Raw genomic sequence first — 64,028 nt, forward strand, 5'->3', positions numbered from 1 at the left:
GAATGAAAATGTTGAATAATGGACAAAGTGTACATTCTTACCTTATTTTGATTCCTCATTGCATTGGCTAGAAGATGAAAATGAGGCAACATAACACATAGAAGAGTACAGGTAAAAATTTAGAACAAAAGCAACCACTAGGTATATTTCTTAAAAAATGCAATCCATCCAGACTGTCTTCTTCTCTGCTATGTTGAAAGATTGAAGGTCACACAGACTCAGGAATTTGTGCATCAAAGTCATATCCGAGTTTTTGAGTTGAAATTCTAATGGTTACATTTTTTCCACAAATCTGATTGGTTAATCGTGTGAGATTTCAGACCATAAAATATCACGTAAAAGGTGGCAAAATATTAAAACCATTTCACATTTAAAGTGTTACTCCGCGCCCTGTCCGCGCGTGTTGTTACGCAGATGTCAATAATGGCACTATCAGCTGAGAGCGAGAGGTTGCTAATCGCCATTAAACACAACGAAGAAGAGAAAAAACAACCGGCGGAGCAACGACACAGAAATGGATTAATTTAAGCTACAATACCAAAGTATTGATGTGGATTCTGCTGACAGAATTTCCAGTTTGGAATGAAGATGCCATTGTTATGGTAAGCTTTGTCGAGCCGACCACTCCCTTGTCTGCGTAACATTTTTACTGAACTATATTATTATGCAAATTAAGATGTAGCCGTCAGTGGTGGACATGGATCCGTGCAAACGTTGGAATTGGATTAGAATGGGAATAACCCCCTTGTGTCTGATTTGGCGATGTTAATGCTGGATTACGGTCGTAACTAGCCATTTTACCGTTTTTAAACTCAATTTGTGACCGTAAAATTCAGCATTAACGTCCCCAAATCATTAGATACTTGGGGGGAGCATTCTTGTGCAATTTACTAATCTCCAAGTTGTAGTTATTATAATTCTGATAGCACTTGAAGGCAGCATCACTGCATCTACCAAGACCATTTCAAGCATCAGCGAAGTGATTTTAAAAGCACAGAGGGAATGACGTGGTTGTAGGAAATATAACATTTATGTTAACTGTCGATATTATAGTGCAGCAGATAACTGAGACAATCCTGCAAATAGTGGTAGAAGCACCAAATTCGGCACAAATACTACTTAGACATTACTCTTTTGAAAAAAAAACTGACTGACCACTTGAATTTTCAAAAGGCAGTCAGGTAGGGGTCAATTGAAGATTTACACAGGGATCAAAATTAAAAGATGCTCCAATCATATTGAACACTATACCACATTATTTGTCTAATCATAAATATTCCAAAATGGTTTGGATTATCTATGACTGAATGTTTGTTATGAATGTTCTGGAGTTATGGGGTTAAAACAGCATGAGCTAATATGATTAATAAATGGAGTAGTTTTGATTCTGCTGAATGCTTGGTCTGCAAAGTAAAGGTCAAACAAGGTCAATGTCCATTGGTTTCTATGACATGTGACATATCTTACCCATAACATGATAACTAAGCACGACACATGGTGCAAACTATTCTTTTAAAACATTATTATCTCAACCAATCATTTGCATCACCATCCATCCATCCATTTTCTTCCGCTTTATCCGGAGTTGGGTCGCGGGGGCAGCAGCTCAAGCAAAGCCGCCCAGACCTCCCGATCCACACACACCTCCCCCAGCTCCTCCGGGGGAACCCCAAGGTGTTCCCAAGCCAGCTGAGAGACGTAGTCCCTCCAGCGTGTCCTGGGTCATCCCCGGGGCCTCCTCCCGATGGGACGTGCCCAGAACACCTCTCTAGCGAGGCGTCCAGGGGGCATCCGAAAAAGATGCCCGAGCCACCTCAACTGGCTCCTTTCGACGTGGAGGAGCAGCGGCTCAACTCTGAGCTCCTCCCGAGTGACCGAGCTCCTCACCCTATCTCTAAGGGAGCGCCCAGCCACCCTGCGGAGGAAACTCATCTCGGCCGCTTGTACTCGCGATCTCGTTCTTTCGGTCATGAGCCAAATCTCATGACCATAGGTGAGGATCGGAACATAGATCGATCGGTAAATCGAGAGCTTTGCCCCTCTACTCAGCTCTCTCTTCACCACGACGGTCCAATACAGCGACCGCATCACTGCAGATGGTGCACCGATCCATCGATCTCACGCTCCATCCGTCCCTCACTCGTGAACAAGACCCCGAGATACTTAAACTCCTTCACTTGAGGTAAGGACACTCCACCGACCTGAAGAGAGCAAAGCACCTTTTTCCGGTTGAGAACCATGGCCTCGGATTTGGAGGTGCTGACTTTCATCCCGGATACCTCACACTCAGCTGAAAACCGCCCCAGTGCACGCTGAAGGTCCTGATTTGATGAAGCCAACAGAACCACATCGTCCGCAAACAGCAGAGACGAGATTCTGTGGTTCCCAAACCAGACCCCTTCTACACCCTGGCTGCGCCTAGAAATTCTGTCCATAAAGATAATGAACAGAACTGGTGACAAAGGGCAGCACTGGCGGAGGCCAACATGCACTGGAAACAGGTTTGACTTACTACCGGCAATGCGAACCAAGCTCCTGCTGCAGTCGTACAGGGACCGGATAACCCTTAGCAAAGGACCCTGGACCCTGTACTCCCAGAGCACCCCCCACAGGGTGCCCCGAGGGACACAGTCGAACGCCTTCTCCAGATCCACAAAGCACATGTGGACTGGTTGGGCGAACTCCCATGAACCCTAGAGCACCCGATGGAGCGTGTAGAGCTGGTCCAGTGTGCCGCGACCAGGACGAAAACCACACTGCTCCTCCTGAATCCAAGGTTCGACTATCGGTCGAATTCTCTTCTCCAGTACTCTGGAATAGACCTTACCGGGGAGGCTGAGGAGTGTGATCCCACTGTAGTTGGAACACACCCTCCGGTCCCCCTTCTTAAACAGAGGGACCACCACCCTGGTCAGCCAATGCAGAGGTACTGTCCCCGACCACCACGCGATGTTGCAGAGGTGTGTCAGCCAAGACAGTCCCACAACATCCAGAGACTTAAGGTACTCAGGACGGATTTCATTCACCCCAGGAGCTTTCTAACCACCTCGGTGACTTCGGCCTGGGTAATGGATGAGTCCGCCTCTGAGTTCCCAGTCTCTGCTTCCTCTTCGGAAGACATGACGATGGGATTGAGGAGATCCTCAAAAGCACTCCTTCCACCGCCCGACAACATCCCCAGTCAGGGTCAACAGCTCCCCACCCGCACCGTAGACAGTGCTGGTGGAGAGCTGCTTTGGACGGTTTGCCAGAATTTCTTAGAGGCCGACTGATAGTCCTCCTCCATGGTCTCCCCGAACTCCTCGCATACCAGAGTTTTTGCCTCTGTGACCAGTCACACACATGCATCACATTTTACCAAAATTAGAGCAACATTATCTTTTGACCCCTGGACAGCCTGAAATTGACCTTTGTCACCATTCTTGTTGTCTCACCTCATAACTCCATAACATTCAGTCACAGATAGTCCAAACTATACCTTTTTGGAATCTTTGTGATCAGACAAATAATGTGGTATAGTTTTCAATATGATTGGAGCATCTTTTAAATTTGACCCCTTTGTAATTGTTCAATTGACCCCTACCTGCCCTCCTATTGAAAAATCAAGTAGCCAATCAGTTTTTTTCAAAAGACTAATGTCTCACGAGTATTTTTGCCAAATTTGGTGCTTCTATCACCATTTTCAGGATTCCACTGTAATTATTCTGTTATCTGCTGCACTATTAGGCAGAATGGTCAAAATGGCTGGTACAGCCTTACGTATGATGCTGCAGTGCATCTTTGGCCATTTTCATGCAGATATTGTGCTTCCTAAAGGTGAGTCAGTCTCGCCGTCTGTGGCGTGCCATGCTGTCGTGCTGTTCAATTGTGGCTAAATGCTGCTGTCAGGTTTTAGTCCTCACACATTCACTCTCTCTTTTTCGCGATCATCGAAGTGATAAGTCCTCCTCCTATCTACTGTTCCTTCACTCTAATAATCCACAGAAAACACCACATGACTGTCACCATTATGCATGGCAAAGGAAAGAATCATCTTTTAACGTCCATCTGCCTCCGTGCTTTTGAATCAGGAAAGACACTTGCAGTTTTCTGTGCACGACTGTTTCTATTCTTCCAGGAGCATCTGGGAAGCACAGTGTCTCAGTGGTAAGCAACAAGGTCTGGGGTTCGAGTCCACCCCAGACCATGTTCTTTCCTGTGTAGAGTTTACACGTTCTCCATGGGTTTCCTCTCACCACCAAAAACATGCACATAATGATTTGATTGTGTCTAACTGTAATTATCATGGGTTCATTGCAGAGAACATTAAGGACTGTCTTATTCATATGACGATTATTCTCCCCATTTGTGATTGTTGGATTCTCTGTCCATGATTTTGCCAATATGTTCGCTCTAGTCTGCAGTAGACTGTGACACAACTCATGAATGCAGGACCCTTCATCTTCCCTGGAGGAGTAAAATGCTATGCAAACGAGGGGGGAACTATGGCTGTGCCTTCAAAATTCATCTTTTGAAAGCTGCAGTCATTGACTGGAAATGTCATAGTGATGCGACTAGGCTGTCTCATTTTGAAGGATTCTTGAAATGTGGTCTAACAACGCAGCCATCTTTCTCCCAAAAACAAAGGGTACACCAGGTGTAGCCTTCAAAGGCCAAACAATCTCCAGTCTCTTTGTATGATTTTTTTGTTTGTTTGTTTTTTTAAGGCAAAATGGTGGTTAAATTTGAAAACATACACACACAGTTTCCGGCTCCATATAAGTAATGTTTATAAGTGAAGAATAAATCAATATTGAAATGGGTTACACTCTCAAAGCTAGCTTGTGGCATGCAGCTGTCAAGGTTACTAGCCAACAGGGGTAGAGGCAGGATAATAATAATTTCCTTAGTCATTGTACATGCATACAATGAAATTTGTCCTCTGCATTTAACCCATCCTAATTACAGTTAGACACAATCTAGTCACTAGGAGCGGTGGGTAATCACAGTCAGGTGTCACAGACCGAACGTGGTTCACAGATTAACACCTCATTTCTGCTTCAAACTGCACTCCAGTCATCATCTATCTCAGCGAGATATCTGAAGCTTTTGTATAACAATCATTTCCACATAAATTCAGTATTAATTCATCATAAAAGGTGGCGGAAGCGATCAGAGCACTGCGGCTAAATGAGCTGCTAGCTGTTGCGTTCACTGCGCGTCAGTCGAGTTTCTGCTTAAAACGGCCTCATTGATTGCTTTGGGTGAAGACAATCAGACTCAGACATGCTGCTGTGGTCTGAAATGACACATGCGCAGAGCAATCAAATGGATTAATGGGATTATTAACCATCAGATGATGAAGGTAAAACCTCTTAAATCATTCTAAAGTCAGTTTTAAGCAGAAACGAGGCCATTTTAAGCAGAAACTCTGTGACGCATTGAAATGACAAACGTGCAGTGAGAGTATCAGCTAGCAGTTCATTTAGCCACGGCACTCTGATGGCTTCCACTGCCTTTTATGATGAAGTAATGGTGAATTTATGTGGAAATGATTGTTGTACAAAAGCTTCAAATATCTGTCGCTGAGATAGATGATAACTGGTGTGCAGTTTGAAGCAGAAACGAGGTGATAATCCATGAACGGGGGGAGCAGGTTTTAGGGGGACCGTTTGGTCGGCGACACCGGCACCCAGGGACCAACTCCAGATGTAGAAACGCTGCCTTGGTCAGGGGCAGAGAAAGGAGTGGACCCTAAATAGATGTGTCTTCAATTGTGGGAAGAAACCGGACTGCCCACAGCAAACCCACACAGACAAGGGTGGGAAGCGATCCCACAACCTTCTTGCTGTGAGGCATCAGTGTTAACCACTAACCCACCATGCCTTAGGATAAGCTCAGGATGCAATCGCAAAATGATCTGTGAGCTAGACTGTGTCATGTCAGAACAGTTAGTTTGGTCTCTGTGGTCTCAGGAGGTCAGACCTTCATAGAATGCATCCTTCAAAGGATGCGTCTCCGGGAATGAAACACAGTCTGTTTCTGCTCTGAAATTCTTCTACAGGTTTATATGCGTATGTGTATGTGTGTGTGCCCTACATTAGCTTAAACAAAAAAGTGTATAAAATGACCCCTTTAAATCCATTTGCAAATGTGTATAAAGTGTGAAAGTAAATATGGTGCATCTTTTTTCTTTTTTCCACTGCACGATGGCCCATTGTCTGTGACTGTTGTTCTGTATGTGAGTCATTGTGACAAGACATCATTGTCTGCTTGATGTCACGTCCAGAGACTTCAGCACGTCTCTGTAGTTGTATCAATCTCAATTGTTTGTGTTATAGTGTTTGTCAATGTTGTCTACACTGCTGGGGCAAAGTGTTGTGAAAAATGACATTACCGCGCCCTCGTCTCTGGAGATAGCAGTGCGGGTAAGAAACAGATTATTTGAGTTCACACTTTGTAGAATTGTGCAGCAGGATCTTCTAACTGTACGTCATAAGATGCTGTTTGCTGTTGGATGTATGACTATTGTCATGCTGGATGTCTTTTCATTTTAACAAGTGCTCGGTCTCACAATAATCAACACAATGATGGCCGGGTATATTGTAATGCATTATTCATTTTCATCTGTGTCTGATTACCCACTACCATTTGACAACCATCACATTCAAATGCGTTTGGATTGCAAGCAGTGAGGAGCGAAAAGGGGAAAATTGCTCATATATTGTCTATCTATCATGTGGAGTGCTGAGTGCAGACGCGAGATGAGACGAGGGAGATGTTTGCAGTCTGCATGGGAACTTTCTGAACTTCAGAACTTGCTTGTGTCATATGGGGCATCTTGTGGCGGGGCTGGAGATGCATTCAGGGGTGAAACTGCAGAATGTCTAATTTTGATACCTGACCTGACATCAGTACAACACAATCACTGACTCACTAATTGCACTCCATTTTTTTGGGACTTCACACTTCAGTTCAGTGGTGCACCTCGGCTTTTATAAAGTCGGCAGCCAAGTACATGTCCAACATTCATGCACAGTTCCCCGTTCAATAAGGTGTATACACTCACTGGCCCCTTTATTAGGTACACCTTGGTAGTAACGGGTTGGACCCCCTTTTTCCTTCAGAACTGCCTTAATTCCACATGGCATAGATTCAACAAGGTGTTGGAAACATTCTTCAGAGATGTTGTGTTATGTGTCGGACGCAGGACGGAGAACCGACCAGTGTTTGAAGGACCCAGTATGAAATAAGCAGAGCACGGTACAAAGGATAACAAAATTTAATGACATAACAGTGCGGTGCAAAAGTACAACAAATGAGTGCGCGGACTGGCGAGGTGGATATACGGTGCGCTCCCAGCTGCACAAACGGTCCGGAGCCAGAAACAGTTTGGACCCAATGACCCCGCCGACACCCCCCAGGTGGCCGCGACAAACCAAGTCTGTGAAAGAAGAAACCATCATGTGAGTCCACACTCCACACACAGAGAGACCGCTCAAAGGTGTACACAAACAGCAAACACTTCCTGGCTTAATCACTAATCAGCTTCCCACCCTGTAGGCATGGAACACCCCGTTCACATTACTCACTGCAGTGGAAGCTGATTAAACGACTAACATAACAGCTCAATATAATAAGGTGTGAGGGACACCACATTTACTGACTGTACAAATGTTAGTCACAAAACCTGACGTACCTCAGGAAGTGTGCTGACGAGCGTGAGACCTCACCCCCTCCTCTTTCACAGACCATGGCATCAAACCTGGACGTTCTCTGCATCCATAATGATGAGATGGCTCTCAAGACGACGATCTCACCCGTCTGGTCACAAGGTCGAGTCTCTGGCAGATACACACTGTGTACTCCAGACTTAAATGCCACCATGCTCCAATCCGTGTAGATGCACCACAGCTGTGAGTCCTGACGAGCTGCACATGATCAGCCTCAGGTGATCAGGGTGAGGTCCTGATAACTCAGCCACACAGCCACTCAGTCCTATACGCGTGCCACCTGGAAGGAAAAACAAAAGACAGAAACAGAAGACAGAACAAAAGGCAGCCAGGCACCCCAACCATACAACATGTTGGTCCGTATTGACACGACGGCATCACGCAGTCACCCATTCAACCAGTCTGTCCATTCTCCTCTGACCTCTGACATCAACAAGGCATTTTCGTCCACATAGCTGCCGCTCACTGGATATCTTCTGTGTTTTGGACCATTCTCTCTAAACCATAGAGAAGGTTGTGTGTGAAAATTCCAGTAGATCAGCAGTTTTTGAAATACTCAGACCAGCCCGTCTGGCACCAACAACCATACCATGTTCAAAGTCACTTAAATCCACTTTCTTCCTCATTCTGATGCTCTTTCTGAACTTCAACAAGTCATCTTCATCACCTCTAGATGCCTAAATGCATTGAGTTGCTGCAATGTGATTGGCTGGTGAGCTATTTGTGTTAATCAATTGAACAGGTGTACCTACACTGTAAAACTCAATGAGTTAGTTGAACTCAAACCATTTGAGGAAACTGATTTCCTTAAACCATTTGAGTTTGCCAACTTAAATAAAATAATTTTCAAAAATTAAATTGTTAAAGTTTTAGTAACTTAATTTATAGTTAATTAAACTTATGTAAATCTGGTTTATGTTTTTCAATAAAAAGTGACAAATAAATGTCTGCCTAAAAAATTTGCATTACATTTTGGATTAGATTTTTTGATGCATTCTTTGGTTTACTTGTTACCTCCGCCAAGGAGGTTATGTTTTCAGTCGCATCCGTTTGTTTGTTTGTTGGTTGGTTTGTTAGCAGGATTACTCAAAAAATCCTGAACGGATTTCAATGAAATTTTTACCAGGGGTGTATCTTGGCCTAACTTAGAAGTCATTACATTTTGGTAATGATCTGGAACACGATCCGGATAGGGCCAGTTTCAACATTTTTGCATCTAATTTCATGAAGACGGGTCACAAAGGCTGAACAAAAATTAAGTTACGACACAACAATAATTTTTTAGCATTTGTTTCTCCTCATTGAATAAACTTGTTATTAGAAAATAAAAAAAGCTTGTGTAGTTCATGCAGTTTCTCTTTATAAATACATTTGCTGAAGATCTAAGGGTTTAACCCTCTCGGGCCAATGCCGTTGTATACGATGGCTGGGACCAAGCTTTACTAAGCCCCTATGTACCAGCTCGGGCCCTGCATTCTCAGGGTGCAGGACTTCTGTGTGTTCCCAGGGTGAATAAAAAGTCTGCTGGTCACAGAGCTTTTTCCTATCGTGCCCCAGCTCTGTGGAACGATCTGCCGGCACACATTCGGCAGTCGGACACTGTGGAGACCTTTAAATCATGTTTAAAGACTCATTTATTTTCCCTGTTTTATCATTATTGTTATGGTGTGTTTTTAATCTTGTATTCTTTTACTGCTGTCTTTCTTTTATGGTTGTTTTTATTGTTTTAAATTTTTAATTGTTTTTTATGTTGTGAAGCGCCTTGAGACGATTTTGTCATGAATTGGCGCTATATAAATTAATAAATTTGAATTTGAAATTTACTAATTTATAAATAACTTTTTAATGATATGAGATAGAAACTTACTCTTTTTTTTGAGCCACCGTCCACCATCTTTGTACCCCTCATAGAAGCTGTGTGATGATGTGAGCAATGTGAGTGTCCAATCGGAATTGGTTTACCGTCACATGGTTTTCCAAAATCCAATTATAGGGCAGATTCACCTCATGCGACACACCAAAGATTGTTTTTAGGAATGATGTGTTTCTACTTGGCCTGTTTGAATAGCCCCCTGGCTGCTCCAATGCGCCCTGCGCCATTACGCACAGCGAAAGTGAAAGTGAGCTGATGGAGCAGATGGAGAGCCTCTCATACAATTTTACGTGCTCAAATAGTGTGTGAGTATCAGGATTGCTCGACTAGTTTTCCTGTGAATGTTACTGGATAAGCCTGTGGCAAGCTCTCTCGCTCCAGCGTAAAGCACTGTTTACCATATCAATGGAGCGGGGGGGGGGGGGGGCGCTTCTCAAACTGAATGAGCCTCGAAGTGTGATTGTTGCTTTCAGAGCAGGAGAGAACAAACACACAGTCAGCTACATAGTAAGAGTTTGTGATGTGACCTTTGTGTAATAGCAGACAGAAATTGCTTTGAGATGAAGACAAACAAAACGCATAGACCATTTTGTATATATTGTTCAAAATCTGCATTTGTTTATTATTTGAAACTTTTTGTTGTACAGTCTTTCACACAAGAGCCCAAATTACCTTTTATAAAGTGTGAAAACAGTTGTTTATTATAATTTGCTGTGTGTTTTGAATAAATGTGTGTGGAAAATTATTTTCTGCTTTACTTTTTCCTTTCTTATTTCTGATTGTAAACCTTTATTACACTTATAAAACACAACTATAGCATATATATTTTGAAAGTACAGGTTGTCCTGAAAAAAGAGACATAAAACTTGATTATGGGATGCAGGGAGAGCTGTTAACAGCAATAATAAAACATTTATGCCAGGCGAGTGAACTGTCCAAAAAATGCCCTCGGACCCCAGAGGATTAACCACTGAATCTGAACATGACGGTAGATGCGTGAAACGACGTGGAATAAATCTCTTTGCCAAAGAGTATTCCATGTGACGTCAGTGACCCTATGGCCTTGGCGGAGGTTTGCGCTCTCCGAGTGTTTCTAGTTGACTCTGAGTTGTATTGTTATGACTCCGCCCATTCGCTCCCCTCGGGACGCGAACTCACGATCTCCAGAATGGAAGTCAGACTCTCTAACCAGAAGGCTAAACCCAGAGCTCTGGACTTGTGATCAGAGAATTCTTTTGAGCTGTTGGAGTGAGGTTTACTAACTACATCTGCACAGCAACACCTGCTGGCCTCCGTTACATAACTCAATTAAAATGAGTGAATGGAATGCACTGGAAATACATCGCCAACACTTAAATGCCCCAAAACTTTAAATGTACTTAAAGGAACTGAGTTGTTATGACAAACAATTCATTTCTGAGTTAGTTTAATTAATGGAAATGAGTGACTATAACTTTTTCAAAGTTTGAGTTACATTAACTTAATTATTGCATTAAAATGGAGTGTTCAGTTTAACAGTGAATGGCCAGTGAGTGTACATTTTTGATCATTCCTTAGTTTCAGATTTAAGGAAAGATACAACTTTGAATATATGTTGCAAACTGTTTCTTGTTAAAAAAAACTATGTGTACTTTTAAAATGCTGACATTAAACACTTCAAACATAAAATACTTTAATACATGCACATGCCAGAATGTCAACATTAACAGAAATGCTCAAAGCACCTGTCTGTGTCTGAATTCAGGGTCCAGAGTTCTTGAAGGCTGCATGTGTTGTAGTTGTGCAACTCGGCTGTTTCATTTAGACAGCTCCTTTAAATGTAGCCTTCTTTTCCCCAAAAACAAAGGTTTGCAACAGGTATATCCATCATGACCCAAACAATCTCAAGGGTCATTGTGTGATTTTCGCTCTCTCTCTCTCTCGTGCTCTCTCTCTCGCTCTCAAAAAAAATATATTAAAGAATAACTCAAGGCTCCATATGTACAATTAGAAAATAAACTATGAATAAGTATTGAAAAATGATTACTAAACTACAGGTTACACCCACTGCTGGGATAGACTCCAGCCCGCCCATGACCCTTAATGGAGTAAGTGGTTGAAGATGAGTGAGTGAGTGAGTGAGTGAGTGAGTGAGTGAGTGAGTGAGTGAGTGAGTGAGTGAGTGAGTGAGTGATGTGAGTGAGTGAGTGAGTGAGTGAGTGAGTGATGTGAGTGAGTGAGTGAGGTGGTTCAGACTCCACTGTCTCGAAAGGCCAGGTATTAATAGAATGCAGCCTTTGAAGGATACAGTCTACAGACAGATTATCTGATCATCTACTTGTTTTAATGGTACTTTACTGACACATTTTGCTCTGGAGTGGGAATCGCACATTAAAGTTACAATATGTAAGAATTTATTGGTGCATTGAGAGGACAGAGACTTTACGAGCCAATCAGATTTTAGCTGGGGCCAGTGCATCTGTGTCCCCACCCCTGCTTCACTTCCTCCTTGTCTTTTCAACTATCTGTCATTGTGTACACTGGATTACACATGGTTGCTTCTCTGCAACATTTCTGTTACTGTATGTTCTGAAAATCCTTTGTTGTGCTTTTGCTGTATTTGTTAGCGTCGCCAAAGCAGATGGTTACCCCACTGAGTCTGGTCTGCTTGAGGTTTTTTCCAGTAATCCAGAAAAAAAAAAAAAAATAATACCTAAGGGAGTTTTTCCTCATCACTTACACCAATGTGTCTGTTCATGGGGTGGGTAAGGTTTAAACCTCACTCATGTAGCGCCTTGGTGCAGCTTATGTTGGAATTCGCTGCTGTGTAAATAAATAAATTCAACTGAGCTGAAGCAAAAAAAAGAGAAGTAAACATAAATTTTCTCAAAAGGCTTCAATATGCTGAAGATGAATCCACAGTCCCGAGGCAATTCGTAACATTTGAGTCATGGAGTGTTTTAACCATTTCCATTGATTACGCTCATTTTGGAAGTGCACATTGACCTCGGGGTCTGATTGGAGAGGCTGCTCTCTTCTCCACACGCTGATCAATAGTGCACTCTCCAGGTCCAAGATACACCTCACCAACCAAGGCCAAGACCTTCTGAGGCCTCCTCCGGCTGGATCAATAGAAAATGTGTCCACACGATCACACAACTTTAACAGTTTAACCATTTAATACTGAAGCGAGTCGTCCAATCAGCCTCGATCACGTTGTGTTGTTCCCCTTAAAGAGAGCAGAAAGATGTTTTGACCACCCATGCAAGACCTACTAATGTTTAAAAGCATCCTCAAGAATCTGACAAAGATTGAAAATCAAGATAAAGCACCAGGTCAATCCTAAAATTGATTTAGAACCTACTGCTCACAGAAGGGCTGTTGAAAATGCATGAGCTGGAGCTGCTGTGTTTAAGGCTGATTTCATTTCGGGTCTGACATCTTTGGAGCCAAGTCTACGGCCATAAACCAAATATATGGTCAGATAAGATTTCCCTGTACCTGCACGAGAGTGATGGAGAGGAAATCCTGAAATGGTGTGTCACCATGTTGCAGCTCAGCAGCTTGACTCTTGTTGCTCATATCGACAGACACTACTGTTTTTTCGGTTACAGGATTCGGCATCACCAGAAATCTCGAAGAACTCTCGCTGCTGATTTTCTGCATCCTTTAGAAAGCTATTACAAAAAAAAAAAAAAAAAAAAAGACGCCATAAGATCTACAAGTTGGATCAATGCAGCTGGCTGGTGATGCACCCATTTACAAACATCTCAAAATCAGTTTCAGTGGAGGTGCTGTACTCGCTGCTTAGATGGGATCGATGCCTGACCGGCTCACTCCATTAGAGGGCCTTTTTATCAACTGGAGTGACTGGAGGAGGTTGATGAGTTGGCATTGGCACCAGTTCAAGTTCAAACCTCTTTGCAGTGGATACTTGCACTTAAATGGATGAGCTCACTGCGAAGAAGTGTCAACTACAGAGCTGGGTGAGAGAAAGGGTATTAAATACGCCGGGTTGTGAACCCAAAAACATCAAGCCAGTAGACTTGACATACTGGGCCAGTTTTTGACCAAAGATGATTCTTACATACATCCTGCATTAGGGGCATATTTTTTTCCCTGGGAATCAAAATACATACTCACCAGCCACTTTATTAGGTACACCTGTTCAACTGCTTCTAAAGAAAAATAGGTAATCAGCCAATCACATCGCAACAACTCAATGTATTTAGGGATCTAACCGTGGTGAAGATGACTTGCTGAAGTTCAACCCGAGCATCAGAATTGGGAAGAAAGGGGATTTAAGTGACTTTGAACATGGCATTTTTTTGGTGACAGGCAGGCTGGTCTGAGTATTTCAGAAACTGCTGATCTACTGGGATTTTTAACTCACAACCATCTCTGGTGTTTATAGACAATGGTCCAAAAAGGAGAAGATATCCAGTGAGTGGCGACTGTGAGGACAACAATGCTTTGTTGGTGACGGGCAGACTGGTTGAATGGGTGACTGCATGATGCTGTCATGTCAATATGGACCAACATCTCTGAAGAATTAAGGCAGTTCTGAAGGTAATTTTGGGTTCAACCCAGTACTCTACATATTTATATATACAGTTGTGCTCAAATGTTACATACCCTGGCAGAATTTTTGCTTTTTTTTGGCCATTTTTAAGAGAATATGAATGACAACACAAAAACCTTTTTTTTCACTCATGGTTAGTGGTTGGGTGAAGCCATTTATTGTCAAACAACTGTGTTTCCTCTTTTTAAATCAAAATGACAAGACAACTACCCAAATGAACCTGATCCAAAGTGTGTTGGACTTTATTTACATCAATTACAAAGAAATACAAACAGTATGGCACTTTATGGTAAATCTGCATGGAGTAGACAGTTCTCAAAAACTGAGTGACTGTGCAAGAAGGAGAAGAGTGAGGAAAGCCACCAAGACACCCAGACAGGCCAGGAGAAGTTATGGGCTTATGTGGCTGTGATTGGAGAAATTGTGCACAGTGCAAATTCTGCATTTTGTATCAATACTCTTAGCTTCATAGTGGAGTAGAGCAGAGAAGGATTTTCTTTCACCAAAACAGATCAAATCCAGGCTTGCATCTCAGCTGTACCTTCTGGCAATTTGTAGCTAAACTTTCAGGTCTTCTTTTTAAGAAAATCCTCCTCTACACCACTTCATCATGAAGATAGTTCAATCTTTGTCTCATCAGACCAGAGAATTTTGTTTCTCATGGTCTGAGAGTCCTTCAGGTGCCTTTTTAGAAAACTCCAGGTGGGAGTGGCTTCCGTTTGGCCACTTACCATACAGGCGTGATTGGTGGAGAGATGGTTGTACTTCTGGAATGTTCATGGTGGAGTTCTGACAGAGTGACCCATCAGGTTCTTGGTCACCTCCATGACTAAGGCCCTTCTCCCTGACTGCTCAGTTTAGACGGGCGGTCAGCTCTAGGAAGACTCCTGGTGGATCCGAACGTCTTCCATTTACAGATGATGGAGGCCACTGTGCTCAATGAGACCTTCACAGCAGCAGCAATGTTTCTGTATTTTTCCCCAGATTTATACCTCAAGTTAATCTTGTTCAGAGGTCTACAGTCAGTTCCTTAACTTCATGCTTGGTTTGTGCTCTGACATGCACTGTCAGCTGTGGGACCTTATATGTAGACAGGTGTGTCTTTCCAAATCATGTCCAAGCAACTGAAACAGGAAGCACCTGAGCTCAATTCTGAGCTTCATGGCAAAGACTGTGCATACTTAAGTACATGTGATTTCTTAATTTTGTTGTGTTGTTTTGTTTTTTAATGAATTAGCAAAAATCTAAAAAAAAAAAAAAACGTTTTGACATTGTCATTATGGGGTATTCTGTGTAGAATTTTGAGGAAAATGAATTTCATTCATTTTAGAAAAAGGTTGTAACATAAAATGTGGGAAAAAGTGAAGCACTGTGAATACTTTCTGGATGCACTGTATAATAAATGTATTCAAATGTAAGAAGTAGATTAAAAGCAGTTTTACACAATATGACCCCTTTATTTTAAGAGAAGTAAATTTTGGTAAAAATTCACCCCAAGTGTAAACCAAGGAAACGTTAACATGTTTGAATATGCAAAAATTCACTGACCTCATTGACATCTGTTGATGATGTGTGGCTGTCCTTTATGTCATTCCATTTTATGACACTGTCACGGTTCAGCTGCATTAATGTGGTGTTAAACATGGCTCCTTGGAAGTGTAATTTATGTCCTCATTTAGTTCTGCACAGCTAATCCTCTGTAAAATTGAAAGTGTTAAACACTGGACTGAATCCATGATTACATTCAATTATAACTGACAAATGCAGCAAAATAATGTTTGCATGGATGAAAATATCATTTTAGTTGTTTAGACTTATTTGAATCATGTCACAAATTATTTTATTTTCATAAGAGAAAAGAGTCTACAATCCACACTTAAATAGGTATAATGAACCATTTTTTTTGTTATTTATATTTTGAATATATAGTGATTGATAAGCTATTGTGAAAAGTAAATCTTCTCTCATTTTGTGATAGTTTTTATTTAATATTTGAAAGTTGAAGCAAACAGTGATGACTACAGTGGCAACATTATGAAAATAAATGTCAATAAAGTTGCTTAATTCTTCATCTCTACCAAGGTGATTGATTTTTGTCCACATTTGCTTCTAATTTGCTGATGGATTTGCAATCAGGAAAACTCAGCAGGCAGCAGTAGCCTTGGTAGCTACATGTAATTTCAAACCCTCACAGACATTAAGAGACAAGAACTGTCTGCTGCTTCCATACAAAATCCTTTCTGTAGGGTTGTGTGGAGGAATGACAGTGTTGAGTTTTAGAATGTAACACCCCCATCACACATAGCTTGAATTACGCAGACTGGCATCAGAATTATGAATCGGCGCACATCTGAAAAGTGTCGGATTTCAGTTCCAAAATGTTCCGACAGCCATCTGCGGAAGTCCACACAGTTGGTCAAAATCGGCCGGCAGCCCCAAGTTCATTCTCTTTCATATTGCAATCTACTTGTGGGGTATATGCACTGATGACATTTATCGTCACTCCTTCAATTTCTGAAATTTACACTCATCACCATGTCAGACACTTGCTTTACCTCCAACACACTCTTAACATACTCTTCTTTTAAAATGACCAACTTGAACCCACCTCCGATGCTCCTGCTCTTAGGGCCCTGTCCCCCTGGGGAGAGGATTAATTGCGCATGAATTGAGTATACAAATTGCGGGCGTTCGTTGTCGTCTGCAACAAAAATGGCCAAAAATGACAAATGTCCCAGTATGAATTACAGATATATTAATAATATATAGCGAATATATGATGAACAATCACAGTTATATAACGCATGTAGTGAGGGAAACAGATCTGACACATGAGATTATCACGGCAGTATTACGGGGTGTATTATGAATGCATCACGCACGTGTTGCGCATGCACAGCATCTGCATTGCGGTCATAAAATAAGCACACTCGCTCCTTTCGGCATCACTATTCACACCAACAATAGAGCCTCTGGAGCATTTGCTGGACTTGGACAAGTTGATCACAGAGTTATTGTTCATGTTGTCATGCGAGGGTTAACTGTTCATGAGTTTGGGGGCTGGGGGGGGAAGCCGCTCGGGGTGTGAGACGGTGTTTTTTTCTTTTTTTTTTTTGAGAGTGTCACAGAAAACAGACATCAGCGTGAGTTGTGGCTAAACAGCAACTCTTACTTTTGTTGGTGTTAAATAAAAGTCCTGGATTGCAGCAGCTACGTCTTTGTGGATCTACACAGCCGGACCGGCACTTACTGGCAGGTATGTCGCTTTCTGCCACATATAGTACTTTGGGTTTACGTGACGTGTTTGTTATGCATTCACAGATTGTCTGCAAATCAGCTGCAAAGCAGATGTAATAAAAACGCTTTATTCGTGGCCAATCTGTATGCATTCACTACAACATATTTTAGTTTGTGATGTGGACATGATGGGCATGCAATATATCTGTTTTACACACCGTCCCGGTCCGCTACCAAGCCGCAAATCCCTGTCAGTTGCAGATATCAGCGGTTAACGGCAGATATACAGAGCATAGAGTGAGTATGTATTGTGTATGAATTGAGTATGTATGGAGTATGTGGGTGATTCTTTAACTACGGGCACTATTGGCCTTGTAAATGTAACTTCCACCACACCACTGCCTTACAATATAAAGCACCTTGGGGCAACTGTTTGTTGTGATATGGCGCTATATACATGTGCTCTGATGTCACTTTATCTCCATAGAAACTACCCAAACAATCTTTCATACAAACTGTTTAAAGGGACATTACAGTGTTGTGGTGGAAATTAGGGCAATAGTGTGGGACAACTACATTTTGTTTAAAAAAATCACAACAGTTGTATGACATTGAATACCCCAATTATGTTTTGGTTATTTTACTGATATTTTATTCAGAGATATTTTAAAACATTAGAAAAAAACGTTTCTTTACCATTCATTTTTATCATTGAAGATCAAAAGTCTGGGTGTGGGACAAGCACAAAACGGCAATATTTGCATATAATGATGCTGAAAAAAGGTGAAAAAGTCAGCATAGACTACTAGAACAAATTTCTTAACACTTTCATTGTAAACATAACTATAAAAGTGTGAAATTTCCCCTTTTTTCTGTTTTTCATACAATATGATCAAAGGACATAATAAGTGCCCGTAGTCTAAGAATCACCCATGTAAGGCAGATGTCATCCGCATCCAGATTTTTGGACAGCACAAAAATCCTGGCTGCGGACATGCGTGCCTCTGCGGATGATCACGGGCGTGTTCAGATGACGGCCGACTCATACAGGCGTGTTACACGAATATTGCGGATGTTTGGCGAATATGGACCAATTTTGTGTGCAATCCATACGCAAATCCACCTAAACGCCAGTGGGACAGGGCCCTTACTTCCCTTCCACTTGGTCTCTTGCACACTCAGTATATCTGCCTTTCTTCTCTACATCCTTTCAGCTAACTCCCTCCCTCTATCAGTCATACTGTCAACATTCAAAGCCCCGACTCTCAATTCCACCCTTCTAGTTTTCCTCCTCTCCCTCTGTCTCTGGACACATTCTCCTCCTCTTCTTCTTTATGTTTACTATATACACTATAAGACTGGGGCTGTTACAACAGCCAGAGCTTGCTAAATTAAAAAAAAAAAAACTTTTTCAAAAAAATTGCAAAAGAATTCTACAAAACGTGCTGAAAAATGTCTGTCCTTTCAGATACCATGATAGTTTGAGACAGATCTGAATAAATAACTGGAGGCAGGAAATTTTTAACACTGTGAAATATGTGTTATGTGGGCCGCTGAAGAGGAGGTACTGCTGGCCCACCACCACCAGAGGGCGCCCTGCTTGGAGTGCGGGCTCCAAGCACGAGAGGGCGCCAGACCCAGAAGAAGTGACAGCTGTCACTCATCGCACCAGCTGTCACTCATCTACACCACTACATAAGCCGGACTGTAACTCCACCTCCCCGCCGAGAAATCGACTACCAAGAGGTAATTTCTCTGCTGACTGACACGTTGTGTAACAATCTAATCTCATTTGCAGCCGTTGTCCTGTGGTTGTTCCCTTATCTGGGATTTTGGCGTTTGGTGTGACTGCGACGACTGCGCCTCACAGATAAGTGGTTAATCAGGAGCTGCACGAGTGTGTAATTTGGAGGTGGAGGTTCTCCCTCCTAACTGTGTACAGATCGTGGACCACTGAGTGTGCGGACTTCCACTCATTCATCTTGTCTCTGCTTTCTGCCAGCAGTACCAGGGTCGACAGCCGAAGACAGAGGCCACCTGGGGATACGGGACTTGGCGGCTCCGGTGTTCTTGAGGCCGTGTGGGACGCAGCTTCTCTCTCATCGGGGGTCTTCTATCTTCGAGCCTGCCCACACGTCACCTGGTGTTAATTGACTTTACAAATTTTGTGTGTTTAGTTGTGTGTGTCACAACATTAAATTGTTACCTTTTGGCTTATTCATTGTCCGTTCATTTGCGCCCCCTGTTGTGGGTCCGTGCTACGACACCTTCCCAACAATATGGTGTTTAATAAATTAAGTAAATTTCTTGCTCAAACCATTGTCTACTCTTGATTTTTTTAAAACAAAGAAATAAATAAGCTTGATATTTTGAGCCACGTCAGGACTAGATCCTTTTATTTGTACAAACCTCCATTGGGGTAACGATGCCAAACCAACTTGAGAAGGCATTTTAAACTTGACGGCACATTTTGGGTGTTAGCAGAGACATACACTCTAATACCTGCTCCTCTACATTCATTTTTGTCTTCTAGCAGAAAATCTGGATGGCACCCCAAGTGGACGCTTCAAAACACGACTCATTTTTGCCAGACTTGCCTGTCGGATTTGAAGGTTTTGGGTGAAGTTAAACATTTCACCGACATCAGTCTGAGGAGAAACCGTACACACACACTCTAAATTATACTTTTTTTTTTTTATGTATAATTCAAAGATTAATTTATCACAGACGGCTTGTTGTTTCACAGACTATTAACCTGAGAATGAATTACCATTTTTGTATACTTTGATAGATTAGTCTTATGAATTATTTGGTGCACTGCTGAAATTCGGTTTTAGGCTAAAATTGTCTGGACGGTCTAATGGAGCGTTTTCAGGCTGTTTCACCGGCAGCTCTGCTTCCTTTTAGGAGGCACCCCCACTGTGCTGATGACACTCACACAAACACCTCTCCTCACCACAGCACTTTCCATCTCCCTGTCTGACCTTCCTTCTCTCCTCTGTGAATCACACACACACACATTCTTCTCCTCCATTCACATCTCTCTCCTCCACGCTCCTCTAAAGATGTATCTGCTTGGCTCCATCCTTTTGTGTCTCCAGTCCCTTTTTCTGTGGAATATTCTGCTCCTTTTCTTCTCTCCTGGTCTTAACTGGGCACATCTTCGCACCCTGTTGTCTCCGTCACACTTTCCCTGCCGTTCATTTGAGTTTAAATTATTCATGCATCTGGTTCCTCTTAACACTTCAGAGCTGTGTTTGGAGTTCTCTTTATTGAACAGATGTACATTGTAAATTCTGAATATGCAGCTTGTGTTACTTTGACAGCATCAAAGGTCTAAACCGTGCACACAATGGGCCTTATTGCTTTGTCAGGGTGCAAAAATGTTCCATTCGCTGTTAAACTCACAGCCAGCAAAGTGAACAGTGAAAAATGATACCAAATGATGTGTGCTCCGTTGTTACTTTAAACAACAATCTGAGGATTATGTGAACATTACATATTCAAAAGGACTGCAAAACAACTAGAATATGGGGGCATGCTGCTACTGTATATTGAATGCATTTTTTTTCTCTTCCTCTGCACAATTTTAAAGTACATCAAAATAATTTTTCTGACCAAACAAAGAAAAAGCCATGCTTAAGACATCTGAAAAATGTGCATTAACATTCTTAATCTGCTCCAATAAAGAAATGCAGTGCATTCAGAAAGTATTCGCAGTGCTGCACTTTTTCCACATTTTGTTGTTGAGCTCTGGTGCATCCTGTTTACACTGATCATCCTTGAGATGTTTCTACAGCGTAATTGGAGTCCACCTGGGGTAAATTCAATTGATTGGACATGATTTGGAAAAGCACACACCTGTCTACATATAAGGTCCCACAGTTGACAGAACACAAACCAAGCATGAAGTCAAAGGAATTGTCTGTAGACCTCTGAAACAGTCTTGAAGCACAAATCTGTGGAAGGGTACATAAACATTTCTGCTGCTTTGAAGGTCTCAATGAGCACAGAGCCCTCCATCATTGATAAATGGAAGACCCTCAGCTGCACCCCCCCCTCACCATCAAGGGCACTGATGTGGTGAGAGCAGGCCTGTTGCCACAAGGCAAGCAAAGTATTCAATTGCCTCAGGTCCCGAGCTGGCCTGGGGCCCCCAGACAACAACTGTTTATGAATTTTATGCAAAGACAAACTGTGTGCTTGCCACTTTAGGTTCTGTGACAGTCAATGCAGGAAAGTGCAGCGACACTGTTATCGGAATCCCTCTGAAGGCGGCCCCTTCCACAGTTAACAGCCACATGACGTAGCTCAACTTGATGGGTGAGGTGTAAAGTCCAGGGTAGAGCAAGATGCATATCCGCAGTGGAATTTAGAGGTGGGCGGATCGATCCTAATATCGATACCAATGCTGGTATTGATATTGAACAATCCTTATGTTAAAAGATTGATACTCAAGCTTTTTTTCTCTTCCGCAAGCACTGACTGCTGCGCACGCAGATTCATCAAAGTCTACACTCTGTAAGAGCAGCGCTGCGCTGTGTCACACAGCACAGAGCAGCGCACCCTTGTATTGTGGTTTGTCAGCCCTCTACCTCAGGAGATTTTGTTTTAAGTTGTGTTGAGTGATATTTTTTTAAACAAAAATGTTGATTGTGATAATAAAGTATTTTGTTGTCACGTACAATGTTTGGCTAAATTCTATCCTAGGTCTTTTGGATCCTTTGGATCTATGAAGCTTAAATATGAAAAAGTATTGGTATCGATATCTGCGATACTGGGCCTGTATTTACTTGGTATCGGATCAATACCAAAATTCCCGGTATCACCCACCTCTAGTGGTGGCGCTCATCTCAATGGGTACTAGTTCATTTTGACAGGACTCGGCACACCGGAAAAATATAAAACTTAAGCAATCATGAAGCAGAGTTATTTGTCAGGAAGCCAGAAAAGAAAGAAGAGAAAGGAAGAGGAAGAGAAGAAAAACAGGGCAGTGGTAAGTGATAATTTACATTGGATCAATTAGGCCTACTTGTTGTGATGAACTGAGTTTCCCAAAAAGTTATCTACTGAACCATGCTCAGACAACATCCTTGGTCTCACATCACCCTCTGCTGGACTCTTATGAGCACAACACCCAAGGACTCATATGTAGACATACAAACATAATATCTACGAAACCACATCTCCTCCCCCTTAAGTTAACAACTTATACCTGCTCACATTTAAATATTACTTTTGTTAATAACGTGTTTATAATAACATTTTTAAAGTGTGTTTGAATTACACTCAAAAATATAAATGCAACACTTTTAGTTTTGCTCCCATTTTGTATGAGATGAACTCGAAGATCTAAAACTTTTTCCACATACACAATATCACCATTTCCCTCAAATATTGTTCACAAACCAGTCTAAATCTGTGATAGTGAGCACTTCTCCTTTGCTGAGATAATCCATCCCACCTCACAGGTGTGCCATATCAAGATGCTGATTAGACACCATGATTAGTGCACAGGTGTGCCTTAGACTGCCCACAATAAAAGGCCACTCTGAAAGGTGCAGTTTTGTTTTATTGGGGGGGATACCAGTCAGTATCTTGTGTGACCACCATTTGCCTCATGCAGTGCAACACATCTCCTTCGCATAGAGTTGATCAGGTTGTCAATTGTGGCCTGTGGAATGTTGGTCCACTCCTCTTCAATGGCTGTGCGAAGTTGCTGGATATTGGCAGGAACTGGTACACGCTGTCATATACGCCGGTCCAGAGCATCCCAAACATGCTCAATGGGTGACATGTCCGGTGAGAAGAACTGGGACATTTTCAGCTTCCAAGAATTGTGTACAGATCCTTGCAACATGGGGCCGTGCATTATCCTGCTGCAACATGAGGTGATGTTCTTGGATGATGACACAACAATGGGCCTCAGGATCTCGTCACGGTATCTCTGTGCATTCAAAATGCCATCAATAAAATGCACCTGTGTTCTTTGTCCATAACAGACGCCTGCCCATACCATAACCCCACCGCCACCATGGGCCACTCGATCCACAACATTGACATCAGAAAACCGCTCACCCACACGATGCCACACACGCTGTCTGCCATCTGCCCTGGACAGTGTGAACCGGGATTCATCCGTGAAGAGAACACCTCTCCAACGTGCCAAACGCCAGCGAATGTGAGCATTTGCCCACTCAGGTCGGTTACGACGACGAACTGGAGTCAGGTCGAGACCCAGATGAGGACGACGAGCATGCAGATGAGCTTCCCTGAGACGGTTTCTGACAGTTTGTGCAGAAATTCTTTGGTTATGCAAACCGATTGTTTCAGCAGCTGTCCGAGTGGCTGGTCTCAGACGATCTTGGAGGTGAACATGCTGGATGTGGAGGTCCTGGGCTGGTGTGGTTACACGTGGTCTGCGGTTGTGAGGCTGGTTGGATGTACTGCCAAATTCTCTGAAATGCCTTTGGAGACGGCTTATGGTAGAGAAATGAACATTCAATACACGAGCAACAGCTCTGGTTGACATTCCTGCTGTCAGCATGCCAATTGCACGCTCCCTCAAATCTTGCGACATCTGTGGCATTGTGCTGTGTGATAAAACTGCACCTTTCAGAGTGGCCTTTTATTGTGGACAGTCTAAGGCACACCTGTGCACTAATCATGGTGTCTAATCAGCATCTTGATATGGCACACCTGTGAGGTGGGATGGATTATCTCAGCAAGGAGAGTGCTCACTATCACAGATTTAGACTGGTTTGTGAACAATATTTGAGGGAAATGGTGAGTTCATCTCGTACTAAATGGGAGCAAAACCAAAAGTGTTGCATTTATATTTTTGTTGAGTGTAGTTACTGTGCATATTTTTTGAATTATTTTGGATTTTGTAGTTACTACACACTTTGCAATGTTGGTTGTTATGGGATGGTGATGGGGTTTTTGCAAATGTTCGAATGCACTGTCAAAGAAATATTTTATTGATATAACGTGTAAGCTTAAACGTGTGTCTATGCTGTGATTCGTGTAGGCGTTGGGCAGACGGAGCAGAATGGTGAGGCATAGGGGGCCTCCAAGTCCATTTTGTTTGGGGCCCATAAATGCCTTGAACCGACCCTGGGTGAGAGTGGACAGCCACAAGTTCCTCGGCCTTCATGTGTCATCTGATCTGAGCTGGTCTGCAAACACTGCAGCCACGGTGGAAAAAAGGCAGGGCTGAGCTGCCCCCCCCCCCCACTTGCAAACAAAGGCCTGGTGGAGAGTATCCTCACCACTTCTCAGTGTGGTATGGCAACACCACTCAGGCAGAGAGGAAGGCTCTCCACAGAGTAAAAAAAAAGCTGAAAAAAAAATCTCAGGACTAAACTTCCAGCTATAGACTCAATTTACAGTCAATGATGCAAAAAGAGGGCAGAGTACATTATCAGGGACCCACACTGCCTTCAGGCCCAAAAGTACAGAGACCAACACCACACTGCCCAGTTTCTCCTCCGGCTCAAACACACAGCTTACAGCCTGAGGATAAGTAGAGCAGACAGTATCATTACACACAGGACTCCATTCCAAAAGTTTTTTCCGGCCACAGTCAGACAGATGGTATCCCTGAACTCAGAGAAATGGACTGTTCACAACCAAAACCCACTGGTGATATTTATCACTCAACTATAACCTAATGTGCAATATTTTATTCATTCCTTTTGAAATAACATTCCTCTGTTTTATCCACATTTACAATTTACTCTTTATTATTTGTGCAATATCCACTGTGTTGGAATGGAATGTGCAATAACTGCTGTTCTCTACCTCCATTAACCTGACACTTTGTAATATATTTTTTTAGGTGCAGCAGGTATCCTTTTATACTGTTTTACTTTTAATACTTTTGAACCTTTATATTTGTTTACTTGAGAGCTCTGCACAAGAAATCCAGTGTACCCAAACCTTGTGTGAGTACAAATGGCAAATAAAGTCTCTATCTATCTTTCTACAGTGAAGCATGGTGGTGGCACCATCATGCTGCGGTGATGTTTTTCAGCAGCAGGAACTGGGAGACTAGTCAGGACTGAGGGAAAGATGAATGCAACAATGTACAGAGACATCCTGGATGAAAACCTGCTCCAGAGCGCTCTTGACCTCAGACTGGGGCAACGTTCATCTTTCAGCAGGACAATGACCCTAAACACATAGCCAAGATATCAAAGGAGTGGCTTCAGGACAACTCTGTGAATGTCCTTGAGTGACCCAGCCAGAGCCCAGACCTGAATCCGATTGAATATCTCTGGAGAGATCTGAAAATGGCTGTGCACCGACGCTCCCCATCCAACCTGATGGAGCTTGAGAGATGCTGTAAAGATGGTGATAGGTGCGCCAAGCTTGTGGCATCATATTGAAAGACTTGAGGCTGTAATTGCTGCCAAAGGTGCATCAACAAAGTATTGAGCAAAGTGTGTGAATACTTAAGTACAACCCCTGGCAAAAATTATGGAATCACCGGCCTCGGAGGATGTTCATTCAGTTGTTTAATTTTGTAGAAAAAAAGCAGATCACAGACATGACACAAAACTAAAGTCATTTCAAATGACAACTTTCTGGCTTTAAGAAACACTATAAGAAATCAGGAAAAAAAAATTGTGGCAGTCAGTAACGGTTACTTTTTTAGACCAAGCAAAGGGGAAAAAATATGGACTCACTCAGTTCTGAGGAATAAATTATGGAATCACCCTGTAAATTTTCATCCCCAAAACTAACACCTGCATCAAATCAGATCTGCTCATTAGTCTGCATCTAAAAAGGAGTGATCACACCTTGGAGAGCTGTTGCACCAAGTGGACTGACATGAATCATGGCTCCAACACGAGAGATGTCAACTGAAACAAAGGAGAGGCTTATCAAACTCTTAAAAGAGGGTAAATCATCACGCAATGTTGCAAAAGATGTTGGTTGTTCACAGTCAGCTGTGTCTAAACTCTGGACCAAATACAAACAACATGGGAAGGTTGTTAAAGGCAAACATACTGGTAGATCAAGGAAGACATCAAAGCGTCAAGACAGAAAACTTAAAGCAATATGTCTCAAAAATCGAAAATACACAACAAAACAAATGAGGAACGAATGGGAAGAAACTGGAGTCAACGTCTGTGACCGAACTGTAAGATACCGCCTAAAGGAAATGGGATTTACATATAGAAAAGCTAAACGAAAGCCATCATTAACACCTAAACAGAAAAAAACAAGGTTACAATGGGCTAAGGAAAAGCAATCATGGACTGTGGATGACTGGATGAAAGTCTATTCAGTGATGAATCTCGAATCTGCATTGGGCAATTATCCCATCAATTGAAAGGATGTTTGGGGATGATGAAATCATTTTTCAAGATGATAATGCATCTTGCCATAGAGCAAAAACTGTGAAAACATTCCTTGCAAAAAGACACATAGGGTCAATGTCATGGCCTGCAAATAGTCCGGATCTTAATCCAATTGAAAATCTTTGGTGGAAGTTGAAGAAAATGGTCCATGACAAGGCTCCAACCTACAAAGCTGATCTGGCACAGCAATCAGAGAAAGTTGGAGCCAGATTGATGAAGAGTACTGTTTGTCACTCATTAAGTCCATGCCTCAAAGACTGCAGCTGTTATAAAAGCCAGAGGTGGTGCAACAAAATACTAGTGATGTGTTGGAGCGTTCTTTTGTTTTTCATGATTCCATAATTTATTCCTCAGAATTGAGTGATTCCATTTTTTTTTTCCCTCTGCTTGGTCTAAAAAAGTAACCGTTACTGACTGCCACAATTGTTTTCCTGATGTCTTATAGTGTTTCTTAAAGCCAGAAAGTTGCCATTTGAAATGACTTTAGTTTTGTGTCATGTCTGTGATCTGCTTTTTTTCTACAAAATTAAACAACTGAATGAACATCCTCCGAGGCCGGTGATTCCATAATTTTTGCCAGGGGTTGTACATGTGAATTCTTTTTCTTTTTTTATAAATTTGCAAAAATATAAAAAAAAAAGCTTGTTGTCATTATGGTGTGTTGTCAGTAGAATTTTGAGGGGAAAAAAATTAATTAACTCCATTTTGGAAAATGCTCGGTAGCATGGCCCAAGCAGAGGGTCACCCCTCTGAGTCTGGTCTGCTTGAGGTTTCCTCCTCAAATCAACAGGGGCAGTTTTTCCTTACCATTGTCACCTGTGTGCTTGCTGTAGGGGTTGGTAAGGTTAGAGCTTACCTGTATGAAGTACCTTGAAGCAACTTTGCTGTGATTGGGTGCTATATAAATGAAATAAATTGAATTGAATTGAAATGTAACCACACTCATGATCACTAAGATGCCAGAAAAAAAATAAATGCAATTAATTTAAATAGAATTTTTGGCACACTTGGATATATGAAAGTCTTTTATTTATTTATTCATTCATTCATTCATTTTTACCTGAGCTTTTGGTCAAACGACCCTCGTGATCACTAAATAAGCGCAATTAATTTAAACCCTTAACGCCTATTGTCGCATATATGCTACAATATTTGACTCCAAATATGCAACATACCAAATAGACCAGTATGCCTGTTGTCGCAAATTTGCAACATACCATTATTATTATTATAATATTATAACATAAAGTCATTACCAAAATACCAAAATTACTATTTATTTTTTGTGCAAAAGTGAAATTAATAATCTCAACATTATTTACCATCTACTTAAAGGCAAAAACACACACAAAACATTTTTTTATATACAGCTATATAAATTCAGGCGTTAAGGGGTTAAAGAAGAATTTTTGGCACACTTAGATCCATGCAGTTCTTTTATTTATTTATGAGTATTTATTTATTTATACCTGAGCTTTTGGTCAAATGAGGTATCAAAAGCTCATTTCTTCTTTAAAGAAATTAAAGTTAAAAAAAAATTAGCTGATGAAAGAAAATCAAGTTATATTCTTCATCATTCATTTTTAAATTACAGAGTGATCATAAAGCATCTTGTGATGTAATATAGCACGTATGACACGTGCAATAAAGAGGAGCCACGTTATGGCGCTCGAACGGTCCACAGTGGTCCCGTCTCCTTCTTTCTTTTAATACTTCACGCCTGTCAAGAGCCCACAAAGGAGCCGCTACAATATTAAATAATATTAATATTATATTAATCACCTGCAATAATATTAAAGTTCTTGTTGTTTTGATCTTTTGTGTGTTTTAAATTAAAAAATCAGGTTTGAAATCTCATCTGTTGTAATAAATTCATTTTCTTGAACATATTGAGCCTTATGTGCCTGCACATCCCTGATTATCTCTAGACACTGGCCTCTAGTGTTCCCAGGATAAAGAAGTGGTCAGCAGGTTATAGTCTTTCCTCACTGGTGCCAGTTATAGAAATTTTTAAGTCAAGCCTTAAAACATAGCATTTTGATTGTTTATGATTGATGAATTGCTGTGATATAATTTTATTTGGTTTCTCCTTTTGTAATATGTACTGTTGTAAGTTTTATATTGCAATGTTTGTGTGTTAACTTTTAATTTTATGTTAATTGTCTAAATTATAAAGCAATTGGTGTCTGGTTTTTCAAGCGCGTCATAAATAAATTTGAGTTGATTAGTTTCTTTAATTAAACTGAAGAGGAAAAAAAATCTCTGATTTGGAATGTTTGTGCACTTCAAATTAATATATTTTCTGTTTACCCACTAATAAAGAAAAATACTAATTTGCAAAATCATGAGTGAGAAGTGTCTCTGTTGAACACCAAAGATAGTGTAGATGTAATTGGAATCTAAAGTGGCACTACCTCATATTTTGTTGATGTATATATCAGGGCTGCTCATCCCACATTTCTTTTATTTTGGCCCAACATGGCAACGGACAAGCTCTCTGGAATTAATAAATAACTGTTAAGCAAGCCAAAGTGTGATTTATTCTGTTGAAACTTTTAGATTTAGAATATTAATTTTGTATAACAACAATACATTTTAAGTGTAATTACATAATTCACACACAATCAGTATTTTAGTCATTCAAGGGAAAGACTTTGGGCACTTCTAGTATACATTGTAGTCTTACGTGCAAAAATACAAAATGCACATTTTCAAATTTTTCTTTTAATGGGTGAAATGTTTTCATTTAAAACACTACCTTGGAAATAGGGGATAGTAACGACCGGTGAACAGTTCTGGCTGGCAGGTTTTTAATAAAAGGTCATCTGTCTGACAAACTGCATAGCCTGATTCGCTGCACCTCACCGGCCTGTAAATATAGTTACAGACCAGCCTTATCATTCGTCTTTATCATTCAAACAGAAACCAATTTTCAGCATGATTCATCATCTGGCAGACATCAGTGCACTTTTCCCACCTTAAGGCATCAAAACATTGCGTGCTGCCCCATAGACACATCTGTGGAGCTCAGCGTGGAGGCTGAGATTGTTGACCGTCGCTGCATCATGATACCTCGGCAACATTCTGCCAGGGATTGTCAGAAATCTCCCCTGCCATTTCAAAAAGCCATTTTCTTTCCTGTGTCTTCCAGAGTTGTGCAGTTACTACCCACAGTGTCTGTCAACACAGCAAAGTCAAGCTGTTATTGCATGTGCATCTCTGACAGGTGCATTTTGTTATTTCAGAGCTGCACATCGGGGTCAAACCGCTGGAATGGTTTGCAGACACGATGTGCCCATATAAGAGCGAGCTTCAACACATGACTCAGAGTAATCCCATTTACCTTAAATTTCCATTCAGTACAAACCAGTCAGTGGAGGAAAGACAATTGATGATTTTTTTCTTTTTTCCCCTGAGTGATGTTGCACTGGCCCTCTACATGCCAAAGTGCAAAATCTACAACAAACTGCAGCATCATATCAGCAAATTCTGAGATCCAGTTTGAAGAATCATCATTGTTTGAGCTGGTACATTTTATTTTCCAGAGTTTTTAGTCACTAAATTTGCTTTAAGATACAAAACAGGAGCTGTATTCCTCCTCCCAGTTTTATAAAGCAGCTGTCTGCTGTAAAATATAGTGAGAGACAAACTAGAGCATATGAGAACAAACTCAAAATTTCGTTAACTTTGGTACACCACGTGAATCCAAAAAGCAACTTTGTTTCTCCTAATGTAATATTCCATAGATGTGTCTGCCACCTGCTGGATGGTTGGTGAATGCTGGATTAGGAGCAGGTGTCAGTGCAACTTTCCTCTACTAATAAACAAGACCAATCTGAGATGTCTGATGTTCACCAAGGGATGATGAGGACTCAGAATAAAAGATATGTGATTCACATTGTGACCTGGACTTTACCTGGATCCAGATTCCACAACACTATGCAATAATTCCATACTGATCCAGGATGGTCTAATTGATCAAGATGTTGCAATCTGATATTTAATTTACAAGATGAAATAAAATGGTGTCTTCCTGATCTTGGTTTTACATTATGATGTATCTTTCTGCTGCACAAACCTGCATATTGAGGCGGGTCACTCCCAACAAATCCTGAGCCAGAATCTGGATCTAGATCACCCTCGAAAATTTCAGTGGAGTCTTCCATACCCTAATATCTATCTGTGTTGCAAATTTGGTGAGAATCCGTGAAGTAGTTTTGATGTAATCCTTCAAAGCCTATATAAGTGTATCTTGATCCAGAATCCAGATCCAGATCACCTAACTTGAATGGAGTCTTCCATGGCCTAATATCTGTCTGGTGGTGAAAATTTCAGAAAAATACATGGTGATTTATGTAATCCTTTAAAGTCTACAAAGTGAAATCCTGATCCAGATCACCTCTGAATTCAGTGGAGTCTTCCATGTCTTAATATCTATCTGTGGTGCAATTTTGTGAGATTCAATGAAGTTGTTTTGACATAATCCTTCAAAGGCAATATAAAGTGAAATCTTGACCCAGAATCCGAATCCAGATTACCTCCAAAATTTAATGCAGTCTTCCATGATGGCCTATATCTATCTGTGGTGAAAAGTTCATCAAAGTCCTTGCCGTAGTTTTGATGTAATCCTGCCAACAGACAAATAAATGCTGATTTTAATTACGTCCTTGGCGGGGCGTAATAAGATGTAAAGTTCTTTCCCGACTGTCTCATAGCCATTATACTCTAAAAATCAAATAATCACACCACCACACAACTCTGCAGAGAGATTTTTTTATTATTCATTTGAAAAAGAAAGCAGAGCGAGGGATAATATTGTGCACATACATATTGAGTGGGGTCTGTGAGAGAAAGATAGAGACCATTTCCCTCCAGAAATTTACTAAATCAGATAGAATGAATCATTTTTTTATGGCTATGTAACAGCTCCTACCACAATTCCACACAACCAACCCGAAAGGATTTTGTGTGAATGCAGCCAAAACAGGCAACTTTTGCCCTCAAAAATGTGTAGTTTTGAAGTTACATGTAGCTTGAAATGGGCTTAATTTCCAAATCATAAGTCTGGGAATCAAAAAGGTGCCTGCTTGTTTTGAAAAGCCCAATACAAATAGTTTGTTGTTCATCACTGCCTGGGTGCATTTTTCCATCTTCCTATAGTTTAATACTTAATTTTGCAATGTAAAGTTTTACATTATGCTAAATCTGAGGTAACCTTAAGACACAACAGTACATTTTGCAGTGAAGAACACTCTGAAGTGAATACATACAATACAGTCCCAATCCAGTGTTAAATATTGATACGCCCTCAGAAATAATACTCTTAGCTGAGCAACACTGAAACAATTTTACTCTGCAAAATTTACTGAGCAACCTCACGTAAAGCTCGAGTGATAAAAATAGAACTGAACACAACTATTATTTATCTAGTATTTATAATTAAACAAGTAGTCATCTGGCTTTATAAAGAATGTTATCCATTGTACAACTGTGCCACTCAATTCAAAATTTCTTTTTTTTTTGGTATTTCTTTTCATCTTTAAAATACTTTCCAAATATGTCTGACCCCATTTTGTTGTCCAGCCTCTCTTCGCCAAGTCACTTATTTTTCATTTACCATGATTTTCCTGGTGAATACATTAAAACAACTCTAATCTGATTTTCTTGTAAGATGTCTTTAGAACTTTTGCTTAGCAGTAACTCACTAGTTGCTCACATTAACACCTTGTTTGATGTAAACGTGTAGCAGATGCTTCGTCTGTCCATAAATGCTGCCATAACACGGCGTATCCATTAAGCCCAGAAGGACATTTAGGAGAGACCAGCTCACTGCTGCAATAGCGGGACCTGTTAGATTGGCAATATGACAAGAAACTAATAAAGAGTTCAGTCACAGCGCCAGACAACAGATGCAGCATCATGTGCAAGTGGACCAACACCGTTGTGTGGTAATGGAACATTTGTAAAGAGTTTCTTGGCGCACATTGCAGATTACACCTTTATCGCAGCAGGGATTGTTGTCACATTACACAATGATAAAAGGTGAAGCACCACCAGTGTTGACAATCTTGTATCTAGAATCATAAAACTCAAGTTACTAGTCTAATGCACAAGGAAATGCACAAAAAAAAAAAACACTATACAATTGTTGTTACCCATAAGGCGGGCTACAACTAATTATTTTTGTGATCAAGTAGTGCAATGATTTTTTTTTTTTTTTTTTTTAGGCCATTTACTGATTAGTCAATTAACCTTTGGCTAATTAACTGTAAAACTAATATTTTTAAACCTTGCATTCAAATATTTTAATCATATTATAGAGGCAGTGGTATAGATGTTAAAGTGGTAGTCTTGAGACCAGGATCCTCAACCTCCAAATTGCGCCTAGTGGTTGAATACCATGCATGGCAGCGCACAGAGCGTGTGGTGAATTAATGTGATACATCATCATGGATGCATAGAAGAAAAAAAAGAGACAGCAATGTGATTCATCTATAATAGTCAAGACAGCAAAAGTTACCCTGAACGCCGTTGGACTTTTGGAAAACTGGGGGGGGGAGAATCGCTCCCCAAGGAAATTTTGAGAATATAAGTGCCCTGTGGTGCATTCTTTGGACTAAATTTGGACCTGAAACAGCTGTTAAATTTATCTTGTGATCTCATGCAGGATGGCACATGTGGCTTTGTGCCATCCTGTAGGAGCATGTAGAGACTATAACACAATGGTTTACAAAAATAGCTAAATCTTGCTGAAAACTGTTTTTGATTGGGCTCAAAGACTAGGCAATTAAAAATCATAACTCATGTTATAACTTCATAACTGCTTTTAGATTAGGTAGACATACGAGGTCTTAGAAAAGTATCCAACCTTATTTTTTTCAAAAACCATATGGATTTGAATCACGTGTGATTACATCAGACATGCTTGAACCCTCGTGGGCATGTGAGAGTTTTTTTCCACGCCTGTCGGTTACGTCATTCGCCTGTGGGCAGTCTTTGAGTGAGGAGTCGCCCACCCTCTCCTCGATTTTTTCATTGTTTAGGAATGGCTCAGAGACTGCTGCTTTGTTTGATCAAAATTTTTTCAGAACTGTAAGGCACAACTGAGTGGACACCATTCAATAAATTCAGCTGGTTTTCGGTAAAAATGTTAACGGCTGATGAGAGATTTTGGTCTGGTAGTGTCGCTTTAAGGACGGCCCACGGCGCCTGACGGCGATCTGCGCTTCGAGGCGGCAGCGTCTCGCCGTTTCAAGTTGAAAACTTCCACATTTCAGGCTCTGTTGACCCAGTAAGTCATCAGAGAACAGAGAACTTTCAGAAGAAGTCGGCATGAGTTTATTCGGACATTCCATTATTAACGGACATTTTGTAATGAAAGAACGTGCGGGCAGAGTCGCATGTCGGGCCGGACCCGACCGCGGGGGGGTCGCGACAGGAAAAACACCTCAGTTGGAAACCTTAACGGGCAAGTTGGAACATGCCCAAGCTGTTAAACAATTTCTCAGTTACTCACTTGTTGAAAGCCATCAAAAGCCGCCTGAATTTTACAAATGGTTTTCAACACGGAGGTGTTTTTCCTGTCGCGGCGCACACAGATTTGCTGAGTCTTCACGGAAACGACTCGGCGAATTTGCGCGCACGTCTTTCATTACAAAATGTCCTTAAACAGTGGAATGTCTGCATAAAGTCCTCATGCCGGCCTCTTCTGAATCTTCTGTTCTCTCACGACGTCCTGGATGAATTAAGCCTTAAATTAGGATGTTTTCAGGTCGAAACAGGCCAACGACGGCACCTGGAAGCGCTGCGCGATGTCCCGCTCTGTGGGAAGTCCTTACACCGACAAACACCCCATAATCTCTCATCAGCCGTTAAACTTTTCACCGAAAACCAGCTTAATTTCTCGAATAGTGTCCACTCGGATATTCCTCACAGGTCCAGAAAAATTTTTGATAAAACGCGCGCCGTCTCGAGCAGCGTGTGAAACAAAGGAATTCAGTCGAGAAGGCGGGACCACATCTCACTCAAGGCCTGCCCACAGGGAAATGATGTCACTGACACGTGTGGAAAAAAACTCACGCATGCGTACGAGGGTTCAAGCATGATTGGTGTAATCGCACGTCATTCAAATCCATATAGCTTTTTTAAAAAATAAAAAGGTAGGATACTTTTCTAATAGACCTCGTATATCGTAATACTGAAGCCACTCGATTACTATTACTCATTTAATAATGCACAAAATGTTAAATTTGTTTAAATTATCCATCTCAGTCTGAGCCCAAACACCTCAAAGAATCTGAACTTTTTCGATTTTATGCAGAAATTAAATTACATACCTTACAGTAAAAAAGCCAGTCTTGTGTAAAATTCCTGCAAATCCACTCTTTCCATGAAAAAAAGTCTACATTCTTATGTAACCCATTATCGAAGCCAGTCTTTTTTCCCCAATGAAAGAAAGTCTAGATTAATGAAAAAGTCACATAATCTTGAACAGCACAATGTTATTTTCCAGAGAGAAAAATTCTTACCGTGTTTCCTGAGGGCACAGTTCACTTTTTCCCGTTTATCTTTCAGGTGTGTTGATGAAGCCAGCGACAATTCCACGGATTCTTGTCCTTGTCAAACTTTTCCAAAGTCTTTCTCGCCATCTCTCTGTCCGACATCGGTCCGTGACACAGACATGCTGCAAAATTCTTCTTTTAAAAACTGTGGAGCTCTAAAGGTTTGCGATGTCCACATGCGACGTTTTAGCTTAAGCTCATACAGGAGACAGCATCGCCGCAGCAACCAAACCAATGTCGCTTTACGACAGCTGTCGCAACAGCCAAGCTTTTTTCTCCTCAAAACTCCGGCTCAGACAGATCAGTGTCCACGGACCGCCACGGACTTATAAAACTTGCATGATGTCATAAAAAAACAAAAAAAAAAACTTGCGACAGACATTTAAAAACTCAATCACACCCCCCGATGAAATCTGCGGAATTTGCAGATCCACTGAGTTTTCACAGCCCTGCATTAAGCAAGAATTTACAAAAAGACAAAACTGTCCAGAGACAGCGAATAAGCATCCCTGCATCATGGTAGAGCATCTGCTTGAGATGTGCAGTCCATTTACAATGCTTGAACATAATGTCTACATGTTTTAAAAGGCCGTTCATAAAAGAAAACCATGTACACGGCTTTGCCTCAAGACAAAAAAAAGAAAAGAAAAAAAAAAGCAATATTTCACTGGGCTGCAAAAATTCTCAATTCTATTCTATATTTTCTGGATTAAACCATTAGTTGTTCCATATACACCAGTTTGTGTTTTTCAAGCTAGAACTGCAACAATTAATCCATTATTACTTATATCAACAACTACACATAAATCGATTAATAGTGTAGAGCCATTTAAGAAGATATTCATTGATTTCGTGTTCTTAAATGTGAATATTTTTCTAGTGTTTCAATCCATCTGGTGTAAATTGCATATTTGCACTGTGGACAAAAGACAATAAATCAGCTTTGGGTTCTGGAAAACTGACATTTTTTCTTCCCCATTTTAGGGACCTATCAACTAATAAAGAAAGTAATAATTAAAATAATTTAGTTGCAGCCCTAAACAAATCAAAAGATAACACTCAAATATATAATTTTGTTCACAACCTAAATTGTTTACTAACAAAGGGGGAGCATGGAAACCACAAAATATTTACAATTGATAGTTACTAAATCGTTCCATTTAGTAATCGTTCAGCTCTAATCAGGAGCCATTGTCTGCGTGTCACATACACTCCAACGAAGACCAGATTCTTAAAGCTATACTTTATTAAATTTCAAGCCGCTGTGAGATTGAGTCATCTCACTCAGTCAATTTTGTAATTAAAGTTCTGCTGTACATTTGACTCACGTGTATTCCATAACAGTTTAAAAGAGATTTCATTAGAGCAACACATTCATAAATAGGAGCTCAGAGCACAATCCGATCCATGTCACAACAGTGAAGAAAGTAAGCAAGACTAGTGTCTAGGTGACGCGTGTGGATTTTCATGCACATGAAACTGAAATGTCATTTTACATAACCATTTTAACTGAACAGCAACATGTCATTAAACCAGATTCTTTGCAGTCAAAATATTACTTTAATCCAGCTAGTAGTCTTAGCTAGCATTCTGATCAGTGCCAGACTTAGTTCCCACATGTTAATTGCTCAACAAACTGGAATATTCAGATAGTTTTCAGCATGGAAACAGATGTGTCAGTCAAAAAGACAATGCAAGTCGATACAGGTTAACTGGCACCACGTCTTTTCACCTACCAAGAGGAGTGACGGCTTTCCTTCAACGTGTACAACCTTCCACAACTATTGTTCATGATTTAGTCCTCAAGGTCCAATGTGATCAGTCCAAACAATAGTTCAACTACTGCATAAGGGCTGGTCATCCACAACTGTACAATCCCTACTTTCAGGCGACCTGCAGCATGTCAGAGGGACTGATCTTCCAAGGACCCAGAGATTCTCCATTAAGATGACTTTGGGTTTGGCAGCGGACGGCGGAACAGCAAGATGTGCGGCTCTGCAGGACATGAATAAATGCATTTAGAATGGTGATTGTGTAGCTTTGACACTTTGGTGCCCCGTGAGGAAACCATGTACCCACCCCATTTTTAATGAAAGTGGCTTCAACGCCCACACTAAATTTAATCATTTTCCTGACCCAAAGACATAGCTTAAAAAAAATAAAATTCTCGCGCACACACACCCCAACAAGAGCTTTCATGAGGTTTTTTTTCCTCATCACTTCTGCATCTTAACTGTGATGACGCAAAGGTGCGGTGGTCTTCCAGAGTTCCATAAATGTATCAGGGAACCCCGCAATAATGAGTTTAGAATGATTTTTTTTTTTATTAAATTCTTTAGTTATTTTACATATGCATACAATTGCCTCCCCCCCCCCCAAAAAAAAAACCTAGTGTAGCAGTTGTATGACAATGACACCAATCAGAGTTGGGCACAAAGTGGAATTGCTCTGCCACCAAACTGGTGAGTTATCTGTGATTAAATCAGACATCTCATTGAAATATATGAAAGAACAGATGTTCCAGTGAACACAATATTGGCCATACACTTGTACATTCACACCAACTTTCCAACAGAATTTTACACAGAACGCCCTGGGTGTTCCTACTCATGGATACAGTAATAAATAAATACATAAAATACTTTAGTTGTATGAATTTGTCAATCTTGAGCCGTCGCGTGGGCCATGACTTACGCGAGAGGTCAGTTTCAGCAGAGTTCCAGTTTAGGGCACAATGAACACACCTCCGTGAAGTATGGACAAAATCAGGGCACGGCACAAGTCCACCACAGGTGCTACACCGCCTCTAGATAATCCTCTCACCTTGGAAGAGCGTGTCATAATCGCTTGTGAACTTGCTGAATTGGCGCCATCCACATCCTAGCTAGCCATTGTTTACATGGCTTTGAAACGCTATAACTCTGCTACTGCCGCGGTGCATTCTGGAAAGCGCAGGGGGCCCCCAGGGGGATTATGGGAAACGTTAAAGCAATGAATAGCAGCTAAAGAGCTGATCATCATATCACACAGATGGTTGCTAAATTAAAAATTCCAGAGCCATCAGTGGCATTGAGGAACTAAAAGCTAACCAGGTTATGCTAAAACTTCATGGACATGTTGGACAGTAAAATGCCACATGTGAGCAAGTCATCGACTGCACCATGACATGTACATCAGATACTTGATGCATGTAACATTTTTAATCTGCATATTTTCTAAACCATTACAATTTGACTTTATGTTGCATAATTCAGATATTAAATTTAAAAACTATCTAAAAATCTACATTTGTTCTTGTAGGTTTAGCTCATGAGTACAAATTTTCCCAAAAGCATTAGTAGCAAGCAATATGATCTTATCACAATTAGATGTTTCACTTTCAAGTGTCCCAAACTAGTTTTGTCAATTGTTTACATTTGCAAAACTGCTTGAGTGAGTAAGAATGCAGTTAAACAACATTGTTTACTTGGGGCAGATGATCTGGCCAAATTACAATTACCTAGCATTGGCTATGTGCACTCAAGATTGCTTTAGTGTCATAGCTGTCAACACCCCCCACCCAACACACCTGAATTCTTCAGAATTTCCCTGTCATTTTTGCACTAAGGAAGAGTGGTTTAGAACATATGGAGGGGTAATTTTTTTGATAATCTGAATTAAGTACCGTTTTGAATTAGTTCAAGTGCTAGTGTGGCAAAAATGCAACAACTTCTTACAATGGCAATTTTGAGACTGTTGCAGACAAGCCATGATTTATAAATATTTGACTAGACAACACTATTTGGGGGGGGGGGGCTCAAACAATTTGCCTCTGAAGAACACTTGAATATATATATATATATATTTTTTTTTTTAAAAGACAACTACCTATGCCTTATATTTAATCCAAAATAAAGCAATCTCAAACAACAACTCTGGGTTTATTTATAGTACTTTTTTTTATGTTTTGACCTCAAGAAAATTACTTTAGCAAAATTTAGCCTAGTTTTATCCTTTAAAGTTGTAATTAGTTTGACATGCACTTGCAAGTCATTTACACAAACAAAAAGTTATAACTTGCAGTCAGGTCATTTACCTGGCTGGTGAATCATGTAATGTACCCATCCTTGGCTCTGTTGGACACCCAGGTTCCTCCACTCAGTCTCTGACATCAAATGGGTTTTGGGAACACGTTTTGCAATGTCTTTGGGCAACATTACATGCCTGTGGATAAGTAACAGATTCCAACACAAAGACTAAAGCCAAGTGTTATGACACAAGCAGCCTGACTTTTAGACAAACGATCTAATCAGACAGCACAGAGTAATTGTTAGCATGAGTCCCACCCACCTGTACTCATATTGTCATCGTCATATTTATCAGAGTAGTAGATCTGTTTGTGAGACATGGTCCAAACCTGTTGGGAGAATATTTAGTAACATAAATACTCAAACCATATCACTGCACATCGAAGTAAATTAAATCAGCGTATGAAAGATATTGTGTAAAACTAAACTTGAATGGAGAGACAAGCAGGGCGCTACTTGGCTAACTTAGCCGAGAAAGTAACGTTATAATATAATACATAACATAAACCCAAACACTTCTATTTCTGCACAATAAAACAGCTAAACACAAGTCTTAACTTACAAGTATAGCAAAAAAAAAAAAAAATTCCAGACGAAAACAAAGCAACTGGGTGCGTTATTAACGTCGCGTCACAACAAACTGTTACAATCTCTTTTGTTTCCCTCAGTATGAGGCTCCAGCCCGCTTTTCAGCGTTCAAAATGCCCACGACTGTTCCTATTGGTCAATCACTCCTAAGTCCGCTCTTGCCATTGGTCTGTTCTGTCTGTCGCTTAAAATAGTCGTAACAGTCGTACGGTTTTCTGATTGGTCTGATTTGAGGAACGAAATTGATATTCATTATCTTTCTTTCTTTTTTTTAAATTTACGAACATGTGAAAATTAAAATACAAACAATTAGGGAAGATTGATTTATTTACACAAAAGATGCTAAAAGAGGTTGAGGTTTTTAAAAAAAAACAACAACAACAAACAACAAAAAGAACAGAAAGAAAGAAAATGAAATAAAATAAAATAAGATAAAAAGTTAAAAAAAAAAAACCTTGAATGCTTGAGGATAAATAAAAAGTCAAATTAAATATTATTAATACAATTTTTTTATGTATTTTTTAATTGAATTTTATTATTTTTTTATAAACTTGCAGTGAACTTTTGCAAAAAGCAAAAAGGAAAAACACAAGACTTTTTTTTTTTTTTTACATGATGGGGATAAATTTCAAGAACGTGTCACACCGAATAAATCACAGTATGCAATAAAGCATGACCCGAGCTGAACAAGCACGGTAGCTTAGTAGTTAGCACTGTTGCCTCACAGCAAGAAGGTCATGGGTTCGATTCCCACCTGTGGCCTTTCTGTGTGAAGTTTGCATGTTCTCCTTGTGGTTGTGCGGGTTCTCTCCGGGTCAGACAGAAGGATGTACCCCGCCTCACACTCCATGACTGATGGGATAGGCTCCAGCGCCCCCACAACCCCCAAGTGGGAGTAAGCAGTTAACGGTGAGTGAGTGAGTGATAAAAATTGTGATATACAATTGCCTTCTGTGCACAATCAACATGACAAAACCTTCCTCAATATTTTTAAACACTAAAAACACACATTTTGCCAAACTGAAATGTAAAAACAAATCCACATCAGGTTGTCCATATCACTGCAGAATTTACAACTAACAGATATGTCTCTTTAAAAAAAATTAATGTGGTCCTTTGGCTATTGGGTAAAAATTATAAATTATTTACAGTGAGGAATTTGTTTGTGATTACATATCGGTTATATAGAAACCAGGCCTTCTTCCATAGTATATCATCCATAAGTTGATTCCACTATGAAATCACTTTAGATAATGTAGTAATACTGGATCAAAGCTCTCAGATTACTGATAAAAATGACACATGACACACTTTATTTGATATCCTGTGAAACCTATTTTGTTTTGATAATATAATATTGTCACTTACTCACCATCTCTGGACGGAACATGCAAATGAAGTGTTTGTGCAGATTGCTCCTTGTAGCATCAATTTTTCTGCATTCTATTTAACATAAAAACTATTCAAAATACACTTAAAGACACCTTGAATTTTCTAAACTTTTCGAGGTAAAATATGCACTACGGACTCAAACTTGTAGAAACTACTACACTGTTATTACCTTATCATAATTGTTTTAAGTGAAAATAAACGAAATGCAACAAAGAATTCAAATTTAGGTTTATTTTCTTGCACTGGGCCATGCACAGGTGAAAGCGTGAATTTGTTTATAAAAACATCATTACACCACCAGTGTTTTGCACTTTTGAGAAGGGATGCAGACAGATGATGAAATGAATGTGCACACTGGAGCAACACTCCGGTAAGTCCCCCTGACAAATTTAGTTGTGCAGACGTGTCAAAGTACAGCTGGTTCTTCAGGCCTCTCCCCTCTGTGTATATATACACGCGTGCGTGAGTGCACGCTGAGGTTAGATTCACCCGTGAAGCTGTTTTATTTAAAAAGAGGAAAGCGCTGCAGCCATCACCTGCCAGTCAGCTGCGGATGTCAATCAAACCAGGAGGTGCATCGTTGATTGGTCCCGTCGGCGCGGAGGCGGATAACGGAAGCCTTTCCTGAAATTCTATTGGATGTCGGCGTGACGCAGCTTGGAATTCCCAAAGTTCCCCAAGACGAGCGTTTGTTCGTGCTAATTTTATTTATTTATTTTTATTTTTTTAAGAGCGATAAAACGTTTGTGGGAGGAAAAACAGCGACTGAAACGAGCGAGGTGAATTAAAAAAGTCTTGTTTGCTTAGAATTTGGCAGAGCAGGACGGTTAGGTGATTAGCTTCTTGCTAGCTCCTTGCTAGCAGCGCGGAGCCTGAAGAGGCGGAAACGTGAATATTCACGCCGCCATCCTTTGTTTACCATCATGTCTGAACCCTTATTTCATTCCTACAACACATAGTGAGCCTTAACTTTGGTTCGTACAAGCGTAGAAATTGAACGTGTGTAAGTGAGTTAAAGCTGATTCTGGCTTGTTGCTTGTGCTGGTGTGTTTTTTGGACATTTTTACCTGCTTCACAGAATGACTGAATGAATGGCTGGGTGAAATTCACACCTTGGTGATTGAAATCAACCTGTGTGGCGATTGTACTGTGCAGCAGTATATTATGGATACAGTTACGTAATAACATTAACGAAATGACCGTACTTGTTTTTTTGTTTTTTCACAAATACTACTGTTTACGTTTCCTCTTGAATACGCATTTACCATCAAATTCATGTCGAAACAATATTGTATGTTCATACGTTTGCCGATTTGGATGCTACATCAAAGCAGTTATTCATATTAATGATAGTTCGTGAGGGTTTAACTGTATGTATCAGAGCTGTTTTAATGACAGACTATGTTTAAAAATTTGACTAAATTGGTCTGCAGACAAATCTGAATCTGTCCCATGCTATGCTGAGTTGTACCTGAAGGGGGCGATGTCTGACAGCAACAACAGCACAGGCAGCACTGGCTCCTCAACCAACAGCTGGACTCTCCTCTCTCCTGAGGTAGGACACATCCCAGTCATGAAAATCTGGCATTAGTGATGCTCAAATGAAGCAATAAGCAGTATTGAATCACTTTGCCAATTGTATTGAACATGGGTTCATTCATTCAAAGTTTCATTTCAGTGACATCTAGTGGTGAAATAGTAGACAACACTGTCAAAATATGTTCCGCTGATTTGAGTAGACATATGTTGATGACTAGTATCTGGGATTGAGAGAAGGTGTGCTTTAGAAAACAAAGTATGTGCAGGGAAAGTGGGTTGTGCTTGTGTAACTCAAGACAGTCATGAAATTTGGGGGATGGGAATTCAGAGGTTTTATTGAGGAATAAGAGTTTTTCCACTGTTTTTGGACTCAGGCGATTTCTTTTTTTGCTGACAACTTCTCCAGCTTTTGAAAAAAACACGTTCACAAGGACCAGATGAGGCTGGTATGCATAAATATTGTTTAGCCAACAAGAATCAATGTGGGTAAACATTTCTGTGGTCATTCCAGTACACCAGAGGATCCTCTGATCTTTGCAAGGGAGGATCAGTCGTGTATCTCTGAACTGCAGTCGTGGCATCCGATGTATAATTTCTGTGAGCTCTTGCTTGTGATACATCTCGATTGAAACTTGTCCAAAGGTTTAAAGCTGAAAGTAAAATAAAGATTTGACAGTCAGGAACACAGACAGGTTTTAGTGTGTGTGTTCATAATTACCAACTTACAACTACCTGTGGAGGACGTATTTTGTGCATGTGTTGCTGGTTGAGGTGGAGCAGAAGTTGACAGGTGATCTGATAAGGTTTCCACTTGTGTGTGCCGCACCACTGCTGCACATTCAGCTGTAAGTTTCCTCACAGCATTTTGGGCCTTCTCTGGACTGTAAAATCCAATGGATTTACATCTTGGATCCAGCAGAGTGGCAAGTGACAGTACAGTTGAGCTTTCCAGGTTGTCAAACTTATTGTTGAGGGTTGTCGTGATGTTCTGTCAAAGAAGTGTTGCTGCTACATTTGTTGTTTTCATTATTGCTTCCCGGGTGGCTTGAAATAACATCACTGTTGAACCAGACACTCTTCTCCTGGGACAGTTCCACAGTTGCAGTATAGAGTTATAGACTTATATATAAGTCACCACTTTTTGTGCCTTTGTGCGCAGATCTGCTAGGCCAGGTGTTTGATCCTGGGATTTTTTTCACTACCAGATTGAATGCATGTGCAATGCAAACAACATGTCACATGGCGAGCTTTTTTGCAGTGGACACCATGTTTGCAGCCGCATCAGTCACTAGGCATTGAACCTTCCCCTCCAGTCCCCACTCCACCATCAGAGACCTCTGAGTAGCACTCCTAAAAGTAAAGTGGCCAGCTTCATGTCATCCAGCACAGTGACACATTACTGCCAGATAAGCATCCATATTGGTGGAGGTCCACATATCAGAGGTCAGGCTGACTCCCTCCATGCTCTGCAGTTGAGCCTTGGCTTTGGCCTTCTGCTCCTCATATTTCTCCTCCACCATCTTTTTCAGAGTCTGGCTGGAAGGCAGAGTGTATGTAGGGTCAAGCTTTCCCACAAACTCTTTGAAGGTCCCACAATGGTAAAATGCTGAGAGTCCTTCACCAACATGTTCACCAGAGCCTCATCCAGCTCCTGCTTTCAGTCCACTAAGACAGAATCAAACAAATAAAACTGTTATTTGACATCATGTTACTGTAACATTTTAGTGGTGTGTAGAATTGTGTGATTAAACATAACCTACCATGAACAGTGTTCTCCTGCTTGTTTTCATGCTTAGCCCTGTAGTGCCTAAGCATCAAGAACGTATTATTATATGCCAGTTGCATGGAACATTGCAAGCACTGGACCTGTATGAAGAGCAATGATCAAACAAGAAAACAAACTGTCAGGTCGTAGAAATCACTTAAATCACCGCACATGCAACTGTACCTAACTTACAAACTGCTACATTACTACCTTTTAAGTTGCTTGTTTAGTAATAAAGTACTCACCTTATTAGGACTGATCAGCTCAAAGTGTTCCCACATTCGAGAACGGCTTCTAAAAAGCAGTGATGATGATGACGGCGATGATGATAACAACAACTCCGACAACAAACCCGTGTTGTTTGTTGTGACGGGTGCCTTTAAGGTGTGTTTTGGCGCACAGAAGCTTCCTGAAGCAAGTCTCGCGTCAACGACTCATCTCGCGATATGAAGCGATTCATTCGGGACTGAAGCAGTCACTGCTTCATACGTTCTTGCTTACGTCATTCGTTCTGCCGCAAAGCAAGCTTTAAAGCAGTGGTTCAAAGAGAACACAACTTCGAGTTTGAAGCAAGTATCGGAGGTTTGATGACAGATTGACATCAGTACTGGATATGATACCTAAATCTATTCTGGGTCTGAGAATGAGAAGTTTCTAGACAGAGCTGTTTGATGATGCCAATATTTTTACAGGAGAACACAGGTCTAAGTCTTTAGGGGTCCTGGTACTTTTGCATTACTGTATGGTTGTGGGACATGAATGCCAATCAGTAACTAAGGATATGATGAGATGTTTTTGAGTACCCCTGGAAAGACTTTGTGTAAAATTAACAGTGGCTTCCTTAGGAAGAGAAAGATGAGATGGACCATTTTCATTTGGTAGGAACTGTTAGCTATGACATTTTGACCATGTGGTGCACTTATGTGGGGATGATCCAGAATGTACCCACAGCACTGGTTAAAACCCCAGCAATGTGAAAAGGCCAAGTGGACACCTGCAGTATCTGGGTGCAGGAACTAGATTGCTACTTTCAAGAGGTGGGAATGGAATGACTCAAGGCAGTTCTGTGTTGTAGATGCTGCAAAGTGCAACATTAGCACATGCACCCAGACATAACCTGAGCGTACTAAGTCTGCAAACTCGTCAAGGTTTGAATCATAAATAGTGGTTTGTAAGCTTGATATGAATGTGTTTTGTATATGCATTTGAATTTATGCTAAAGTGGTAATACTGTGTAAGTTTCATGTTGAACATCCTTAAACAATTTTATGTCTGCGTGCAGAAACTCTCATCTGTAAGGAAAATATATGCATGAAACAGCTCATTTTATACTTCTGTGACATAGCTAATTTACAGTAAATCATTACCTCCTTGGTGAATCTTTATTAACACTGTTGTTTTGTCATGATCAGTACATTTGTATTTGCTTTTGATAGATTACAATATCAACAAATGCATTGTGTTGCCATGTTTAACAAAAGAAGAGAAATCATCCAAATCAGAATTAAAATGTAGCCTTTTGTTCTTTTTAATGAGATGGATTGTTTCACCATATGTAACGGCGAAGGAATGGAAACTATAATTTTGCCAGCAGACAGACAAACCTGAAACCTTTCTTGGTAGAGGGAATTACACAGACAGGTACCTGGCAAATATGAAATATCAAGATATTTCCCAACCCAGGTTTGTGTGCACACACAGTGCCTGTATTTCGCATATCCTGGAATAAGTTTTCCAGTTCTGTGTTCCAATAAATGCCCATAAGACGCCGTGTGTGTGTGTGTGGGTGTGTGTGTGTGTGTGTGTGTGTGTGTGTGTGTGTGTGTGTGTGTGTGTGTGTGTGTGTGTTGTGTGTGTGTGTGTGTGTGTGTGTGTGTGTGTGTGTGTGTGTGTGTGTGTGTGTAGGAGGTTGCAGTTGAGCATATCGGGCCAGTCGATGATGGCACAGAGAGCCTCGGTGATGTCCCCAGTCTCTCTGAGGATGTGACAGGTATTGGCTGGTCTATAATACATTAGCATTTGAAACATCTGTTAATTATGGGTTTGAGATAAGAAATAACATTAATGACTGAGAAAGTTACGTTTTTGCTTTGAAACGCCATCAACATAATTTCAGGTTCCACTGTGGAGTTGAAACCGAGTGACATTCCGGTAGAAACTGTCCTGTCCGAAGAAGGTCATCAGGTTGGTACACAATAACATATGAGCAAGTTAATTTGATTCCTTTAAGTTTTTGAATGACATAAAAAGATAAGACAATGGGTCAAATTTTTTTATCTTGATTAATCTAATTTCCTGATGCCCTTTGATCAACTCATGATTCTGTCCTCAACAGTTATGCAAACATCAGTGGCAGGCCAAAAATATATATTTCTTGAAATAGTTCCAATGAAAATCACGCCAAATGTCATTATTTTGAAAATCAAAAATGATTTCAGCACATCTGCCGCACTCTGCTCAGCTGTTGAGGTTGTTCTCAGATGTGATGTTGTTCTCAGATGCTTATTAGGTCTTAACAATCATTAATCAAACAGAGTTTACAGTAGGGTTGGGACGACTAATGAAAATCATTAGTCGACTAGTCGGGTGCCATTATTGGAGGACTAATGGTACCCGACTAGTTGACAACTAAATTTGGAATTGAATGAATTAAGCCAGTTTCAAATCTTTATGGTGAATCTCAAATGTGACATTTATTTTAACAAACATAAGCACAAAATCACAAATATAAAAAAACAGCATTAGCATGAAGACAGTACCTGCATTCATTTACTAGGCACAGACTACCCGTTTGAGCTGACTAATTCACCTGCCAAGGTTCACACACGTTCTTCGCTGAGTGAAGGGAGTGGTGGCAGCTCCAGCAGGTCTGTTCTTTTAAGGGTTAAATGAACTTAATAAATAGCTTTCAACTGATCGACTAATAATAAATAGTTGAGTAGTCAGATGTTAGCTAGTTGTAGTCGACAATTACAACTAGTCATCCAATCCCTAGTTTACAGACCTCTGGAACTTGTACAATTTTGTGAAAATGTTTGATTCATGAGGTTTTTTTATCTAGGTTTTAATGTTCAAGAAGCAGATTTTAAAATAAAAATGATCTTGGGTCAACTGAGATAATTATTAAAGGGCTAATCACAAGAAACACTTTTTACGTACCTTTTTACATTTTCATGTGTTTGATGTTTATTGTTCAGCATCTCCAAACTCTCACAGTTCTGTGCGTGCTCAGAGTTTTTCCTCCAGTAAACGAACTGTCATTTAAAACCTGACACAGTTTGTTTGAGACATAAGAACCAGAAATTCCTCCCAAATGTTCCAATTTCTTTACCTTAGATTCTACATACACACACTCAGTGGCTGAGAATTACCACTCTATTCTAAAACCATGGGCACACAAGGAAAAAACTCATTCCAAGTGAAAATTACTGCATCACACAACAACAAAACCTTGAGGTGATTAAAAAAAAAAAAAACTAAAATACACTGTAGTGCAGCAATGAGCCATGCTCAATATGTTCATAAAATGTTCCCCGGGCGCCTAATGGCGACTTCTGCTCCTAATTGGCAATTAGGGTGGGTTAAATGCAGTAGACACATTTCATTGTGCAGGGAACATGTTCTTTTGTGCATATGACAATAAAATTCTTATGAATCCTTTTGAATCCTTGAATCCTTTGAAAATTATATTTTTACAAAGCTCATAAGTTACTGTTTATTTTCATACAATTAAATATTTCTGCAATTGTTTGACTTTTATGTTTTTGGGGTTGTTGTTGTTTTGCTCATTGCTTTTGTGTTTCTGAGCACCTCACATCTGTCTCTTCTATATGCCTCACATTTTGATTTTTGTTTGTTTTTTAATAGATCATTCATTCATTTTCTGTACCTTATTCCAATTAAAAGTCACGGCGGGGTGGGGCAGTCTATCCCAGCAATCATTGGAAGAGAGGAGGGGTACATACTGTAGAGGTCGCCAGTCCATTGCAGGGCCAACATGTACTCGTATATCGGCAGACAAATTCACATTCTCACTCATGATATGTGATTAGTAGTTTAGATTAATTAATCACAAAGCTTTTAATTAATTAATTAATTAGATTTTTTTTAATTGCTTTAGAGCTCTAAATTATATATGTCATTTATTCCTTGGTGATTTTTTTTTTTTTTTTATCCGTCCACACATTGTGGGTGAGTTGTGAATTTCAGTTACTGTAAACTGCTTATTTATGCTTTTAATCTGTTAAAATCAGGGAGCAGCACTTCTATTAATATTTGTTTTGGGGCATGATAATTTGGGGCATGATAATTCAATTCACATCATTTTGACGGATATATACGGTATACTGATGTTTCAGAGTGTCGCCTAGGCAACAGATAACATTTGTAGCATCTATCACAGAATCACAAAATTAATTTGCATGACTGTGTCAAGCATTTAAAGGTCGAAATTTTATGTTTGTATTATTTCAAGGTGTGTCAAGAAACTGCTCCAGAGTCCAGCGTAGGTCCAGTTCCTTCCAGTCCAGGCCACATGAGCCCTGTTCCACCCTACCCTGTTGAACCTTCAGACTTTGACACAGAGACTCAGCCTCCCGTTATCCACGACATTGTAGCCAGCTCACCTACTGACAACGAGAACCTAGGAGCCACTCCATTTGTAACCAGCATTGACCTGGGTGCTCCACTTCATATTCCTGCCACTGAATTTCATCCATCTGATCTGGAAGAATCAACTTCAGCTTTTCCCATGTTTGAAAGCACTGTGGCAGCAGAAGCAGCATTGGATACATCTGCTGATATAGGGCCAATTCCCATGAGTGCTGCCGAGGAGAAGCCTACTGAACCCATGATTAACATCACCGCTGAGACCCTTACAGCTGCTGATACTCCCATTCATGTTGAAGCTGATATCAGCCTCATCCCACAAAGTTCTGAGCCCCCAAGTCCAGGCAAGGAAAAGCCAGTGGTGGATTTCCCAGTCTTTGATGGCCCTGCACCAGAAACTATTGGTTGTACTGTGGCAGAGGGAGTGGTGGAAGAGGAGGAAATGGAGCCATCTGAGATGATGAGCCAGGAGCAGAGAGAAGAATATGAAGAAGAAGGTATGGGATTATCTAATGGGGATATCTAGTATGATGCAGAATATTGTATGTCAAGATGTGGAACTGGTGTTATTTCAGTGGCATTCAGAGGAATTTCCTAATGGGTAATTCAACACAGTGTCATGGCTCATTTGTTTAATTTCCATTGTCATAATCCCAAAGAAGTTGTTAAACATCATAGTGAGCCGGTACAAGGTGCTGTTCATGCTGAGACAGCATAAGAACACGCATATACACACACACTCACACAGGACTCAACCACGAAACAGGGGAACACATAACACACGCAGACCGAAGGGGGGGGGCATATACACAAAGTGCAGAGCGCGCACCCACACATACACCAAACACAGGGTGCACAACCACAGGCACACGTACACAACTGACAGATGAAGAGGACAACCCAACCACAGACATAAGATCCAGACAGGACACACACATACCCAGACCCGAGGCCACACAGGAGACAGACATGACCTTATAACACGTGAGAGACGAAAAAAGGACATATGGGGCACGGTGCAAAGAAAAAAACACAGCAACCCTTACAACAGCTGAAATATCCAACACAAACAAACAAAAACAGGAGATTGAAATCCAGAATCATCCATCAAACGACAAAATAAAAAGGACAACATCTGCCTCAGTACAATCCCGTAATTTAAAAAAATAATGGTAAAACAAATGCCAGACATGAGGTTGATGTATGAGTTACAAAAATGCAATAGAACAGAACAGCTGCAACAAATACAGCATAATTATTTCAGCCCACAAATAGCAGAGCAACAGAAAATGAGAATGCTGTTGTAGAAGATTTGCTTCATGTGTTTCTTATCTGTGGGCTGCTCACAGCTGTAATGTGATTTCAGTGTGACAGAGAAGCACACACCCTGCTGAAAAAAATGAGAAACACCAACCATGAAATTACTACCATCTTAATTCAATGAACAATGGCGTCCTTTTCTGTTAGGATTTTTTTTAAGCATTTTCTGCTGTTTTCAATTTTCTTAATAATGTGTTTTTGTTTCGTTGTTTGTTTGTTTTTTCACAGTTCCTGCATTCACCAAGAATTTGGTATTGTGTGTTAGACAAATGATTTGTTGTATCATTTTACTCTAAGCTTCCAGTCCTGATATTAAGTTAATTTGTAGAGGTACTTCAAGACCACATGTGTACACAAGTAGCTCAGCTTTGAGCGAAGTGTCATGATGTTTCACAATGACCAACAATAAAAATTTGTTCATAAATCAAGATTCTAACACCCCATCCTTATATTTGTGCTGCTTCCAGAGCCGTCCTCTAGTTTGGACTTGGCCGACGATGATGATGATGATGGACTGAGGAGGAGAAAGGTGCCCCACTTTGAGCCTCCAAGACCGAGAACATCAGATGAGGAAGATGATGAAGAAGAAGTGGAGTTCAAGATAGCTGAGAAGGAGGAGGACAAAAAATGGTTCTCCATGAACAAATGCATTGTGGGTGCTTTGGTCCTGCTCTGCTTAGGTTCTCTCTTCTTCACAGGTTAGTTCTCCTAACAAGGAAACCAAATAGCTAGCAGCGGCTTTTCATACTTACACAGTAAACATTATGTTTGGTCAAAGGTATGCTGCACAGTTGTTTTTTCTTTTTTGTTGTTTTGTTTTGTTTTTTTGTTGTTTTTTGTTTGTTTGTTTTTTTAGTTTAAAATAAATCACATGTTGTATCTATGTATGTATTTATGTCACAGTATTTCACAAACATAAGATGAATGCTCCTCTGTCAGAAAATGGTGGCTTGTTCCCTCTGCATCACGGGAGAGTTACTGCCCCAAGTGGAGGAGATTAAGTATCTCGGGGTTCACGAGTGGGGGTAAGTCAGAGCGTGACAGACTAGATGGATTGGGGTGGCATGGCATCTCAAATCTTACAGCTCTGTACCGGACCATCGTGGTGAAGAAGGAGCTGAGCCTGGAGGTGAGGCTCTCAATTTACCAGTCAGTTTATGCTTCTCTCATCACCTACGGTCATGAGCTTTGGGTAATAACTGAAAGAATAAGATCGCTGATACAAGCGGCAGAAATGAGAACTCTCCATCAGGTATCTGGGCTTACACTCCTGGACAGGGTGAGAAGCTGGACAATCTAGGAGGGACTCAGAGTAGAGCTGCTACTCCTACACATCAATACAAGCCAGTTGAGGTGGTTCGAGCACCTGGTGAGGTTGTCCCCTGGTCGTCTCCTTAGGGAGGTCTTCCAGGCACGTCCGACCAGGAGGAGGCCCCAGGGAAGACCCAGGACATGGATAGATTATATTTCCCAGCTGGCTTGGGAACGCCTTGAGATTCCCCTGGGAAGAGTTACAGGACTTTGCCGAGGATAAGGAAGTGTGAGATGAGCTGCTTGTTCTGCTGCCACGGCGACCCAGACGGACCCAGATAAGCAGTTGAAAATGAATGAATGAAGATGAATGCTTAAACATCTACAGTAGTGTTCAGAATAATAGTAATGCACCCCCTTTTCTACTTTTTTTTTTTTACTAATAGCCCAATTTCATAGCCTTAAGAGTGTGCATATCATGAATGCTTGGTCTTGTTGGATTTGTGAGAATCTACTGAATCTACTGGTACCTTGTTTCCCATGTAACAATAAGAAATATACTCAAAACCTGGATTAATCTTTTTAGTCACATAGCAGGAATATTTAGTGATTTATATATCTGGTTAACAGTTTCTTCTTTTTTTTAACATGAAATTCTGAAGTGCTGTTACTGTTTTACTGGACATGTATTTGTTTTTCCTTTGCTGATAACGGTACAAAATTGCATAAGCACACTTATTTGCTTTTTTCAGTAAAAGCTAGCGGTCTGCATTTAGATTTTTTTGACTTAGATCTACTATGTCGACAGGTTTCCTTTCTGATGTGGATAATGGTAGGCCCAGAATAAAACCACTAGCTTCTGCACTGGCTGGTTTGCACTCGGTGGCTGAAGCAAACACTTGTTTCATTTCACTGTTCATGCACTGGCAGCAGTGAAATGCATGTGATGTGCATTTGTGAACTGGATTTTGTCCCTGTGTGTAAAGACTCAGAATATACTTGGGGTGCTTAAAGGTGTAGTCCCCTTTGACCCCCCCAATCATAACCTTAATAGCTGGGACAGTAGTATGTTTACCACTGTGTTATATCACCTTTCCTTCTTACAACACTCTTAAGTGTTTGGGAACTGAGGACACTAATTGTTGAAGCTTTGTAGGTGGATTTCTTTCCCATTCTTGCTTGATGTACAACTTCAGTTGTTCAACAGTCCGGGGTCTCCGTTGTCGTATTTTGCGCTTCATAATGCTCCACACATTTTCAGTGGGCGACAGGTCTGGACTACAGGCGTCTGTCCATTTCAAATGAGCTCGGGTCCAGAGAAGGCAGTGGCGTTTCTGGATGTTGTTGATGTATGACTTTTGCTTTGCATGGTAGAGTTTTAACTTGCACTTGTAGATGTAGCGACGAACTGTGTTAACTAACAATGGTTTTCTGAAGTGTTCCTGAGCCCACACGGTAAGATCCTTTACACGATGATGTCGGTTTTTAATGCAGTGCCACCTGAAGGATCGAAGTTCACGGCCATTCAGTGTTGGTTTTCGGCCTTGCCGCTTACATGTAGAAAGTTCTCCAGATTCTCTGAATCTTATGATTATATTATGGACTGTACATGATGGAATGCCTAAATTCCTTGCAATTGAACGTTGAGAGACATTGTTCTTAATCTGTTGGACTATTTTTTCATGGTAAACATACCACTGTCCCATCTTTTTTGAAACATGTTGCAGGCATCCATTTCAAAATGAGCAAATATTTGCACAAAAACAGTAGAGTTTATCAGTTTGAACATTAAATATTTTGTCTTTGTGGTGTATTCATTTGAATATAGGTTGAAGAGGTTTTGCAAATCATTGTATTCTGTTTTTATTTACTTTTTGCACAACGTCCCAACTTCATTGGAATTGGGGTTGTGTGTGTGTGTGTGTATGCATGTATGTATGTATATGTGTGTGTGTATATATATGTGTATATATATGTGTATATATATGTATATATATATATATATATATATATATATATATATATGTGTGTGTGTGTGTCTCTGTGTGAAATCCGTAAAGTAATTAAACTGAAAGAAAATATGTTTCATGAACGATACTTGGGGGAATAACCCTGTTGTGTCTGATGATTTGTGGATGTTAATGCTGGATTACGGTCGCAAATAGCCATTTTACTGGCTCCTCCAGCATTAACGTCCATAAATCAACAGACACAGCAGGGTTATTCCCATTCTAATCCAATTCCAATGTTTTCACGGTTTATGTTTCTGTAAGTAATTCGATCGGCGAATCGTTGTAAAAGGTTGTGGTCGGATTGTCAAAGCTTACCGGCCTTGCAGCAGCGTCTTAATGCCAAACTGGAAATTCTGTGAGTAGACCCACAGATTTCTCCATCTCATCAGATGCATTGAGTTAAATCAACAGTAAATCCATCAATCAGTCCAGTTAAATCCACGCAGTTTGGCATCCTCCTCACTGCACTAGTTTCGCCCTCAGGTGACAGCGCAAATATTTACATCTGTGTAGCAACGCGCGCAGTCAAGGCACGGATTAATACATTAAATGTGAAACGGTTTTAATATTTTGCCACCATTTACACAATATTTTATGATCTGAAATCTCACACGATTAACCAGTCAGATTTGCATGACAAAAAATGGATTAGAATTATGTTTTGCAAGAACTGCGCTCACGTTTTGTGGGATATTTTATGCACAGTTTGCAGCAAAATTATTTGTGGATGCTCACGGTATGTGTCAGTTTTCATTAATGGTTTGCAGATGATGCACGATTTGCAGCAGATTCATGTTTTGGTGGTTAAGAGCGTCAAAATCCTAAACTGTATCCAGATAAGTTGAATTTTGACCATGTTGGTGATTTAAGATTGTGAAACATTATTTAAAACTAAGCAACAAAAAGATAGTGGAGCCAAAGAAAATACTTTATTTTGCTAAAATGGTACACACACACAAAAATCAATCGATCAAAGGGGACTACACCTTTAAGTTGAGGATAAAATGACCTATTGCAGACAGGTTGCTTGGGTTGGCAAATTTTATGTCTTTCCCAGTTTCCTCCTTCCCTGGGGCCTCTTCCCGTGGTTAGATGATTTGGCAGTTATGCAAAAATCTCAGCTATGATACCTGTGTTGATGTGTTCTTTTCTTTTTAATCTGACAGGTGACTTTGACTCGTCTGACTTGAGTGATGGAGAGCAAAGCCAGGTCTGATCCCATAATCCTCGTCTTTTTCAGTAACTCGGGCTCAGTGTTGTATACTTTGCTCCTCTATAATGATGTTTAAAGATAAAGGCTCATGATAAAAATACTAATAATTTTGTATCTTATGTCTTTGTCTAATGCTTCTTTGTGTTTGCAATCCAGAGCTGGCTCAGTGGTGATCCACAGGATATGAAACAGCTTCTGGATAAACTGGCACAGGAAAACCAGCAGATCACTCAGCTGGAGGCACAACTGCAGGTCAGCATAAAAATAATGTTTAAAAATGTTCTCCCTTTTGTTGAAGGTAGAGGCCAGCTGATATATCAGTTGGCCGATAATATTGTCCGATATGAGACTTATATGAACATATTATTATTCTATTCTACTGTAATGAGGTGTATTATTTTTGCTGATATGAAATTTTTAATTTTACAGAATAAACATTGCAAAAGATGCTTTGGGTGTTGGAAATCAATGTCATGTAGTTTGGATGGCAGCTGGTTGTTTTCTCTTGGTCAAATTGGGCAGCGTATTCTTTTGAGGGTGGGCGCTAAAGGGTTAAAAGATGACACATATGATGCAATAATCCTACATCTGGGGACAGCCCTCGTATGTCTCCATCAGAAACATGACACTTTCTGAGTTTTTGGGCAAATTACACGGCAAACAAAATCAAAATGCAAAAAAAGAGTGACAACACGGTGGAAAGTGTACATGTGTTGTGGTTTGTTTATGACCCAGAGCTCAAATGTGTCAAGGCGGTTGTGCAGGCGAGAGAACGCAGCTACACTGTCAAAGTGTGTAGGCTAACTTACTGACACGACCTCTCCCATTTGCCTTGTCATCCCTTCTCCACTGAGAACCGTAAACAGCTGCACTTTTCGCGACTGCTTCGGTGATTGCAGCCAAAACCAAACAGTACACCATTTTTCTGTTAGAAGTGATGTTGTGTTTGTATTGCACAATGGGAGGCTGTCTCCATAAGTGATCAAATCCCGTGATATCACGCAGGGGCTCAAATGAGACTGCACTGCCCTGTTAGCTACAAGAGACCAAGGGAAGGTGACCAGCTGCTTTCAATTTTTCAATCACAGTAGGTGTTTTACAGCAACAACAGACAACTGTCCACTATACCACCTGCAGGGCACGGCCAAATTAGAGCAGAAATCTATTTTATGCAAATGATGAGCGATGCAACACTGACTTCCAGTGACGACAGCATGACGCCCCTACATTGGTTGCTCAAACAAAATAATCCAAGATGGTGGGATACATTCCCAGATAATTGGATTTCTGTGTAAATTTAATATGTTTGACACTTTATTGCTTATATTTTGTAAATACTAGAGAGAAATAATAACTTTATATTATTTGCAGCCATATCATACCATAATTATTTCTTAAATTCTGTAATATTGGTAGCAGCCCCCCAAAAAATCCATATAATTTGGACTGTAGTTGATGGAGAGATTTTGTAGTAATAGTTGTTGTTGTTGTTGTTGCTTTTTAATTAGCATTGCTCATTATCATGAATAGTTTTGAGATGCTTGTGCATATTCTCAATTTCTTAGTCTCAGAAAGAAGAACTCGAACTGGCGCTGAAGACAGTAGCAGCGCGTAGTGATGAAAAGGGAAAAGAAGACCTGGAAAAAGAAAATGCAAAGTTGAAGGAGGAGCTGTCAACGCTTCCTGATCTGAGAAAAGAGCTGGAGAGTCTGAGGGCCAGAGTGACTGAACTCAGCCAGCTCACAGGTAGACTGTGGCGGACATGAAAAGAATCCCTTCATTCATTATTGACGCCCGTTCTCACTGCTTCATATTGATTTCATAATATATGGAATATTTATTCAAATGGAACAGTACTACGCTCCATAAATTGGTTCCTTGGGGTACTATTCTTTTGACCTTTCTGATATCATTTCTTCCACAGATGACATATTGTTGATTTCTTCTTTTCTTCACAGCTTCTCAAGAAATGCGCACAGCTACACGTCAGCCGGGTGAAAAAGATAGTAAACAGAAATGTACTGGAGATGGAAGAAAAGCCGTCCAGAATGAGGGAATCAAGCTGAAGGAAGAGCTCAAAAGGCAAAAAGTTCTCTTGGAGGAAAGTGGCAAAAGACTTGAAGGGATGAGGAAGGATCGAGGTGAAAGAAAGAGGGTCACAGATAGTTTAGAGGAGATTCAGAAGAAGCTTTCAGAACAAGTTGACAGGATGGGGAAGAAGAAGCAACAGGAGTCCAAATGGAAAGGTAAGAAAGACAAAAACACTGGCCACGACCACTGGAAGAAGGAGGAGAACAAGAAGCAGCGAGGGGAGAAAGAAAGGAAGCAAGGAAAAGAGGGAGGATGGAGAGATGAAAAAAAGGGGAAGGAGACGGAGCAGAAGTCAGAAAAGCAAAACTCCCACAAAGAAGCATGGAGGAAACATCAGGAAGAGTGGGAGCAAAAGAAAGACGAACGCAGACTGGACAGGGAGGAAAGGAGGAAGGAGAAACTGTGGCATAACCGACCTGCGAAGAATACCCATGGCCCCACCCACCAACAGCAGCATCATCATCATCAGTCCCGCCGACCTCACCGGCACAACCATGATGACTTCTGGAGATACCAGGAGGAGAAGGTTAGACGGAACATCCGCCCTCAGTTGGGCTGCACTACCATGGAGGACTGCGCTAGCAAGGAAGGGCTGTACCCGGTGGAGCTGTCCGAATTCGAGGAACTGCTGGAAGGCTATCTGAGCAAGCTCGAAGGATCTCCGTCTGAGAGCAAGGACAAGATCAGGAAGCTGACAGCCGAGTTCTTTGTGGACGGCGTGTTTATTCACGACAGGGTTTTTTTCAGCAACTTTGCCGAGGATGTGGCGGACATTCTGGAGGACATGGCGGACGTCTTGGATGACGATGGCGATTCCCTGGAGGAAGAGATGGAGGAGTTTGAGCGAGAAGCCCTGTGGAAGTTTTCAGCTGCCGGCTAAACTGAGATAAATAAGGGAAAGGAGTAAAATACACCACGAAGAAGCTGTAACAATGTTCATCCATTTCTTAACTTCACTTGAAAGCGCTAATTGTAAGAAACACTTCTGGTAAAGAGGGGATGTGCTTCTCAAAATGTGTTCCTCTTAGTCTTTATATGGGAAAATACTTGTAATTTTCGATTTGGTTGCTGTTGCCTACCTCTGTCAGCTTAGCACGTCCTAATGGGAAGTCCTTCAGTAACGTGTTGTGTGGATTTGTCTTTATTTACCTATGTTTTTCCATGCTTAATGCATGTTATTGGTCATAATGTAACTTTAAACTGATAAGCTGAGCACTCTAGGGGAAAAAAAATTTAAATACAGGGAGGTAATGGAAAATCTGTTAACTACCAGTACTCAGTATTTACAGGGGAACTCCAGAAATTGACAACCTATGCTTTATTTGGAGTTGCTTTTGTGAATTATTTTTCACTCAGGGTAAAAATGTTTTTAATTGGTACATTATTTATTTAGAAGAAAAACACTGCTGCAGCAAGCAGAAGTTAACAGGCTAATTGATCTTACTGGATGGGGCAAAATAACCCGGTGAGTAAACTGCTTCTTGTTGACACTGAATAGGGGAAAATGTCATAGAAGTGTCCAGTTGCTGTGTCCAGGCTTACCTCACAAATGTAAATTAACCTTTTTAAAATGATCACTTAGCTACTTACCTTAGCCTGGCTGTCATCCTCTGTTGCAGCTGTGCACTGGGGTATTACAAGTCAACTGCGGAGGAGGAGCATAGAATTGGTTTTAAAAAGTGTGCATACATTTACTGAGGCAAATGTACACACAAAGCAGTCCATGCTACTGGACATATCTAATGACGTTTTTGCCTGTTCAGCGGTGACAAGAAGTGCTTTACTTTTTTTTATTGCCTCGTCCAATCAGATTAATTAGTCAGTTAGCTTCTGCTTACTGTGGCGATGTTTGCATTCTAAATAAAACAATGTGCAGATTCAGTTTATTTTTGTCCTGAGTGAAACAATGATACTCCAAAACATCAAAAATTGGAATAAACTGGAGTTCTCTTTTTAACTATAGCCATACATTTCAAATAGATTTTTGTAAGTTAATTATAGAGATGCATTTATGTTTTCATATAGGACTATCTGTCTTATTTGGGGGAAAATTTCTCCAGGTTGAAGTAAATTGAAAACAATTTTGTTGAAGATTTCATTTGCCCTAAGTCTGGTTACTTGTTCAATCCAAGAGGACTTTTTGGAAGCAGCTCTTTATTTGATTTTGGGTAAATGAGGAAGAGCCAGAAGAGTTTCTAAATTTGACACATTCAACAGCAAACAAGTTGGATCTATAACATGTTCGTGTTGGCACTGATTACAAAAGGAACCGGATGCAGTGATAGCCATAGTTAAGTGATGACATCTTAACCACTTTAGCACTTTTCAGTATTTTTTTCCTCTCACATTTCACTGCCGTTTTTATTAGCCACTTCTCTCTTTTCTTTTCTTTTAATTTATTTTTTTTTTATTGAGAAGCCAGTGGGGACCTCCAACACCTACATTTGTTGGTCATCCTTAATTAGTAGTACCAAGTGTATAATTTAATGAACTATAGCAGTCCCTGAAATGTTTTTTTTTTAATCATTCTCTCTGTTATGTTAATGTAAATTAACATCCACAGTGGTAATTTGAGTTTAAGTGGGAGAAACAAGAAAATAGTTGCATTTGTGTTTTATTCAGCTCAAAGTTTTAAAAAAAAGAACATTGTTCAATATTGCTTCCTCATGTTGGGAGCTTTTGTAGGAGTTAATTTGTATATTTGAGAATCGTTTGTGTTTTGATGTCTGTCTTGGTTTGATTAGCTTTGTTTGACGATGATGTTTTCCCTGCTTTGGTGGTCATAAAGTTGAAAGAATCTATCGATGCATGATGTTTTTCAGCTGTAGGAACAAAATTGCTTTAAAGTGTTTCATGTTTATTTATTCTGTCACTGCGCAGCAACTTTTTTTTTTCTTCAATGAGATGAACCACAGATATTGTACATGTTGGGTCATTTTGTACAATGAATGTGAAAATGAAGTTCTTGGTACTATTGGGTTGCAGAACTTTTAGTTTACCAGCTGCTGCTTACGTGCCTTTATTGTAAATTTGTTGGAATAGGTAAGATATAATTTGCTTCTGCAAAATGAAATACAGTTTTACAAATTTAACTTTACGGGACAGAGAATGTATGTTTTTGAGCTGACATAAGGTACTGAAATGAGTTTTGTTGTTAATTGTCTGCTGTGTGTAAAGAGGAGCAACTGGTTTTGTTGTAACATACAAATGTTTACACCAATGGTATCGAGAACAGGCTCAGCAGACGATTGCTGTCATGAAACTTCTTTACAGCTAAATCGATATTCAAGATAGAATATTTTTGTTTTAGCAAAACAGAAGGATTAAGTGATTCCTGATATTACAGGAATGGGCGTAGATGTACAGAACAAGATCTCCAGGCAAATATACTGATACATTTTGAGTATTTCAGTAGTTTGAATTGTGTGTGCTTTTGGAAAGCTGGTGTTAAACATTCAATAAAGTTTCCACTGTTAAATATGAAGATGTTGCTGCTATTTATTTTATTTTTACCCAAGGCCATGGGGTATTGTGAAGTCCTTGCATCCGTCTGTAAGTTCAGTCCCATTACTCCCAGAGTCTTCAAATTCACAGAGAGCATTCTTGGGACACAGACCTTGGACAAGTTCAAAGATGGCTAACCTTGACCTATTTTAAGAGGTTAAAATGTCACATTTTGTTTCAATCTGTTCAGTTTTGTTTTAGAGTGGCAGGCGAGGCGCGATAGCCAATCAGTAGAGCTGCACCGTGACATCAGTGGCTGGTCTCTAAAATCGCTTCATTTTGTGTGTTATATACATGTTTCTCATATATTATGTAAAAGCTAGCAATAAACACTTCTACAACTAAAAATGCTATTTTTGGAACCTAATAATACCTCTGAACTTATTTGCAAGACATTTTGCGGACGTTAGCATGGCGACATCACAGGCTGCGGCTAGTTGCGAAACTCCATTTTGTTTGTGTGTAAATATATCACAGAAGTTAATAATGAGGACTAGAGTACGCACTTTCAATGCTGCCTATTAAATGCGAAAGGAGAGCGACATGACACCTCCTAACCGCGCAAAATATTGAAGTGCCCGGATGTTAATGCATTTCCAATGCGGATACTCGAGTGAACACACATGGAAATAAAGGCGTGCAAATTACATTGTAAAATGGCATTTTGACCTGGATATCAAGCCAGTAAAATGAATTTACATTAAATTATGCAAGGAAAGTATTAAACTTATTCTGATACCCATACATTCCCAAATATTAGTGTTGAAAGTTATATGAATCTGATTTGTTCCAGCTGCAATAAAATGGATGTCCTGCTGCTATGATCAGCCCAGTGTGGCTGATCAAACCATTACAATACACACACACACACACACATATATATATATATATATACAACCCCTGGCAAAAATTATGGAATCACCGGCCTCGGAGGATGTTCATTCAGTTGTTTAATTTTGTAGAAAAAAAGCAGATCACAGACATGACACAAAACTAAAGTCATTTCAAATGGCAACTTTCTGGCTTTAAGAAACACTATAAGAAATCAGGAAAACAATTGTGGCTAGTATTTTGTTGCACCACCTCTGGCTTTTATAACAGCTTGCAGTCTCTGAGGCATGGACTTAATGAGTGACAAACAGTACTCTTGATCAATCTGGCTCCAACTTTCTCTGATTGCTGTTGCCAGATCAGGTTTGCAGATTGGAGCGTTGTCATGGACCATTTTCTTCAACTTCCACCAAAGATTTTCAATTGGATTAAGATCCGGACTATTTGCAGGCCATGACATTGACCCTATGTGTCTTTTTGCAAGGAATGTTTTCATAGTTTTTGCTCTATGGCAAGATGCATTATCATCTTGAAAAATGATTTCATCATCCCCAAACATCCTTTCAATTGATGGGATAAGAAAAGTGTCCAAAATATCAACGTAAACTTGTGCGTTTATTGATGATGTAATGACAGCCATCTCCCCAGTGCCTTAACTGACATGCAGCCCCATATCATCAATGACTGTGGAAATTTACATGTTCTCTTCAGGCAGTCATCTTTATAAATCTCATTGGAACGGCACCAAACAAAAGTTCCAGCATCATCACCTTGCCCAATGCAGATTCGAGATTCATCACTGAATATGACTTTCATCCAGTCATCCACAGTCCACAATTGCTTTTCCTTAGCCCATTGTAACCTTGTTTTTTCTGTTAGGTGTTAATGATGGCTTTCGTTTAGCTTTTCTGTATGTAAATCCCATTTCCTTTAGGCTGTTTCTTACAGTTCGGTCACAGACGTTGACTCCAGTTTCCTCCCATTCGTTCCTCATTTGTTTTGTTGTGCATTTTTGATTTTTGAGACATATTGCTTTAAGTTTTCTGTCTTGACGCTTTGATGTCTTCCTTGGTCTACCAGTATGTTTGCCTTTAACAACCTTCCCATGTTGTTTGTATTTGGTCCAGAGTTTAGACACAGCTGACTGTGAACAACCAACATCTTTTGCAACATTGCGTGATGATTTACCCTCTTTTAAGAGTTTGATAATCCTCTCCTTTGTTTCAATTGACATCTCTTGTGTTGGAGCCATGATTCATGTCAGTCCACTTGGTGCAACAGCTCTCCAAGGTGTGATCACTCCTTTTTAGATGCAGACTAACGAGCAGATCTGATTTGATGCAGGTGTTAGTTTTGGGGATGAAAATTTACAGGGTGATTCCATAATTTATTCCTCAGAATTGAGTGAGTCCATATTTTTTTCCCTCTGCTTGGTCTAAAAAAGTAACCGTTACTGACTGCAACAATTATTTTTCTTGATTTCTTATAGTGTTTCTTAAAGCCAGAAAGTTGCCATTTGAAATGACTTTAGTTTTGTGTCATGTCTGTGATCTGCTTTTTTCTACAAAATTAAACAACTGAATGAACATCCTCCGAGGCCGGTGATTCCATAATTTTTGCCAGGGGTTGTATATATATGTGTGTGTGTGTGTGTGTGTGTGTGTGTGTGTGTGTGTGTGTGTGTGTGTGTGTGTGTGTGTGTGTGTGTGTGTGTGTGTGTGTGTGTGTGTGTGTGTGTATTGTAATGGTTTGATCAGCCCAGCGTGGAATACACACACACAAACATATATATATATATATATATATATATATATATATATATATATATATACACTCAACAAAAATATAAACGCAACACTTTTGGTTTTGCTCCCATTTTGTATGAGATGAACTCAAAGATCTAAATCTTTTTCCACATACACAATATCACCATTTCTCTCAAATATTGTTCACAAACCAGTCTAAATCTGTGATAGTGAGCACTTCTCCTTTGCTGAGATAATCCATCCCACCTCACAGGTGTGCCATATCAAGATGCTGATTAGACACCACGATTAGTGCACAGGTGTGCCTTAGACTGTCCACAATAAAAGGCCACTCTGAAAGGTGCAGTTTTATCACACAGCACAATGCCACAGATGTCGCAAGATTTGAGGGAGCGTGCAATTGGCATGCTGACAGCAGGAATGTCAACCAGAGCTGTTGCTCGTGTATTGAATGTTCATGTCTCTACCATAAGCCGTCTCCAAAGGCGTTTCAGAGAATTTGGCAGTACATCCAACCAGCCTCACAACCGCAGACCACCTGTAACCACACCAGCCCAGGACCTCCACATCCAGCATGTTCACCTCCAAGATCGTCTGAGACCAGCCACTCAGACAGCTGCTGAAACAATCGGTTTGCATAACCAAAGAATTTCTGCACAAACTGTCAGAAACCGTCTCAGGGAAGCTCATCTGCATGCTTGTCGTCCTCATCGGGGTCTCGACCTGACTCCAGTTCGTCGTCGTAACCGACTTGAGTGGGCAAATGCTC

The 64,028-nt window shown here is 40.5% G+C and overlaps 2 protein-coding genes across 2 annotated transcripts; one reads left to right on the forward strand and one right to left on the reverse strand.

Moving 5' to 3' along the window:
- Positions 1-36,545: 36,545 nt before the first annotated feature.
- cks1b (CDC28 protein kinase regulatory subunit 1B) lies at positions 36,546-40,121 on the reverse strand. The gene is given in 5 exon segments (XM_034160816.1): positions 36,546-37,307; positions 39,388-39,515; positions 39,642-39,654; positions 39,657-39,708; positions 39,942-40,121. Coding segments are annotated over 4 exon segments (237 nt in total). The 5' UTR covers positions 39,700-39,708; positions 39,942-40,121; the 3' UTR covers positions 36,546-37,254.
- Positions 40,122-41,686: 1,565 nt separating this feature from the next.
- Positions 41,687-60,642, forward strand: pbxip1a (pre-B-cell leukemia homeobox interacting protein 1a). The gene is made up of 11 exons (XM_034160354.1): positions 41,687-41,729; positions 42,793-42,914; positions 46,569-46,653; positions 46,780-46,847; positions 49,138-49,768; positions 51,059-51,289; positions 52,651-52,674; positions 55,021-55,064; positions 55,224-55,319; positions 56,633-56,813; positions 57,026-60,642. The coding sequence occupies exons 1-11, from the start codon at positions 41,705-41,707 to the stop codon at positions 58,036-58,038; spliced, it is 2,520 nt and encodes an 839-aa protein (XP_034016245.1). The 5' UTR covers positions 41,687-41,704; the 3' UTR covers positions 58,039-60,642.
- Positions 60,643-64,028: the final 3,386 nt, after the last annotated feature.

The sequence above is a fragment of the Thalassophryne amazonica genome, chromosome 20, assembly GCF_902500255.1.
Source record: "Thalassophryne amazonica chromosome 20, fThaAma1.1, whole genome shotgun sequence".
Lineage (NCBI taxonomy): Eukaryota > Metazoa > Chordata > Actinopteri > Batrachoidiformes > Batrachoididae > Thalassophryne > Thalassophryne amazonica.

Bases quoted from the DNA above. Each gene is read 5' to 3' on its own strand.
- pbxip1a (XM_034160354.1), top strand. From the start codon at position 41,705: ATGTGCACACTGGAGCAACACTCCG. The intron at 41,730-42,792 runs GTAAGTCCCCCT...ATTGGTCTGCAG, and splicing joins CACACTGGAGCAACACTCCG to ACAAATCTGAATCTGTCCCA. The intron at 51,290-52,650 runs GTTAGTTCTCCT...CTATGTCGACAG, and splicing joins AGGTTCTCTCTTCTTCACAG to GTTTCCTTTCTGATGTGGAT.